The sequence below is a fragment of the Nyctereutes procyonoides genome, unplaced genomic scaffold (assembly GCF_905146905.1).
Source record: "Nyctereutes procyonoides isolate TBG_1078 unplaced genomic scaffold, NYPRO_anot_genome, whole genome shotgun sequence".
Taxonomy (NCBI): Eukaryota; Metazoa; Chordata; class Mammalia; order Carnivora; family Canidae; genus Nyctereutes; species Nyctereutes procyonoides.
Window position 1 is genome coordinate 48415891 of NW_026575131.1, and position 60948 is coordinate 48476838.

General features: G+C 57.9%; 1 protein-coding gene and 1 long non-coding RNA gene across 5 annotated transcripts; one reads left to right on the forward strand and one right to left on the reverse strand.

Annotated features, from left to right (window-relative positions):
* The first annotated feature begins 8032 nt into the window (after nt 1–8032).
* Nucleotides 8033–60689, forward strand: ADGRL1 (adhesion G protein-coupled receptor L1). 4 transcript variants are annotated; one of them, XM_055344902.1, is made up of 24 exons: nt 8033–8183; nt 34416–34580; nt 38028–38241; nt 41231–41340; nt 44839–44853; nt 48301–49101; nt 49964–50278; nt 50976–51079; nt 51384–51569; nt 51875–51913; nt 52088–52271; nt 52590–52712; nt 53233–53447; nt 53746–53916; nt 54350–54559; nt 54650–54870; nt 55070–55136; nt 55570–55661; nt 56179–56347; nt 57337–57465; nt 57637–57733; nt 57827–57955; nt 58131–58148; nt 58594–60689. In XM_055344902.1, exons 2-24 carry the CDS (start codon nt 34511–34513, stop codon nt 59334–59336), a joined length of 4422 nt encoding a protein of 1473 aa, XP_055200877.1. In that variant the 5' UTR covers nt 8033–8183; nt 34416–34510; the 3' UTR covers nt 59337–60689. The 4 variants fall into 4 exon arrangements, with proteins under 4 accessions (XP_055200877.1, XP_055200878.1, XP_055200876.1 ...); XM_055344903.1 differs by lacking the exon at nt 8033–8183 and adding an exon at nt 21918–22028; XM_055344901.1 differs by lacking the exons at nt 8033–8183; nt 44839–44853 and adding an exon at nt 34001–34022.
* On the reverse strand, nt 32547–34857 carry LOC129522568 (uncharacterized). The gene is made up of 3 exons (XR_008666910.1): nt 34691–34857; nt 33791–33874; nt 32547–32909 (listed from the first exon to the last, which is right to left on the reverse strand). It is a non-coding gene; the product is annotated as an uncharacterized LOC129522568 (long non-coding RNA).
* Nucleotides 60690–60948: the final 259 nt, after the last annotated feature.

Sequence of the window (60948 nt, forward strand, 5' to 3'; positions counted from 1 at the left end):
TGAAGCCCCTGTAGCTGCCTGCCTTTTGCTTCGCAGAGCTGGCCTGGGGGAAGCCAAGGCAGGGCTGTGCCTGGAAATCTGTCCTCGAAGAACTGTCCCCAGGAACGTATTCGTGTCCCATGCTCAGTCAGAGTGTTCTTGCACCACCCTCCTCTCCCCCTCCCTGCTCCTCCAATCCCTTCAAGCCCTGGTGACGGTCACCTCCTCCAGGGAGCCCTCAAGCCTGCTGGTCTTTGCTCCTCACTGTTTCTCTGGTGGGGCAATGGGGTCAAGGCTACCTGGGCCTCACCTCTTTCTGGCTGTGTGGTCCCCGGGGTGGCTCAGTTAACTGCTCAGAGCCTCAATTTCTCCATCTGTCAAATGAGGATAATAACAAAAGCCTGTGTCATGAGTCTTTTATGATGCTGAAAGGGGGTGATATATGTAAAGTGGGTATGACAGCCCCTAGTCCAGTTGTTCTGGCCACGCTGGTCCCCACTGAGCCCCCAAACACACCCGTGTCCCACCTGTGACTTCCCACTAGTTCTTCTTTCTAGATATCCATAACAGCTCCTCCTCCCTTTATTCCCATCTCTGCTCATATGTCCGCACCTCAGAAAGAACTTCCCTGGCCACTCAGTCCTCCTCACCTGTATTATCACCTGACATTCTATTACTTACTGGATCTCAGGCTCTAGAACCTGGATTCAAATCCTAGCCTCACAATTACTGGCTGTGTGACATTAGGCATGTTACTTCACTTCTCTGAGCCTCGGTTCTGTCATTGGGATGGATAAGTGACTCAGTGAATGGGAAGCCCTCAGAGCAGTGCCTGGCCTACACTAGGGGTTGTTCCCAGAACTAATATTCCTTTTTTTTTTTTTTAAGATTTTATTTATTTATTCATGAGAGACACAGGGAGAGATGCAGAGACATAGGCAGAGAGTGAAGCAGGCTCCATGTGGGGAGCCTGATGTGGGACTCCATCCTGGGACTCCAGGATCACACCCTGGGCTGAAGGCAGGCACTCAACCACTGGGCCACCCAGGCGTCCCATAATATTCCTTGTATTATTTCTGGGTACCCCCTTTCCCTCCTTCCCTCCTGAGGGCTAAGACTTCGGGGGCGATGTTCAGTTCATTCACCATTGTATCCTCAATGCCCAAAAGGCCTGGCACACAGTAGATGTTCAATAAATATTTGATAAATGAGTAACTCAATGAGGTTCTACTGGTTCTGTCCGAGCCTTAGGTTTCTCATCTGTAAAATGGGTTGCGAATAGCATGTGCCTCACAGATGTTCAGGATTCTGGGAGATAAATACTGCAGTTTCTAATTTTTATTTCTTTTTATTTTTTATTTTTAAAGATTTTATTTATTTATTCATGAGAGACACAGAGAGACAGAGAGAGGCAGAGACACAGGCAGAGGGAGAAGCAGGCTCCATGCAGGGAGCCCGATGTGGGACTTGATCCCAGGACCAGGATCATACCCTGGGCTGAAGGCAGCACTAAACCGCTGAGCCACCCAGGCTGCCCTATCTTTATTTTTTAAAGATTTTATTTATTTGTGTGACAGAGACAGCAAGAGAGCACAAGCAGGGGGAACGGCAGACAGAGGGAGAGGGAAAGACAGGCTGATGTGATGCGGGGCTCGATCCCAGGACCCTGGGATCATGGCCTGAGCTGAAGGGAGATGCTTAACAGACTGAGCCACCCAGGCATCCTGGTTTCTAATTTTTAGACATAATTCAAACTGCGCCCACAGCATAACGTGTAGTCTTTTGAAAGCCTCCATATACCTGGCCTAGGCAGGGAGGATTGTGGGAGACACATTTTATTGCCACCAACACTCTCTCTTGCTTTCTTCCTTTGCAAACAGCGCTCGCTCGTTGAGTGGCAGTGTGCCCTGCTCCGTACAGTGTCTCCCAGCCCGCCTTGCTTCTAGAAGTAGCCGAGTGGCACACTCTTCTGGTTCCGATGAGGCCCAAGCAGAGGTCTGTCAGCAGGGGGTTTCGGGGACAGGTAGGCATGTTATTATCTGAGCTTCAGTTGCTTTGGCTGCAAAATGGAGATAAAATAACGACTCAGTGTGGTCAGGGTCTCATAAGTGACCCAGAGAGATAGCTAGGTGACCTGAGGAACTGGATGGTACTGGCCCCCATGCCGTGTAGCTGCTGGCCTCTGGCAGCACCCGGTGCCAACTCCAGACTGTTCACGGAGGGAAAAGCAACTTTTTTTGTTGAAGCCACTACAGCTAGATATTTTGAGACTTGCAGCCCAGTGCACCCCAGAATGATGATATTGAATTTCTCTGGATCTCTAAAAGTGCTCCGGGCAGTGTAGCAGTTCGTTGATTTTTTTTTTTTTAAGTTAGAATATAGAATGAGGCTTGGGCACTGCCACATAAAAAAGTGGAGGAGTGGATGCCTTTAGCTCGGTGCGGCCCAGAATGAAACTATAAGGAAAGGAGAATGTTATGGGGTGCATTGTGTCTCCCCCAGAAGATAGAGGTCTAGACCCCCAATACCTCAGTATGTGACCTTATTTGGAAATAGGATTGTTGCAGATATATTTAGTTAAGATGGGGTCATACCAGAGTAGGGTGAGGCCTTAATCCAGTATGACTGGCTTATAAATCTATTCTGGAAAACAACACACAGACACAGATATGTGAGGGGAGAATGCCACATAAAGACGGAAGCAGAGGCTGGAGTGATGTGTCTACAAGCCAAGGAATACCAAGGATGGCTGGCAGCCCCCAGAAGCTAGAAGCAGCAAGGAAGGATCCTCTTGTAGAGCCTTTGGGGGAATGGGGCCCCTCTGATGGATTTCAGACCTCTGGCCTCCAGAACTGTGAGACGAGACCTGTCCTTATAAGGCTCCGGTTTCTGGACCTTGGTTGTGTCAGCCACAGGAAATTTATACAGGAGAGATGACAGGCAGCAAGACACAATGCCCAAGGCTCCCTGGAGCTTCCGGTTACCTGACCTGGAGCAAATATTTTGCCCACTTCTGGCCTTTGCATGCTTTAGCACCCTCTGCAGGCCCAGGGCACAAACATGAATAAGGAGTGTCCTCCATCAACGGGCATCATCTGGAAGCGTTTCCAGTTGTCCAGAATCTCCCCCCAAAATTAACACCTCTTGGCTGCTCTGTGCACATTGAGGTGGCTGCTGTCATTACCACGGATTTCAGGTTATCGGTGCCCTTGGCCCAGAGGGCAGGGAATGGCCCGTTCACCATGCAAGATAGATCTATGTTCTGGACAAAGCCTATGAGTGTAAGTTGGCTTAGGGTTCCAGGCACTCAACAATGCCCCTCTGGTTAAAGCTGGAGAATTGGGGCACCTGGGTTGCCCAATCAGTTGAGCGTCTGCCTTGGGCTCACATCATGATCTCAGGGTCCTGGGATCGAGCACTGTGTCAGGTTCCCTGCTCAATAGAAAGTCTGCTTCTACCTCTCTCTCTCTGTCCCCCTGCCCCCGCTCGTATTCTCTCTCTCTCTCCCTCAAATAAATAAAATCTTTAAAAAAAGAGAGAGAGAGAGAGAAAGGAAGAATGGATTAACACATGAGATACAGGAGCTGAATCTCAATGAACACCCCAATGCTAGCATTGAAACTGCTTGGGTCCAAATCCCAGCCCTGCCCGGGATTGGCTGAGTCACCCTTAAGCAAATGGCTTTGTTGCTCCGTGCCTCAGTTTTCCTGACTGTAAAATGGGGTATTGAAAACCCTACCTTGTAGGACCACTTGGAGTATTAAGTCTTTAATCCATTTCAAGCCCATTTTTATGTGGGTGGTGTAAGAGAGAGGAGTCTAATTTCATTCTTTTGCATGTGAACATCAAATTTTCCCCAGCACCATTTATTGAAGAGATTATCTTTTCCGTATTGAATCTTCTTGGCTCCCTCATCAAATATTAGTTGACCAGATATGCATGGGTTTGTTTCTAGTCTCCTAATTCTGTCTTTTTTTTTTTAAATGCCAGTGCTGTACTGTTTTGATTAGTACAGCTTTGTTATAATGTGGTTTGAAATCAGGAAGTGTGATGTGTCCAGTTCTGCCCTTCTTTCTCAGGATTGCTCTGGTTTATTTCAAGGATTAAATGAGATGATATCTGTCAGATACTTAGAAGTCAGGGGCATACAGTAAGTGCTTAATGAGCATAGGCCCCATGCATGTGCAGGCAGTGTTGGCTGAGTATGTCCATGGAAGAAGAAGTGAGGCCAAGGAGCTGCCTCCCAGGGCCTGAGGGTCAGTGCTGGTGGCCTAAACCTTCCACTTGCATGAAACCCTTCCTTATGCAGGTGGCAGAAGAGCAAAGGGCTGACTTCAGGGTTGGAAGAGAGACCCAGACTAGCCTGACTTGATACCTGAATTCACTCCATAATTATTGAGCACCTACTGCATGCCACCATCTGATTTATGATTTGAAAGCCTTCCCTGACTGTGGAGAACCGGCTGGATGGAAATTGGTGGGGAGGGGTGTCCCTTGCTCCAATGAAAGTGAGAGGTGAGGATAGCTTGATATGAACTAGTAGCCGTGCAGACGGGGAAGGGTATATGGATTCGGGACAGGTTGGGAGTTGAAGTTGACAGGGATTGTTAATGGACTGGATGTGAGGGGTGAGAGAGAGAGGAGAATGTAAAGCAACTGAGTAGACGGTTTACCAATCCTGGTCCTCCCTACATCCCCGTGGCACTCAACATTTCCAGGTATTTATCACCATATAACAAGTTACCCCCAAAGCCTAGTGGCTTAAAATGATACACATGTATTCCTTCACAGTTTCTGTGGGTCAGGAATCCAGGTATGGCCTTAGTGGGGTGTCTCTGGTTCAGGGTCTCTGAGAGAGCTGCAACCAAGATGGTGGCTGGGGCCATGGTCTCATCTGAAGGCTCAACTGGGGGAAAATCTGCTGCCAGGCTCACTAGTTACTGGCAGGATCCAGTTCCTGACTGGCTGTAGGTCAGAGGGCCTCCTTCAGTTCCTCGCTCTGTGGGCCTCTCCATGGGGCAGTTCACAACATGGCACTGGCTTCCCTAGAAACAAGCGAAGAAGAGAGTGAGAGAGAGCACCCAAGATGGAATCCACAGAGTTTTTGGAACTTAATCTCAGAAATAACATGCCATTACCTTTGCTACATTCTCTTAGTTAGAAGAAAGTCCTGGAGTCCTATCCACACCCAAAGAGAAGGGATCACACAGAGTCGGGATCATTGGAGGCTATTTCGAGGCTGCCGCCTCACCATGCACATCAATCCAATGGCTTCATACCACCAGCACCTATAACTCTTTGCCTGGGGGCTCTCTCTGGCTGCAGAGGCAGCTCAGGCTTGTCTGGGGCAGCCAAAAGTCCTGGAGGATCCATTCCCCCCACTAGCATACCTCACCCAATGAAGGCTGGATGTGGGTGGATAAACAACCCAGCTCCCTCACCGCTCACATGAGGTAATTCTGGGGTGCATGTGCCATAAGCCTCCATAGAGATTAAACCCAAGATATCCCAGGTTGACCTGCTTGTGGATACAGTCTTTGCTGGGTGTCCTCCCTTCCCTACTTCGCCTCCCCTCTCCGCTACCAATGCTTCCTGCCATTGCCCCCCAGGTAAAGCACTTGCACTCAGATTGGGGTGTCTCTTCTGGAGATCCCAACTGTGTTCCTTTCTCAGGCCTGCTGTAATAAGTTACCACAAGCTTGGTGGCTTCAAAGAACAGAGGTGTATTGTCTCACGGTTCTGGAGGCCAAAAGTCTAAAATCAAGATGTTCGCAGGGCTATCCTCCCTCTGAAGTCTCCAGAGCAGGATCCTTGCTTGCTTCTCTCCTGGCATCTGGGAGCCACAGACATTCCTTGGCATTCTTGGGCACATGGCCACATCCCTTCAGTCTTCAGCTCTGTCTTCCCCGTGTGTCCTCTCCTCTTAGAAAGACACTTGTCATTGGATTCAGGGCCCACCCTAGCTCTAGTATGATATGGCATGGCATGTTAGCTAGTGATAGCTGCAAAGACCCTATATCCAAATAAGGTCTCAGATCAGAAAGCTCCCTCGCCCTGAGTGGCATTCTCTCCTGCAATTCCATCCATCTATCCTTCCAGTCTCAGTTTGAGGGTCCCTCTTGCAGTTCGGGGTAGGAGGCATGGAAGCCTCAGTTATACCAAGATCCTGTTATCCATTCCTGTCTCACCCGATACTCCCTTGTGAATGGTTTCCATTATTGTATTACATAGTTTTGCATTTTTTTTAATGTTGCTCTCCCCGCTTCTAGAATGTGAGCCTAGAAAGGGCAGGCCCCGGGAGATCACTGTGTCCCTTTGTACCTGGTTCAGGCATGGATATAGTAGGCGCTCAATAAATGTGCCTAGGCAGTTTCCCAACAAATTCTTCTGCCCGGGTGAGGGGGATGCATTGGGCCTCAGACCAGCATCACCCAACCAGACAGGTCACTTGGTGTCTCAGCAGGATGTTCCAGAATCTTCTTGCATGTACACGCGTGCGCTCACACGCACGCACACACACACACACACTCACATATACACAGAACGAGCCCTCCCCTCCTTCCCCGTCCCCAATTTCTCGACAGAATATTTTTTCCTGGAGCAGAAAATGAACCATTATTAAAACAACACGGCTACCGGCGGGAAAACCCATTTGCAGCGATTTATACCGCGTCACCGCGGCTGCTGAGAGGAAATGGGAGGAGAAGCGCCGGGTTTAAGCACTGGGTGAAGAATCGTGTTCCATCAGAGAGAGAACAGATGGGTGTTTTTTCTCCTCTCTCTCCCCCTGCTTAGGCTTGGTGTTAGGAATCCATGTCAGCCGTGGGTTTTTTCCTGGTGGTGTGATGGGGGTGACAGGGGAGTGGGAGGCCGGGCCAGGCTGCTGGGCCCCAGGGGAGGAGGAGCCCACTGTGTCTCCTGGGCCTGCAGGGCCGCCTGACCTGAGCCCCTTCTGCTATCATCACCTGGGATTTCCCTCCCCCTTTATTTCCTCCCCCATCCAAAGGCTGGTCCCTCCAAGGCAGGACCCTACCCTGTCCCTTCGTCCCTGGCGTGTGATACACGTAGTTGCTGACATGTCTGCGGAAACGGGCTAACCCACCAGTACCAGTGCATCATACCCTGACATTATTTATGCATCCACCCTCCCCACCAAACTGTGAGCACACTGAAAGAACGGGGGCTCTTTCATTTGTTTCGTTCGTTTACTCACCCTCCCCAAAGAAAGCCTGATCCACGGCCAGCTTTGGGGTGATGGGGAGAAGAGAGGAACATGACTGAGTCATGTAGCTGTTTAAAAGCCATCGGTGGCTTCTCTCCTTCCAAACTGAAACCTGTTAGCTTGGCTCCAATGGCCCTTCCCAGTTTAGACCCAAAACACCTGTTCACTTCCATCCCCAAAAATGCCCAGCCCCTGCCCTGACCCCAGGCACCTTCTAGTCAAACCCATCAGCTCTCTCTCTCTTTTTTTTAAAAAAATATTTATTTATTCATGAGAGACACACAGAAAAAGGCAGAGGGAGAAGCAGGCTCCATGCAGGGAGCCCGACGTGGGACTCGATCCGGGGACTCCAGGATCACACCCTGGGCCAAAGGCAGGCACCAAACCGCTGAGCCACCCAGGGACCCTCAAACCCAGTTCTCATGTGGTCCTCATCTCACCCAGAATGCTTTGTGTAGCCACCTCTCTGAACCTCTGGATTTGGGCACCTGGATGCCTTGCCCACTCCATGTCCACCTCCTGAGCCCCGGGGTTGGACACCCAGAGACCAGGCCAGCCCACCTATGTGATGTGCTGGGTCCCTGCAGGATTTTAACAAATTGTAATGAGTTGCCAGTTTTTAAATAACAGGTAACTGTTGCATAAAAATCTGGATTCCTGGCTTTCCATCAAAAGATACTGCCGCTGAGGAGCTGAGGTCACATTCCCAGCAGGGGGTGTTCAGCAAGCAAGGGTGGCGCCCTGAGGAGAGGGCACTGGTTTGCTGGTTCTGGTTCTCACGTGGTGAGTAGTTAAGGGGACTCTGGACCCAGACTGCCCAGGTTGGAATCACTCAGCCTTCCTGTTCTGGAACCTTCCACTTGCTCACCTGGATCAATTCTCCATCCAGCCTGGTGTCCCAGGAGACTGGGCTTTGTGGACTTCACTGACGGCTCCCAGGTCCTCTGGCTTGTGCTGGCTTCAGCCATTGAGGACTCCAGAGGTAGGGGAAGCCGGGAGCGAGGGTATTTATACCCACTATGAATGTATCGTGTGTTTCCTGCCAGGGGTTACATGAGTTAATATGGTATAAGAAAAGGCTTAGTAAGTGTTGATAAATATTAACAATTATCATCATTCTTCACCACAGTCCCTACCACTCCTTACTGGCTCCCCGGCCCCGATGTTGAGTGTCAGCTGTGCCGTGGCTGACACGGTTGGTCTCAATTTGGCTGTTTGGCGTGTCTGGATTACCTGCTGTCGCCTATGGGTTGTGGCTCAGCTCTGTGTCATCGCCTCTGCTGTGAGGGGTTCCCAGGAGGCCCTCCACCCCACCGCATACCCATCTCTGTCACTCCTCTCCAGTGACGGAGGTGTCAGCATATGGGAGCGATTGATTCCTGGGCTCGCCCACTGTACCGCAAGCCCCTGTTGGGGCTTCATACATGTTTGTGGCCTGTATTCCTTGCCTAAGGCTGCAGTATCAAAGTACCACAGACAGGGCCGCTTAAAACAAGGAATTGATTCTCTCAGTTCTGGAGATAAGAAGTTTTTTGTTTGTTTGTTTTTTGTCTTTTAGAGATTTTATTTAAGGGCACCTGGGTGACTCAGTGGTTGAGCGTTTGTCTTTGGCTCCTGTCGTGATCCCGGGGTCCTGGGCCCCAGGCCCGTATCGGGTTCCACATGAGGAGCATAGGCCTCTCTCTCTGCCTGTGTCTCTGCCTGTCTCTGTGTGTCTCTCATGAATAAATAAATAAAAGCTTTAAAAAGGGATCCCTGGGTGGCGCAGCGGTTTGGCGCCTGCCTTTGGCTCAGGGCGTGATCCTGGACACCCGGGATCGAATCCCACGTCGGGCTCCTGGTGCATGGAGCCTGCTTCTCCCTCTGCCTGTGTCTCTGCCTCTCTCTCTCTGTGTAACTATCATAAATAAAAATAATAAATTTAAAAAAGCTTAAAAAAAAGATTTTTTTTTATTTTAGAGAATGAGTGTGAGTGAGCATGGGCAGGAAGGAAGGGCAGAGGGAGAGGGAGAAGCAGACTCCCCACTGAGCAGGGAGCCTGAAGCAGGACTTGATCTCAGGACCCCGGGATCATGACTGGAGCTGAAGGAGCCCAGAAGTTGATAACCAGGTGACCACAGGGTTAGTGCTCCCTCCACCGGCTCTAGGGGAAGGTCTTCCCTACCCTTTCCAGCTTCTGGTGGTTCTTGGCTTATGACCACAGCATTCTAAGCTCTGCCTCTGCCTCCATGTGGCCTTCTCTGTGTCCTCTCCCCTTCTCTTCTCCTCTCAGGACACTTGTCGTTGGATTCAGGGCCCACCCTGATCCACGATGATCTCATCAAAAGATCCATAACTTAATTACATCTACAAAGACCCTTTTCCCCAATCGGGTCACAGTCACAGGTTCTGGGTGGACATATCTTGACGGGGGCCACCACTCAGTGCAGTACAGACTCCACGGCCTTCTGGAGTCTTGCCTTGCTTTCTTCTCTCTTCGCTCACTCAATCTTTGGAAGCCAGTGGATGACCAGACCTTGGACACCCACCCCTTACCCCTTGGCCTACAGTTGGGGATGAAGGGGGGTTGTTTCCTCTCCAGGAGGGGAAGCAGAGGCCCCAGTGCCATCTGATGGCCCTCTGTTTCCAATGCAGGCCGGGCCCTGAGGAAGGCTGCTTCTCTGTGGGCTGCCAAAAGGCTGGGGTGAGCCCCCCACCTTCCCCTGAGCTTGCAGAGAACACCCGGCAAGCACCACCGATCATCCCTTTGGCACAAGGCTGGGCTGAGTGGTTGTCATTTCTCCTTCAGATGCCAGAACTCGACACTCCAGTCCACAGTCTGCAGGGCCGGCCTCTGACCTGCAGCCCATTTCTTTCCAGGCCTGACAGGTTGGGTTGAGAAGGAGCGGTCCCCTGAGCTGAGGCAGGCTTCTTTGACTCCAAGCTACTTTAGCCCTCGCTCCCCAAGAATGCCCACAGCCCCTGCTCCACCTTTCTCCAGACAGTGATGCCTCCCTTCCCTCTGACACAAAATGGCTAGCTGGCCTAGGGCCCTGTTTTTACAGCTCATGTGAATTAACATTTTTTTAATTTTTATTATTTTATTTTATTTTTGTTTTATTAAGATTTATTTATTTGTGTATTCATGAGAGACAGAGAGACAGAGAGAGAGAAAGGGGGGGGGGGGAACAGACACAGGCAGAGGGAGAAGCAGGCTCCATGCAGGGAGCCTGACATGGGACTCGATCCCAGGCCTCCAGGATCAGGCCCTGAGCTGAAGGTGGCACTAAACTGCTGAGCCACCCAGGCTGCCCAATTAACATTTTTAAAAAATAATTTCTTTTTAAAGGTATAATTCACCCCACATTAGATTAACCATTTTAAAGTGTACAACTCAATGATTTTTTGCATATTCAGGTGTTGCGCAGCTATCACCAGTATCTAGATCCAGAACATTCCCATCGCCCCAAAGAAAACCCTATACCCACGAGCAGACACTCCCCACCCCCCTCCTCCAGCCCTGATCAACCACTGATCTAATTTCTGTCTCTCTGAATTTGCCTATTCCGGACATTTCTTATGAATGGAGTCATACAATCTGTGGCCTTTTGTGTCTGGCTTCTTTCACTTGGCATAATGTTTTCAAGGGTCATTCATGTTGTAGGGTTAACTCTTTTACTGTGGAGCACGTACTTTTTAAGAATATAGCTTAAGAATACCGAATTAAAAAAAAAAACGTTCCATCCTTGTCACCACCGCCTAGCGCAAGATATAGAATATTCCAGCCTCTTGTAGGCTCCCTGAGGCTACTTTCCAGTGAATGGCCCCACCCCCAAAGCATCACTTTCCCAGTGGCCCTCACCTGAAGTGATTGTACCCCACCACTCAAGGGAGACATGCCACAACTGGGGATCTGCTCTTGGCATCTAGTGGGGGGAGACCAGGGATGCTTCTCTGCATCCTCCAATGCAGGGCATAGGTCTCCCACAGCAGAGAATCATCCAGGCCCAAATGTCAGTGGTCTACACTTAGGAAAACTTGAGGTTCCTGGACCCCATAGATTACTTCTGCCTGTCCCTGAACGTCATGGAATGGGACCATGAAGTGCACCCTAATTGTGTCTTATTCTTTTGCTCAATGTCATGTCCTGAGATTCATTGTGCGTAAGGCTCTCCACACATTCCTGGTTCGGTCTTTTTCATCACTGCATTGTATTCCATTGTGTAAATAGACAGTTATTTCCCTTTTGCCAGTCGATGGCACATGCTGGTGCCCAGAGTTTGACGATGATGAATGTGTCTCTTGGTCGCAATAAGTGCCTGTCCCCAATGGGAATAAACCCAGGAATGGAATTGCTGGGTTGGAGCAATTTAACCTTAGTAGACCAGTCGGTAATAGTTAAAGCTCGGGGGATGTTGCACAAAAATCCTGACTTCTGGCTTCTCTTGAAGAATCTATTCTGGCAACTCCGAGTCTGAGTTTGCACGTGGTAGCACTCAGCTGGAGTTAAGTAGTAGCAAGTGGCTGCTGGCTTAAAAGGGGGGGTGCGTTTCCACCTCTCCACAGCTGCCACCCTCCCTCCTCGCTGCCTCACACCTGCCTCATTTCTGTGTTTTTGTTCCCCGGTCTGGGTCTGCATTTGGCTTTGTGGCACCTCTCCTGGATCCGTGCAAGGTCAGGAATCCCTTTCTACCCTCCTGTGGCCATGGCCTTGACCTTCATGGGACCCTCATCTCCCTTCTCAATTCCACTCCATCTCACAGAGCCTGCGTCCCTTTAGACCTCTATTTTTCAGTTTCTGGGTTCTTGCTGTCTGTTTAGGGGTCACTTCCCCAGAGCAGCCTTCTCTGAGCCCTCTGGCTGGGGAGGGCCTCTTGGGGGTACTCTCCCATAGTCCCCACTGGTCTTCCATGGCTCACATTTGTACTGATAATCTTTTGTCAGCTCCAAGCCAACTGCAACTGCATCTGTCTTGTTCACTGCCATTTGCCCACCACTGGCTCAATGCACAGGGAATGCTGGCCATGGGGCATGATGGGGAGAGAGGGAGAGCCCTCCTGCCAGATGGAATAAACCACTTACCTGGCCATACCCTCTGCAGAAGCAAGCTGGGCTCCCAGGATGAGCTGAGCGGACACACCTCATCCTCAGAAGCTCTTTCCCCATGGCTGGCCCAAGGGGTCAGGGCCTGAGAAGTCTCTCCCCCAACCCAGTCCATACCAGTCCAGGCTGGCCAAGCGCAGGGCCCCCTCCCTGGGGTCCTTAACTTCCCACAGGTCGTCCCACCCCCAACCATTCCAGCTGTCCCTAAACACTGTCCAAATGTCCCCCAGTCAAGTCCCCAAGGCAATAATTCCTTCGCTTCTCGGACTCAGACTCCTCACCTGCTCACCTGTTCCCCCCCCCCCCCCCCCCCCGGCTTTGCCCTGCGCGCCCCGGGTGGTCTCCTCCCAACTCCGCTCTCCCATCTGAGCCCTCAGATCTCCCCTGCTCACACCTCCTCTCCCCAAGAATCCTGACTCCTCCTCCCTCATCTTCTCACACCTCCAACCTCCCCTAGGCTCGCTTCCTCCTTCCTCTCAGCAGCCCCCACCTCAGACACGCTCCCTTGGTTCCCACTCGGTGCCCCCAGCCTGCAGCTCCTCCGCCGCCTCGGCGCTCTTCCCCCTCCTCCCCCCGCCCCGCGGCCGCGCCTCCCGCGCACCTAGGGGGGAAGGGGCGGGGCCTCCTCACCTGGCGGCCGCAGAGCAGCGGGGCAGCGGCCCCTAGCGGCCGGGGAGGGTAGCGCAGCTGGGCGCCCCTCCCAGTTGGTACCTAACTGGGAACCCACCACCGTTCCCGCCGGCCCGCTGCTCAGGCTGCACCCCCTATGCTTCCTTTTCGGGACTGAGAGGGGTGGGGCGCCTACAGTTTTCAGTGGTGGGTCAAGAGGTGACATTTTATCAGTCCTGATTGGGGGGGCAGTGCAACAGTTAAAGGGGTTCTATTGGCTCCACCTCTAAGCTATGCCTCAGATCTGACCACTTTGCCCTAGCATCCTGTCCCAGGCCTCTGTCGCCTCTCACCTGGACTGATGATGGCAGCCACCTCCCCGTATCTCCTGGCTCCTTCTCAAATCTCCCCTGTAACTTTGTTTTAACAGATGTAAAATCCGTATAACAGAATGAACCACTAACCATTTTCAAGTGAACAATTCACTGGCATTTAGTACATCTGCGACCACCACCTCTATCTAATTCCAGATCTTTCCATTCCCCCAAAGGAAACTTGTACGCATTAGCAGTTTGTGGCCTACCCTCCTCCACCTAGACCCCGGCAACCATTAATCTGCTTCTGTCTTTATGGATTTAGCTCTTCTGGATATTTCATATAAATGAAATCTTACAACAGCTGGCCTTTGGTGTGTCTGGCTTCTTTAACTCAGCATAGAGTTTTCAAGAGTCATCCACATTGTGGCATGTGTCAAGACCTCATTCCTTTTTATGGCTGAATAGTATTCCCCTGCGTGGAGATCCAACATTTTGTTTATCTGCTCAATCTTTGATGGACATTTGGCTGTTCCCACCTTCTAGCTTTTGTGGATAATGCTGCTGTGAACATTGGTGTACTAATATCTATTTGATACCTGCTTTCAATTCTTTCAGTATACACTCGGGGGGTGGGATTGTTGGGTCATATGGTAATTCTATGTTGTTTTTATTGGGGAACCACCCCTATAACCTGCTAAACATTGAATAGCAACACACCATTCCCTTGCTCATAGCCACCCCTCCGTTGGCTCCCCCTGTCACTGAGAATCCAATACAGATCCTCCTCATGGCCCTTGAGGCTCTGCCTCCTGGTCCCACCATGCTGGCCCTTGTGCTCTTCAAATAGTCCTGCCTGTTGCAACTGCAGGGCCTTTGCACTTGCTGTTCACTCTTGTTGGATCACACGTGATGGGCACCTCAGCTTTCAGGTTTCAGCTCAAATGTCTCATCCTCAGAGAGCCTCACCGAATCTGTCCCATTATCTCCCCACCTCACCTCCTCTTTCCCCCTCATTCCCTCCCTCCAGTCACACAAGTCATATCATAGATCCTTTGCCCACCCAGCATATTTCTGCCTCAGGACCTTTGTTCAGGCTCTTCTTCCTGCCTGGAACACCCTTCCCCCATGACTCCTCCCTTGCCTCTTTAGGTCTTTATCCAAATCTCAGTTTCTTAGAGGAGGCTTCCCTGACTTCCCCTGTCTAAAATTGCAGCTACCACCATGCCCCCTGCCTTCTTTCCTTAATCTTCTCCATAGCACTATCATCTGACATCCTATATCTTTTGCTTGTCTGATTTCTCATCTATCCTTTTTATTAGAATGTCAGCCCCAAGAGCAGAGAATCTCTTCTGCCTTGTTCACCACTGTGTCCCCAGCAACTAGTACAGTGCCTGGCATACAGTAGGTGCTCAATAGATATTTGTCAACTAGCTAAATCCTCCCACCCCCAAAGACAGCAGTTGATTTAACTCTGCCCACACTCTATCCTCCTGACCCAATTCTGAGACCTTTTTTTACCTTGCTTTTCACTTGAGTGAGGGTATAGGATGGGATGGGGTTTGAACATTGCCCAAGGTGTGGTACAGTGAGCCCCCAGGAGGGCCAAGGGCACACGGAGCCCCGCCTGCTCACCCCTCAAGGCTTGAACACCTGCCATCCACTTCTCCAGCACCCTGCTCACTTTCCAGGGCTAATTCCAGCATACCTCCTTTGTCTGCCTTACCTACTAGAACCAGAATGCCCCTGAGAGAGCTTTCAGTCTTGTTCTGGGGGCACTAGGGCTTTCTGAACGCATAGCCCCATGCCCACACTAAGGGCAAGAAAGTTCCTCTGCACTCTGTGTTTGAGGAATAAATGGAAGGAGGGAATATATGAACCGAATGGTACAATGACCTGCAGGATTGGGCATCCTGTGTTGAGTGGGCTCTAGGAAAAGGCCCAGCTGGGCGCATCTGGCGAGCACTGGAGGCCTGGGCATTGGTCACTTCCTCCTGAGTCCAGGAGCACCGTTTCATCCCCATCCACTGTCTCCCCCAACGTCTCTCACGTGTGTTATAAGGTCTGGCCTGGCACTCAGGACCTCAGCAGGCACTGAGGACCTAGGGAGCCTGAGGCAGGACACAGGGACCCAGGGCTCCAGGCCTGAGGCCAAGGTTGCAGGCATTGGAAACGGGAGGGTGGAGGAGCGGGGAACCGGACATGGGGGTCCGAGACAGGGCACAGGGTGGGGACGGAGGGCACGGGTGAGTTGAGCCATGTCTGAAGCCGAGATGCCCTAGGTGCTAAGGTGCGCAGCGTGCAGGGTCCCCCAGATGGGAGGATCAGAACGTGAGTTGCCCTCGGGGGGACACCCTGGTGCGGGGTTTTCTGTACATTAAGGGTGCACCGAATGTGGGGTGCCGAAGGCGCGGGGCACGCTGGGCAGGGGTAGGACGCCCGAAGCGAGGGTCACCCCCACCCTAGGGAGTGGGGGTCCGGGGCGCCGGTACCGACCACGCACGGTGGAGGGCAAGCGGCGCCGTGGCAAGACTGCGCGCTCGCGCGGACGCTTGGGTTCCCGGAGCCGGGCAGTTCTCACAGCCTCCACTGCGCCTGCGCAGCCGGGGCTTGGCAAGGTGGGGGGGTCGTGAGGGATCCTTTGCGCCCCCACTCTCTCTCCCCATCCTTTGCCTCCTGAGCTCCTTGCCCGCGAGGCCAGAAGACCGGGATGGAATGGCGCTGGCTAACGTATCCGGGCTGAGAGCAAGAGCAGGAGAACTAGGAGGGGCTGGGAGGGGGTCCTGGCTGGGATTTTTTCAAACTGAGCCGGGAGTCCCTTAAAGCATGCCACCCCTTCGTTTTTTTACAAGTAAAAGCCGCCCCTTCTCGCAGTCCCCGGAGAACTCAAGTTAGAACCACCTCACCTTCTAGGCAAGCTCAGAGTCCTAGGGTTACTCTGCTGGTGTGGGGGATGGGGGGTGGGGGGATGGGGAATGGGCTGCTCAGGGCCCAGGTGTGGGGGTGGGGTGGAGGGAGGAGGCTCGGAGCCAGAGGGCCCTGGAGATGTCCAGGTGTCTCTCTAAGCAGCACATTCTTTTCCCTTCCCATCCTGCTGGGTTTATAGAACGCTGGCATTGTTCCCCCCACTCCCCAGCATCCCAAAACCTTCCCTGGGTCCCATCAGGTGCTGCTGATATATCTCAAAGTGGGAAACTGAGGCATCTGGCGGGTGAGACACACCCCCCTTCCCCATCCGCACGCCCCACAGTCCCGAAGTCAAGGAACCACAGATAGGTGGAATCCTTTCTCCATCCACCACTCTCTGCTTTCATCACAATTTTCTCTCAGATCCAGTCGTTGGGCCTCACCACCCAGATTCAAGGCCAGAGCGCTACAGCCATGGAGTCCTGGGCATGAAGGGGGAACAGAGGGGGCCCACCTACCCTCTCTCCCTTGTTTTAGGAATTTTATAGGGCCTGACGTGTCCCGGAGGTTCTGAGCTATGAAAATCCCTGCCTGGTCCTGGAATAAAGGCTCTCCATAAAGGGGGGCAGGGGGGGAAGCAATAGGTTGCTGTGCAGGTTGTCCCCTGTCACTCAGCAGGCCTGGAAGTCCACTGTCTCTGTGTTTCCCCCATGATATGCTTCTTGGAGGGTTCTTAGAGGCTGGGTCAATTTGCTTACAGATGTTCCATGTAGGCTTTCTTAGATACTCAGAGTTCCCATCCAAGTCTGCCCCAAGTTTTGTGTATTTACCACCTCAAACCCTCCCACTGCTCTTTCCACCCTATTCATCACCTGTTCTGCAGAGCCAAGTTTGGGTGGCAATGCATTCTCTTTCCTGAAGACAGACATGGGGAGCTTGCCCTCCTCTCCTTCTTCAACTTATTCCCTTCCTCTCTAATCCAGATCCGGATTTGTCTGCCCTACTTCTCCACAACACAGCCCACCCTACAAATGCCCACTCTGGACCCACCAAGATTCAGCCAGGACTTTGGATTTTGCTTGCGCTGGCTGCTTTACTATTTAGGCCTCCATTGGCTGGACTCCCTTCCCCGAGATTCCAAACCAGGGATTTGCTCCTCCCCATCCTACACTCCAGAGTTGCACCCATCTTTCATAAAACCGAGCCAGCGGCCAGGCTTCCAGGTCCTGTCTCCTGAGATCCTAACCGGATCTTACCTCTCAGGACCTTCCAGTAGCCCTCACCCCTCCACTACCCCCCACCCCCAGCCCCCACCTGGCACTGAGTTATCTATTCTGCTGAAGTGCTTATTTTTGGCCTGGGGCCCGGTTTTATAGCCCCCACTGTGGGTCTTGGCAGTGACACTCTGGTTTTGGGGATCCGAGCCAGGTTGGGCAGCCTTCCCCACCCTGGAGAGGGGGTGCGGGGCTCCCTCTGCAGCTTCAGCCTGGAACCTGCCGCTCACCTCACTCAGCCAGATGCCTAGGAACCCTCTGGTTCCTTGCCCTACTTCTGCAAGTCCGCCAGCTGCAGTGTAGTGGCAGGGCTGTGGAATTCCGTACCGGGTTTTAGCTCCGGCCGAGAATCTAAAATGCAATTTTTTTCTCTCCGCCCTCCCCCCCCCCACCCGTCCCCCCCACCCCGCCTCCCTCCAAGTCCGCGTCCCCTCCCAAAGCGAGACTTTTCAGGCGTTTATAGATACAACCTCCACCTCACACTCCCCTCCCCGCTCCTGCTGCCCCGTCAGCTCCAAGCCCTTGTCTGGTCGCCCAGGATCTGCTCCTGGGGTCTTGTCCTGTCCCGCGTATTCCAGTCCAGGCTTTGCATCCCTCCCTCGTCTTTTATTGTAGGTCTGGTCTCCCAGGGTAGCGGCCTCCTCAACGCGTTCCCCTCGCAGCGCCCCTGGATCCTGAAGCCGCTTTTACCAACCGGCTTCGCTGCAGCCAGCGCTCCGGATCCCTCCGTGCGAGAGTCCAGCCCTCCTTTTGCCCCTCCCTCTTGCACGTCTCTGCCAGAAAGGCTGGGGCAGCCCGTGCCGCCCCGGCCACTCAGCAGCCCCCTCCTGAAGCCCCCTGCGAGCCCAGGTCTAGGAATTCTAGGCCGGGTCTTGCTTGTTCCCACTGCATTAGGCATGACGCATTACTCCGTCTCCCGAGGATGAATCCGGCCCCAAATTTGCGTGCCCCGGGTGCATTTGGCCCTGTCGCAGCTACACCGCCGCCGCCCCCCTTCCTCCCATCTCTGTCTAATCCAATCCGGGTTTTGCATACCCCTTGCAGAGCTCCTCCATTTCTCCCTCCGCCGGGCTCGGCGCCTCTCCTTTACTTAACTGGCGGCGAAATCCTCTCCGGTTCTTCCTTGCGCCCGTCTCCCTTCCCCCACTCCCCGTTCCGACGCAGCGACCCAGCACGTCGCCTTCCCTCTCTCCGCTTTTCCAGAGGGGCCCGGAGGAGGCCAAGGGGAGGAAGTCCAGGCCGGGTTTTCGGTTCGGCCCCCGGTGCGCTCGCGCTGGTGGCGGCGGCCGATCCCCGGCGGCGGCTCCGGGCCGGGTTTTGCGCGCGCCCGCCGCCCCCCTCCCGGAGCGGGTGCGTCGGGGAGAGGGGCGAGCAGGCGGCTTGTCATTGCTGGTGCCCGGCGCCGGCTCGGTCCGCGCGTCCTGCGGTGCCCACGGGCCCGGCCCGGCGCCCCCCCCTCCGGCCGCCCCGGGGGCGCGACGCCGCCGCGCCCGCTTCCAGCCGCGCCCCCCCAGCTCCGCGCCGCCCGCCCCCAACCCGAGCCCCCCGCGGCCACTGCGGGGAGCCCGAGCCGTCGGCGCGGGAGCTGTTGGCGCTGCGGCGCCTCCGCCCCGCCGTCTGCCGAGGAGGCCCCGGCGGATGGGGCCGCGCGGGCCCCGGAGCGGCGCCGCCGGGCGGCGGGGGGCTGCAGGGGCGCCCGGGCTGGCCCGTTAACCCCTCGGCCGCCGCCGCCGCCGCCGCCGCCGTCGGAGGGGGCTGGGAAGTCGCCTGGGCGCACACGTGCCGCCTCCGTCGGGGCCGCGGAGCTGCGGGGGAGATGCGGGCCGCTGTCGGCGCCGCCTCGGGGGGCTCCGCCTCGCCCCAGCCCCCGGAGCTCTGACGCCGCCCCCGCCCCGCCGCCTCCGCCGCCTCCCTCTCCGGGAGGGGCGCGGACCCGCTCGCCCCCAGCCCCGATCCTCCGCCGCCGCGAGGGGGCCGCCTTTGGAGCTGTGTAATCCGCTCTTTTTTTAATTTTTTTTTTTTTTTTTTTAATTTTTGGCGAGTGACGGCGGTGCTGGGCCGGGGGAAGGAGGGACACGGAGGCCGCCCTCGCCCCGCCACCCCTCACCCTTCTCCCCCCCGCCCCGGTTCCGGGAGATGTGCCGGGCGGGGGGCCGGGGTTCGCGGAGCCGCAGGAGAGACGCGCAGGGCCGACCCCAGAGCGGCGCCGGACAGGTGAGTGTCTGCGGGCCCAGGGCGAGGGGGACGCCGCACCTGGGCCAGGTGTGCGGGCTGGGGCGGGGGGGGCGGGGGACGGCCGCGAGGCCTGTCCGGGCCGCGGAGGGGGAGGGGACGCTGGAGCCGCGACTCCCCGCACCTGAGCGGGAGGGGAGTCGGGGGCGGCCTGCGCTTGGTACCCAGCGGCTCCCAGCGGCTCCCAGCGGCTCGGGGGTCAGGAGGGGCGGCCCCCAGCGGGGCGCCGGGGACGCGGGGGTGCGGATGGGCGGCCGCGGGGTGCCGGCGGGGGGAGGGGACCGCGAGTGTGCCCGCGCGTGGCTGCGTGTGCCCGCGCGCGCGCCAGCCTTTGTGGGGAAGCGGCGCGGCGGTGCCTGCGTGTCCCCGGTGCGTGTGCGCGCGGGTGCTTGGCGCCCTGTTTGTGTAGGTGTCTGGGTGTGAGCGGAGAGGGTGCGTGTGCGCGCCGCGCGGGCCCCGGCCCCCGAGGAGCCGCGTGGGGGGCTGGCAGCGCAGGATGCTGGGCCGCGGCTTGTTTTTCTCCCGGAGTCAGAGACGCGGTCCGTGGGGAGGGGTCTGTCCGGGTGTCCGGCGGGCTGCGGCGGGGGGCACGGCTGTCGGGAGGTGCGCCCGCGGCGGCGTCCCCGGCCTCCCGCTCTCGCCCGCTCACTCGCTCGCTCCTGGTACCCGGAGCATGGGTTAAGCATGGGAAAGCTGTGGGGCTTCCTCCGCCCCGCTTCGGGCTGTGCGGGGGAGAGCCCTCCTCTCCCCGCGGTGTTCACGGGGTGGAGCTGTGGGGGTTCCGCCGGCACCCTCGCGTCTGAGGGTCCTGGGACAGAAGTCCGGACCACGGAGGGCGGAGAGTGCTGTGGGTGCCCCAGCCTCGGCCGGGAGACGTCCCTGCAGGCATCGGCCCAGCGCGCCCCTGGCTCCCATCCGAAGACAGCACCCTGCCTGCACCCGCGTGGCCCTGACCCTACCCGGCCGGTCTAGGTCAGCGCCCAGCCCATCCTCGCCCAGCACCTCCGTGCACCTTCAGGCCCACCCGCGCCGCCCCCGTGACCCTCCCCGCCGGCCGCCGCGCAGGTGGCCCGCGTCCCAGCCTCGGGGCCGGCCCCCCTCCCCCGGGCGCCTGCAGGACCCAGGCCCGGGGTCTCTCTGCCCACATCCAAACATGTGGTGTGCCGGGGGGAGCAGGGGGAGGGGTTCAAGATGGCTGCCAAGATGGCTGGTCGCCTCTCCGCCTCCCTCTGCCTGTTTCTCCTTCTCTCTCTCCCTTTTCTGCTTGCTCTGTCCCCTTAGCTGCTACAGGAGTCACCGCAGAGAAGGCTTTGGACGGTGCGGGGACAGGTGTGGGGGGACTCCCCAGGGTGATGTCTGCTCCAGGCCTGTTGACCTCAATGCTGCTCCCCTCTTGGAGAGAGGCTGTTGGTCTCTGCCCTTCCTTCCTGCACCCCAGGGGCTGGCCTGAGCTTGTAACCCGACCCTAGACCCAGCCCCTCCAGCCCAGCTAACAGCTTGGGGGCTCCCTGCCCCCCCACCTGCTCTTCTCAGTCTGGCCCCCTGAATTGATCGCTGGGGTCTTGGGGTGCCCCACGGAGCGGCCCCATCTCTCACCCCGTCCATCTGCCCCGCGGCCAGGGCCTCAGGACTCCTGGTGGGCCTGGGTCAGGCCCCGGGCCTGTGGGGGCAGGTGACTTCTCCTTCCTCCCCTCTCCCCACCCACTAATGCCAAATTTATTACTTAAAAGTAGGATGAAAACAGGGAGAATAAGAGAAGGAATACAACCTTCATTATCATATCGAGAAAATTATCCGTGATTTTCCTAACTAGCAATTTGCCTGCCATGCCGTTCAGAACTGACTTGCCCATTAATTACAGAGATGAAAAATCATCTGGAAAGCGGAAAAGGGAACTAATTCGCTCCCTGGCTGGCGGCAGTGGCACCCATGCACCGAGCCACATACGTGTATGCTCACATGCGAGCGCCAGCCCTCCTGCTGGTGTGGCCGCCTCCCTCCTCTCCCCAGTGACCTCCCGCAGGGTCTTAGCCCGCCCCACCCTTGTCACCCCTGCTCTCCAGTGCCCCCTCAGCCATCCCTCCACGGGGCGCCCATCCCCATCCCAACCCCTGCTCTTGGGGAGCTGGCTTAAGGCATGATCACCCCTGCTCATGCCTGCTCTTGGGCTTGGAGGCTACCCAGGGCTAGGGAGGGTGGGGAGGTGGGGACCAGCGTACCTGGGCCCTGGTGCCTGTAGGGAGGAGGTGGAAGGGAGACTCACGGAGCCCTGTTTCTATTCCCAGTGTGCCCCGGGGAGCTCCTTCTCCTGGGGGGCCTAGGAGAACCCTCCAGACACGTGGGGGAGGGGCCGGCAGGTTCCCTGGCTGCTCTGGAGTCTGCATCAAGCGGTCTGGATTCCTGATCCAGGTACCTCCACCTGTGAGAGCCACCTGCGTCTGGATTTTGCAGCTTCCCTGCACCCCCAGGCTGGTGGGAGAGCAGGAGGTGCTTCAGGCCCAGTGTGGGCATCTGGTGTGGGGGGAGTGCTGATCTCAGGAGGTTATGCTGCTTGGCTAGAGTGGGTGCCACTCAGGCGAGACCCCTGCCATCCGCACCTGCTGGCCGAGGGAGCTGGTGCTCCAAGGCTCTGCTCCCTCCTACCTCTCGTAAGCTATGTGGCCAAGGACAAGGCTCTGGTTTCTATGTGGGCTCCTCTCAAGGATCCGATTTCCAGACGCCAGACGCTTCCCCTCTCCCAGACCCCTCTTTGAGGGGTGGGGGTGGGAGTTCCCTGGGTCTGGAACCTGACCTGGCTGCAGTGACCCTGGAGATGCCTGAGTAAGCCAGCCTTTCTCTTAGGCTGGATCTTGGCCACCCCCCCCCCCCCCCCGTTGAAAGAAGAGAGCAGGGTCCCAGGATGGGAGGCTGTTAGAACAGCCACAGGGGGTGGGGGGGTCTCACTGCCCCCAGAATCCAGTCCTCTGTCAGATATCTCAGTGCATTCTGGATGGTGACCTGGCTGAGCCTGTGTGTGACCACATGTCCAACAGGCTAGTCCTAGGTTGGTAGGGGTCTCCCGTGTGCTGGTGCTGTGAATTTTGCAGAGTGGGTGGCCCTGCGTGTGTCTGTGGCTCCACACAGGAGCGGGGTCTGCATCTGTGCACTTGCCCAGGGATGTGTACATGGGGCTCCTTGGAACGAGGCTGGGTGTGCTTCTTCATGCGATCCGTGAACACAGCCATGTGCCTTCTCTACCAGGCACTGTGAAGACCACACTGTAGGGACAGTGCCCTAGTGTTGTCCTCATGGAGCTCAGAGTCTGGTGATACATAGCAATTTCAGTCAAGGGGTTCATATCATAGGATTTGGGGAGAAAGCTTACATGTCCTCTCAGGAGGGGCAGCCCCAGAGGTGGAAGGTAGTAGTCCCTGCGTCCAGCGACTACAGCAGGTTCAGGTATTGGGGTGTCTTAGGGTTTGGCCCTGCATGATCGTCCCCACCACCTTATCCCCTCCATTCTCTTGCTGCTCCACCATCATGCTAAGCACAGTTCTACCCCAGGGCCTTTGCACTGGCTGTTCTTCCACCTGAGACTCTCACCCAGACATCTTTGAGGCCTTTGCCCTTTCACCTTCTTCAAATGTCACCCCCCCCATAACCTTTACCCCATGCAGCCTGTTTAAAATTGCAGCCTCCCACCTACCTCCTGACTTTTCCTAGCACGGATGGCTTTTTGCACCCTGTAATTTCTTAATTTATTATGCCTGTGTTTATTCATCATCTGTTTCCCCAACCAGGATCCAGGTGCTTAGGGAGTTTGTTACTCAGTTTGTTTTTGGATCCAAGATGCCTAGACCTGGCCCACAGTAGGTGTTCAAGAAATCTTACCTGAGTGAATGGGAGGGGGTCTGTCAAAGGACTAAAGGCTCCCAGGTGAATCCTCCAGCCGCGCATAGTTAGGGCTCCCCATGCACCTCGCCCCTCTGAGGGGATTGAGGGCTGCCCCTGGGGCCTGACCAAGCCAGCTCTGCACCTGTCTGCCCTGCCCACCTGTGAGTGCTCTCTCTGAGGTAGCCTCGTGGGTGCCTCAGTGGGTGACGGTACCTATATGGAGCCACCTGCCCATAGAACTGTGTGCACTCTGGGGTTTAGAGCCTGGCATGGGAAACATAGGAGCCTATGTGGGGGACAGGAAACCCAGGGTCAAGGCCTGAGCAGCCCCTCCTGCGGCACTGACCCAGCCTCTCCCTCTCATGGGGCGAGACCTTCACGCTTGCTCCAGTCTCCGTGGGCCCTGGCGAAATAGTTGAGCAGGAGCCCCCTGCTTCCCCACCCCCAAATCCAAAACTGGGGGAAGATAAAAATTTCAATAAATAGATGTCAAGGCTAATAATAGCCCTGCCCCCCAAAGTTAAAAATAGCCAGTGTCCCTCCCTCAGAGGAAGTGAGGAAGGGGCAAGCCAGGAAGGCTGAGCGGGTGCCGGTGTCCGGCCACCAGAGAGGTGGTGCAGGCAGGGCAGGGCCCAGGGCTGGCTCCCTTGGCCAGGCTCTCCCAGCCACAGCAGTCTGGATACTGGGGCCAGTCACTCTTTGTGGGGGCTGCTCCGTGTACCATAGGACCTGGGCAGCGTCGTGGTCTGCACCTCTAAATACCAGTAGCATCCCTCCCACTCCCGGATGAGACACCTAAAAAGGTCCCCAGACATTGCCAAACAGCCTGGGGCAGAGAACAAAACCGTCCAGTTAAGGACCACCGCTCAGGACCAGGGATCGGGGCCTTTCTCTGCGAAGAGCCAGGTGGTAAATCCAGGAGCCTGGCAGGTGGCCCACCGGCTCTCATGCATATTTTCCCTCTGCCTCTCCTTCACAGCCCTTTAAAAGTGGCGAGAGCACTCTTAGTCCACTGGCTGCATAGACAGTCCAGGACGGGGCCACAGGTGGACAGCTCCTGCCCCAGAGCGCCCCCCCCCAGTTGCCCTTGGTTGTGGAGGTTGAGGCACCTGTGGGTGCACTGTCCTGAGCAGAGGAGCAGCCCCATATGGGGCAGACTTAAGGACATGGCAAATCTGGTACAGTCTGTCCCTGTCACCTCCCTGCTCTCACGTCTTCCCACTCCCCCAGGCTCATTCCACCTTCCTCACTTGTCCTCAGACACGTGCTGGCCAGCCCCAGGACCTTTGCACAGGCTGTGCCTCCTGACAGGAACTTGTTTCTCTTCCTTGGACACCTGTATGGCTCCTCCCTTACCTTTGTGGGCCTTTGTTGAAGTGTCTGGTCTTTCCAGAGCAGCCTTTTTTTTTTTTTTTTTAAAGATTTTATTTATTTATTCATGAGACATGCACATGCACACAGAGCGGCAGAGACACAGGCAGAGGGAGAAGCTGGCTTCATGCAGGGAGCCTGATGTGGAACTCGATCCCGGGACTCCAGGATCACACCCTGGGCCAAAGGCAGATGCTAAACCGCTGAGCCACCCAGGGATCCCCAGAGCGGCCTATTTTAAATTTCATACACGCACCTACACTGCCCACCCACACACACACCCCAGAGACCCCATTCCTTCACAACACTAGGACTTCATAAGATTGGCTCTTTAGTGTTTCTTGTGTCTGGCTCATCCACAGGTGTCTGTCCAGCTCCTAGGTCAGTGCCTGGTACCAAGGAGCCCTAAAAAGGACTTGTAGGGCTGCCATATGTTATGTCTGAGCCCCTTGGCCACCGCAGGAGGTTTCCATCCCGTTTCCCTGGGGAGAGACAGAATTCAGGGGGAGAACATGGGGGCCTCACCACACGGCCCTAAGCGGGCAGAGCTGGGATTTGGACATAGGACCCTGGGACTCTTCCCTTTTGCCCTGCTGGGCGTCCTCGCCCCCTCCGTCAGGTCTCTGTATCCCCCACCCTGCCCCTTCGCTGCCAGCACCCAGAGGCCCCGGGACTCCTGCCACCTCCCACTCTCTGCCTTGGGCCCTGGCTCCTACCGCTCTTTTCAGCTGTGCTCCCATCATGCCCGATGTGCAGGGCTCTGGGATGGGCAGTGAACAGTGTCAAGTGGAAACGAACCATGGGCCTCCCGGAGCACCAACCTCCTGTGGTGAGCAGCTTAGAGGAGGCACCTGGCCAGTCTATAAGTCAGGGCAGGCTTCCTGGGGGAGGTGGCCTCCCAGCTGCAGCCTGGACAGGGAAGGAGGGATAAAGTGGAGGGGAGAGAGTTTGTGAAGAGAGGCCTGCCCTGAGGCCAGAAAGAAGGTGGTGGCTCAAAGGGGAAAAGGTAAGACGAGTTAGGGCAAGGCTAGTAGAGAGGAGGCTGGAGGCTGATCCTGGGGGTGGGGGGGTGGGCAGAAGAATTGGGTTTGTGCCCTGAGGCGCGTCCGTGGGGCCAGGAAGGCCTATGGAGGGGTCACGGCCCAGCAGACTGGATGGGAATATTCCGCATGAGTCCTCTTTGGCTCCTGGGTGGGAGAGAACCACACAGGGAAGGAAGGGGGGCCAGGAAGCCAGCGGGAAGGGGAGGCCCAGCGGGCTGTCAGAGTGAAGGCTCCGGAAGGGGCCCCGAGACATTAGAGCTGGGCTGGTGTGGGGGGTTTTCAAGACAGGAGTTGACATGGTTTGCTGGGTGATTGGTAGGAGAGTGAAGGAAGGAAGCAGGGGCCAGACGGCAGCTGTGCCGGCTGAGTGGACAGGGAGAAGAAAGGGCTGGGGGTGGGCGCGCCCTCTGCTCTCAGCAGCCCCCACCCCACCCCCCCAGCCTAATTTCCCTTGGCAGCAGCAGGAGTCTCTGAACTTCCGAGTCAGGCCACGTCCCCCCACTCTGCTCAGAGCCCTCCTTGGCTCCCACCTCACTTGGAGAAAAAGCCTGTGTCCCCCCCTCGACTCACAAGGCCCTGCTAGCTCTGTCCTTTCACCTCCCCTTGCCCTCATCTCCTCGCACTCTTCCTCCGTGCTCACTGGGCCGCAGCCACCACGCTCCAGCAGATTCTACCTCAGGGCCTTTGCACGTGCCGTTCCTGCTGCCTGGGATAGTCTTCCCCCAGGTACCTAGAGGGCTCACCTCCGTGACACTTCTCTGTGACACGTCTGCCCCTGGGAGAGGTGTTCCCTAACCAGCCCACTTACATCTGTACCTACAGATACACCTCCCCACACATCCCTCCTTCAGGCCTATTTTCCTCCCAAGCACTCGTGACCCAGTGGGAACTAGGTAACTATCCACTGAATGGATGACCTGTTCCCCGGGTCTGCTTTGTCTTTGTTCATTAAACAAATTAACAAGTACTTGTTCTTGCCCAGGGCTGGGCACGCAGCAGAGAGCCAGACTGACCATGATGGAGCTTTTCCTGGGAGTCCCCAGCTGGTGGGAACTTCCAACAGACGTTCAGCAGCAGAGCCCAGGTCCAATCAGGGGAGCGAAACGTGGTGGTCCCTTGTGCCGTGAGTGGCTGTGGGAGAGACCGACGCCGGCAGTCCCGGGGGCAGAACCCCTTGAGGGGAGAGTGGGGCAGGGGCAGGAGCCCTGGCACTGTGTGTGTGAGAGAGGGAGAGGTACGTGAGCCCAGAGCCTGAGGGGCCAGCTAGGGCCTCCGAGACAGTAGGGAGCCATGGAGGGTTGTAGGCTGGGAGGGACACGACTGGGTTTTCATCTTACAAAGCTCAGCTTGGGCTGAGTGGAGAGCTGGTGGGGTGGGAGTGGCAGGTAGATGGGGAGATAGATGGGCAGACGGGGAGGAGGCCCGGGGGCAGGGCGGGGGGGGGGGGGAAGATGCTGCTTCGAATGGCCCCCACCCCTCTGTGGCCCAGGGCCACTGGGCAACCAGAGTGACTCTTGAGAACTGACAAATCAGACAAACCCCACCCAGTGGCACTGACCTCTAGTGGGAGAAAGATAACAAACAGATAAATAAAACACACGGCTGGCATGCCAGTGGTGGGTGCCACGGAGAAAAAAGCCAGGATGGGATGTAGAAGTGCTGGGACCAGCAGGGCCTCTCCCAGCGGGTGACGTTGGAGCAGAGACCCTGAGGAGGTGAGGGAGAAGCTGTGCAGGTACCTGGGGAGGTGGGAACAATAGTACAAAGGCCCTGAGACGGGACTGTGCCTGGTTTTTTCCAGGAAATAGGGGGCTGAGTGCAAGGACAGCGGGAGGAGCTGATGGCAGGGATGGGGCAGAGAGTGTGCAAGGCCTGTGGGCCCCGGGGGAGGACTTGGGCCTTTGCTTTAAGTGAGATGGGAGTCCTAGAAGGTTCTGAGCAAAGGAGGAATGCACCCTGACCCAGGTGCTCAAGGGCACCCTCTGGCTGCTGTGGGAGGACCAATCTTTGGGCAGCTACGGGGTGGGGAGACCTGAGAGGTGGGGAGGAGAGGAGGGAGGGACCAGGTGGCAGGTGATGGGGCCTGGCCAGGGACGAGACCTGGGAGGGAGAGGTGAGCAGATTCTGCAGGAGGGGCTGCTGGGGTTAGATGTGGGGATGAAAGGAAAAGAGGGGTCTGGGAGGAGCACCTGGGAGGAGTGGCTGCCCTTCGGGGGGATGGGGCTGGAGTGGAAGGTTTGGGGAGGACCCTGCCCTCTGAGCTCAGAGTGCCCTTCCCAGGGGAAGGCTGTGCGCTGGGCACGGTCTGGGCACCTGCTCCGCCTCTGCAAGGTTTATCTCTTAGCCCCCAGAGGGGAGATGGGGAGACGGAGAATTAGGCCCAGGGAGGCAAAGAACGAAGCCTGAGGCCACACAGCCCATTCCCACCTGGAGCCTAGTCCTTGTACCTTCCCCTGGGGCTTGCTGCTTCCTTTTTCTCCCTTGCCTGAGGGCTTCCTGGAGGAGGCGGGCTTGAGGAGCTGGGCTCTCAGGCTGCTGGCCTCAGGGACAGAGGCAGGAGATTCTTGTGTGGAGGGGCAGGGCCAAGAGGGGCCCAGGGCACACCTGTTGGTGCCCCCCGCCCCCCCCCCCCCCCCCCCGCCCCAGGCATTCAGGCTTCCACCCACGGGAGCAGAGGGTTGCCATGGCAACTGTACTCTAGGGCAAACTAGAGGCGCCCCCTCTCCTGCAGCAGGTTCTCCTCCTGTCACCCTCCCCTGTCCCATTTCAGGGCACCTGAGGACAGAGCCTGGGCCGTGTCACTCACCCCCAGGACCCCTGCTACACCCCCCCCCACTTGACACTGCCGTGGGCTCAGGAGCAAACTGAGGCAGGTGTGGGCGGGCTTGTGGATTGCCCCCCCCCCCCCCCCCCCCCCGCACCCTGGGGTTGGACCCGCCTCCCCTGGGAGGGCAGCAAGCCCTCGTTCCCTTAGTTCAGTTAGGGTCACCCAAGTGTGCTGGGGCTTGAGGTGGGGACAGACACAGGGGCAGGCTCACCTGACCCTGGGGGTGCAGCATCCTGGGTGTGTCCACATGCAGGAGGGGACTCTCCCGGCCACCAGGGGCTCCCCAGCCCAACCTACGGGGCCAGCCTGCCTAGGTTCAGAGTCCCCTTATCAGTGGGCACCCCTGGGACCTCACGTTCCTCCTCTGTAAGATGCAGGTGTGTGCCTCTCCCTCTGCTCCCACTGCTGCTGCCCCATGTACTGAATTCCTATGGATTAAATGAGCCGTGTGTATACAGACAGTGCTTGGAATGGGGCACAGAAGTGTCAGCCGCTGTTGCTGGCATCCTGGGAGATTCTGGGACCAGAGGTGCAGCAGGCCTCCCCTTCCCATGGTTTGTGAAAGACTCCTCAAGGTTTTGCGGCTCAGGCCTGTCCCCATCTCTGCCTCTCAGCCCATGCGAGCTGACCCCCTGTGTGAGTTTGCTGGGGCTGCTGTGACTAAGTACCCCAGACTGGACAGCTTTGACAACAAAAGCTTCTTATCTTACTTCCGGAGGCCAGAAGTCCAAGATCAAAGTGTGGGCAGGGTTGCTTCCTTCTGGAGGCTCTGAGCCGGTCTGTCCCGTGCCTCTCCTGTGGCTTCTGGGGGTTCGCTGGCCATCCTTGGCTCTCCTTGGTTTAGATGCATTGCCCCGATCTCTGCCTCCATCCTCCCATGGCCTACTCCCTTGTGTGCGTGTCTCTGTCTAAATATCCCCTTTTCATAAAGACACCAGTCATACTGGACTAAGGTTCACTCCTAATGATTTCATTTTAACTTGATTACCTTTTTAAAGACCAAAGAAGATCCCATTCTGAGGTGCTGGAGAATAGGACTCCAATGTATCTTTCTTTTTTGGGGTATTCAATCCATAAGAATCCCTCCTAAGGCCGCAGGGATGGTCAGGCTCAGGCCTCCCAAGATATGGCTCCTCCCTACCCACATCTAGCCTTGTATCCCTGCTTAGGTGGGCATCAAGCGACAGACAGAACTGCCCAGGGTCAGGTGGGCACAGAGTCTGGCCAGGAAGAGGCCACAGAAGTCACAGTGGCTGGCTCCTCATACTCAGCCCTGAGCTGGGGCCAGGCCTGGGGGTGCCTGGGGCTTCCCGGGGGAGCTGCTCCAGGGAGAGGCCCTGGGGGGAGTGGTGGGCAGCCGTGGGGAACACTCCCTGCACCCCTGAGGCAGTGGTACCTGGGCTATGTGGGTCGGGCCTGGCCCCAGGTCGCAAACACCTATCTCCGGCCACCCTCAGCACGGTCACCTTGTGTTCATTAAGTAAATATTTGTGTGAGGACCTACTAGGTATCTAGGTGCCGGGACATGGCCTTGGCAGCTTCCATTTTTCTGGGGATTACAAAGGAAATCCCCAAGTCACAAAGCAGTGATGTGATGGCGGTGACAGCTGCAGCAGAGGACATTTTGCAGTCACTACGTGCTGGCCACGGCCCTGAAGGTCTCATGGTATCCCCATTTTACTAAGAGGAGGTGACGGGATGGGACGGGGCAGGGGGTGGACAGGTGGGCACTGACCGCAGCAAAGTCTGAAACAGGCTTGTCGAGGCCCACGGGCATCTCTGAGGAGAGCACATCAGAACCGAGATCTAAGGGACACGTGGTGGGAGTCCATGTGGCCTCACAGGTTGGGGAGCAGGAGCCACGGCAGGGGAGGACGAGTTGAGATGGCTTTAAAAGCACCCCCCCAGGGGTCCCTGAACAGTGAATGGCTAAACCAGATGTGCTCTTGTCCACGGGGGAATATTACTCAGCTGCGAAGAGGAACGGCGTGCAGACCCAGGCTGCGGTGTGGACGGGCCTCGAGGACCTCACGCCGAGTGAAAGGTCACAAACAGATAAATACTGTCTGATTCCACTTAGATGAGGTCCCCAGAGGAGTCCCAGTCGCATAGGCGGAGGGTAGATTGGTTGTTGTGGGGGAACGGAAGGGACCGTTCCTGAGGGCAGAGTCTCTGGAGTGATAAAGTTCTGGAAAATTGGTGGTGGTGGTGGTGGCGATGGCGATGGCACAGCATTGAGAATGTAATTAATGCCTCTGAATTATACATGTAAAAACAGTTAAAATACCACATTTTATGTTACATTATCTATTATACTATAATTTTTTGACAGCATCTCTGGCTGCCGGCGGGGAGCCCAGAGTGTGGGAGCAAGAGGGCTGGGGGCGCTGCTGGGAGGAGGTCGGGGCTGTCTGGAGGGCAGTTGCTGGGGATGGACAGATGCTGAGATGTTCTGGAAGGTACAGACCTGGGACTTACTCCTGAACTGGGCATTGGAGCGAGGGAAAGAGGAGCCAGGGATTTTTACTCCTGGGGTTGCAGCCCAAGGACCTGGGAGAACGGAGGGACTGTGGACCCATACGGGAGGGGCTGTCAGTCTGGACAGGCTGACGGTGCCGTGGAGACCTGACAGAGGCGTAGATGGCGAGGAGAGAAGCGGGGTGGCCCCCAGTGTGGCAGTTGTCTGAAGCCAGGAGGTCAGTTAGAGCCCCCGGGGGGAGTGCGGGTGGGGAAGAGGCCAGGGGACTCCACCTGAGGTCCCAGCGTCAGGTCCTGGGTGCAGACCCGAAGAGGGAGGGGAGCCCCTCCACTCAGATGCGCGCGCCCTGTGCCCTGACTCATCCGGTGCCGTGGACAGCTCCCTTGGGTGGCTCTCAGGCTGGCCTGTCACGTGTGCACACTGTTGTCCTTACCAGAACCCTGCAGGTTTGAGGCGCAGAGGGAACTGGGGTAGAGGTGGGGGGCGGGACCTGGCTCAAGTTCCCAGCAGTCCTGAGTGGCCGAGTCGGATCCACACCCTGTGGGCTGGCGCCCCCAGAGCCTGGCAGCCGGCAGCCTTTCCAGCATTAACCAGCACTAACTAGTAAGCCCCCCAGGGACACCCGGGGAGGGGAATGGCCGTCAGCATGGGGTCAGTGCTTCTCCTGAGGCTGACGGGGGTGGGGGGGGGTGTTAACAAGGAAGCCCCAGCCCCCCACAGTGGAACATGATAAAATGCTTCGAGGGAAACCCGAAGTGCCACAGGCCACGTCTGGTTGGGGTGAGGCAGTTAGAGGGGCGCTTCATGAAGGTGGTGGGGGCCGTTCGAGACCACACTGTCTTGTCACTTTGCATGCGGTGCAAAAGAGGAGCCTGAGACCTGGAGGGGGGGGTCCTGCCCACGAGTGTGCTGCTTCCACCTTTATTTCTGGAGAACCTGTCAAGTCCCTGCCCTCGAGCTCATGGGCTAGCAGGGAAGGTTGACAACAGACCTGCTAGTGTAATACAGGTAACTCCAGATGTGCTTGAAAGCTGTACGTCAAAAATGGCAACAGGATGGCTAGTGGGAGCAGCAGGAATGTTTGGGGAGGTCAGGGTAGGTTGCTCGGCCGCCCGGTGTGGCCTTGGAGTTGAGCCCTGAACGGGAGAGGCCAGAGCAGGTGTACGGGGATCCTGGGAGAGCATTCCAGGCAGAGCGCAGCCCTGGCCAAGTGGGGGAGGGGCGGGGCAGGAAGCCAGAGCATCCTAGGGACTGCAGGAGGCCGGTTACAGAGTAGGGTGGCACCGATCACCTTGGCCTCTAGGCCCTGGTGAGGAGCACAGACCCCAGCGGAGAGCTGAGGGGGAGGTTACCACTCAGATCTACGTCATTCAGTGATCCCTTAGCACTGAGCTGAGGACAGGCCAGGAGGTAGGGAGGCCAAGACGAACGTCCGGGTGCGGCAGGGTGGTGGCTTGGTCCTGGCTGCTGGCACCGGGGGCCCCAAGCGGGCAGGTTGGCGAGGTACTCTGGAGGCCGAGCTCTCAGGACTGGCTGATGGAGCTGGTGAAGGGCGGAGGTGTGGAAGGGTGAGCAGTCGAAGTGCATTCCTAGGTTTAGGTCTGAGATTCAACACTCATTGCTGTGCCAGGCCTGTTCTAGAAGCTGGGGCTGGGGCTGTGAGCAAAGCAGTCCAGTGATTCCTGTCTGTGCAGGGGCTGTTCCGTGCAAGAAATAATAGTTACTTTGTTAAAAAGTATCTTATTTATTTGAGAGACCAAGAGAAAGCACTGGAGGGCTCTATCCCAAGACTCTGGGATCATGACCAGAGCCAAAGGCAAACGCTTAACCCACTGAGCCACCAGGCGCCCCTAAATAGTTACATTTGCACAAAGGCCTAAAGGAGGTGAGGGGAGTGGCCTTAAGGATAACTGGTGGGCAGAACTGCAGAAGAACTGACAAGTGCAAAGGCCCTGGGGCCGGGCTTGATGTGGTCAGGGAATGTCAGGGAGCCAACTGGGCTGGTGGACTGGCTTTCACTCGGTGGGGGGAAGAACAGTAATCGGGCCCCTGTTGAGAGATTCCAAACAGAAAATAAGAGATGGGGAAGGTATCCGCTGGTCAACGGCATTGAAACTCTGGGACAGACTGGGGTGAGGCTGGAGAAGACAGAGTGAGTGGGTGTGTTCACACACTGGAGGGCCTGTAGAAACCCGGGTGCTGGCCCTCCCCGGAGGATGTGTGTTCGTAGAAGTGCCTGGCCAGGCTGGTGCCGCTGGGCCGGGGCCACCGCTGAGAACCGCAGTGCAGATAACGCAAAGGGCTGCCGACAGGAGAGATCTGGGTTTGCAACTCGGAGAGCATCCAGGGGAGCCGGGGTGGGGGGGAAGGGAGGAGCGGCCGGGAGGGCAGGAAGTGGGTCAGAACTGAGCCAAGGTGCTGCACCCAGGGACGGGGACCAGGACGGGGACGGGGACGGGGACAGGACGGACAGGTGGCTGGGAGCATTGCAGGGGAGGGCACACAACACCAGCTGCCCCCCCTCCACCCCTTGGGACCGCACCCCCTCCCTTCCCCTGCCTGCCTGTCTCCAGCTTACCTCGAGGGTCCCCCGAGGGGAAGGAGGGGACTCAGTTGTCCCTCGTCCCCGATCTGTGGCGCCAGCCAGCTGGATCCTAATTAGCTACCAGAGCGGGGGAGACAGGAAGCAAGAGCTGGGGCGGGGCCTGGACCTGCCCTACCGGGAGGCTGCCACTCAAGGCTGCCAGTCAAGGCCAGGATGCCTCCATACCCCCACCCCTGCGCCAGGTCCGGGAGACCAGTGGGCAGGGGTAGGATTTGGGGATGGAGAAGAGGCTTCCAGAAGGCCTTTATCTCCCATGATAGGGGGTCGATGCCCGCTGGGTGCAGGCGGGCCCTTCACAGCCCTGACATCCCCGAGAGCTGCCCCTGCTACCTGAGAGGGGCTGTGGGACCATGGGAGGTGCTTCCAGGAGGTTCCCTGTGGCCCACAGTGCCCGGATGGCTGGGGCTGTCCACCGGCTGGGGGTGGGAGTTAGCAGCGTTGGCTGGAGGGCCTGGAGGGGCGTCAGCCGCTGCCCCAGGGGTACAGCCTGTCACATGCAGCTGGCTCCAGGGAGGTCTGCTGACCAGCCCCTCTCCAAACGCACCCCCCCTGGGCCTGCTGGGGGCTGCCCCCGCCTCACTCTCCCTGTTCTCCCCAGGCTGGTGGGCCGGGCCGTGGCGCCCACCTGCTGATGCGGGGCAAGGCCCCCGACACAGGACACTGAGCACCCCGAACACGCCCCCGACCGCCACCATGGCCCGCCTGGCCGCAGTGCTCTGGAGTCTCTGCATCACCGCCGTCCTGGTCACCTCGGCCACCCAAGGTAGGTGCTGCCGGGGCCGGGGAGGAGCCGGGGCTCCAAAAGGCCACTGGGGGGGCGGATAAGATGCTGAGATACCTCCCATCTGCTCGGTGAGGAACCACGGTCCCTACCTCGCCCCAGACGGCGGCGGAACCAGACCAGAAGAGGACTTGGTAATCGCACCCCCCAGCACCCTCCAGGGGTCTCTGGACCAGCCCCTCACCCCCAACACCCGGGGTGGCAGGGCTCAGCCCTCCAGGGGTCCTGGAGCCTGGGATGCGGGCTGTGGCCTCCTGGGACCAGGACGGGCCTTCCCGGTGAGCCGGTCCTCCTCTGTCTTATGTGTGTGTCTTTCTCTGTGATTACATCTCTGAGGCTCTCGCTGGGAAGAAGGCTTAATTAAAGCATGCCCGCTGACGTTTATTTAAAAACAACTAATTACCGGGCTCGGCCCTATGCCGGCCCCAGGATCCTGCACATGCAACAATTAGTGCCCCAAGCCTGCCCGCCCACCTTCACCAATTACTCAATTATGGTCCCCATGGCGGGCCCAGGCGGGGGCAAGGGCAGGGCGAGAGGAGAGGCAGGAAGAAGGGGCCTGCTGGCCTTGCCCCTCGCCCTGGGACATGCCCCCAGCTGGCACTGTCTGGAGAGCAGTTCAAGTGGACTCTGCTCCCCAGTGTCCTTCACGTAGCCCAGTACTCCGAAAGCCACAAAGGTGTAGGGGGCATTGTTCAGCCTGACCCCAGGGCCTTGGCACTACTCTGGCCAGCTGGCACCCTCTGCTTCCCCAGTGCCCATGTTCTCTGCCCATCCAGGTCCTGCCCCACCGCCCCAGCTGGGCCGGGAGGGGCCGCTTCCACCCCCAGACCCATCTGAGCCAGCCCTCCACCCCCGGCCTCCCTCCCGGCCCAGGAAGGGCTAAAATTAGCTGTGGAAGCAGATGGTGCTAGAGGAACACATGTAATACTTTCCCCCAAGTGAGACTCAACTCACCCCAGAAAACCCCAGGGGCCTAGCTGCCATCCCCTTGGGGCCCCCTACCCGATATTGGAGAGAACAGATCTCTGAAAGGGGCCTGGTACTTCTCTCCACCCACGAGCCGCAGTGCACACAATGGAGCCTGTGCGGTCACTTTATGCATCCCCACTTTGCGCCAGCACCCTGCAAGGCCTAGCTGGGGCAGTGTCCGGGTAGGTGGCTGACCTGGCGGGTGTGGACCACGTGGAGCCCCCTCTGTCCTTCAGAGACTGGCTGCCTCAATGATCTTTTTTTTTTTTTTTTTTTTAAAGATTTTGTTTATTTATTTGAAAGGGAGAGCGAGGGATCCCTGGGTGGCGCAGCGGTTTGGCGCCTGCCTTTGGCCCAGGGCGTGATTCTGGAGACCCCGGATCGAATCCCACGTCGGGCTCCCGGTGCATGGAGCCTGCTTCTCCCTCTGCCTGTGTCTCTGCCTCTCTCTCTCTCTCTCTGTGTGACTATCATAAATAAATAAAAAAAATTAAAAAAAAAAAAAAAAAGAAAGGGAGAGCGAGAGCTTGAGTGGGAGGGGCTGAGGGAGAGAATCTCAGGCAGACTCCCCGCTGAGCAAGGAGCCTGATGCAGGGCTTGATCCCAGGACCCTGAGATCATACCCGAGCCGAAGGCAGACACATAACCAGATGAGCTCCCCAGATGCCCTTCAGTAATCTTAGGGATAGTAGTACTTAGTACCCATCATCCCTGTGGACGGCCTGCACCTGCTGCAGCCCTCACAGTGCTGGGAGGTGGGAGTGGCAGCTCCTTGGAGGAGAAACTGGGGCCACAGAGGTGATCAGTTACTGGACGAGTGTCTGGCTCCTAAGTTGGAGCGTCTAGCCCCTGAGTTGGAGCTCTCAGTCCTCACATGGCCCAGGATGGGGACTGGCCTGTGCCGGTGCAACCCCATGGGGAATGTTCTTTCATTGTCGCGCTGACCCTCACTACGCATGGCACCATGCTGAGTGCTTCCTTTGGGAACATTCTATAGTGTGTGGAATCCTCGAAGCCTAGCCCTGGGCTGTCAGTGCTGATCATACAGATTGGAAACTGAGGCCCAAGGAGGCTAACACATTGGCTGTCCAAACTGAGTATGCATCAGAATCGTTGGTGGACACACAGGTTGGAGGTTCCTGCTTTCACCCTTGAGGTTCTGATGCAGCAGGCCTGGGGGTAGGAAGCCGGAATCTGCCTTCCTAACCAGCCACTACGTGACACTGGCACTGCTGATCCACAGGCCCCACTGAGAGCTCTGGCCCAGCCGACATGCCTGGCCTCTCAGCTGCGGAGTGGCCAGGCCAGGCGTGGTTTCTTTCAGAACATGAGAGCATTTCCTCCCATGCCCTCTCCCCTCCTTAGGTGGGGTGGCATACCCAAGACTACCCTCATTTCTGACACCAGTTGTGAGTTTCTAGACCATTCTCAGATTTCATGATTCACTAGAAGCATTCGTAGAATTCTGAGGCACTGTTCTACTCTTGGTTACGGCTTATTACAGTGAATAGTTATAGGTCAAATCAGCCAGAAGAGGTGTGTGGGGAAGCTTCCAGGAAGGTTCCATGCACAGGCCTTGCGGTTGTCCCATCGCAGTGGAGCTGTGGGCAGCGTCACATCTCCCAGCAGTGTTGTGTGACAACGTGCATGGTGTACTGCCAACCTGGGATGCTCCCCTGAGCCTTGAGGTCCAGAGTCTTTACTGGGGTTTGGTCATGTAGACACGGGTGACCACCCACGTGACTGACCCCTGTCTCCAGCCCTTCCAGAAGTCCGTGGATACCCAGAAGCACTTGATCACATTGTTAGTGTGCTCATTTGCTAGGGCCTCTGGGACAAAGTATCACAGACTGGGTGGCTTCAACCACAGAATCGTACTGCCTTACAGTTAGTTCCAGAGGCTGGGAGTTAAAGATCAAGGTGGCGGCAGGCTTAGCTCCTTCTGAGGGCTGGGAGGGAAGAGGCTATTCCAGGCCTTCTCCTGGGCTTGCAGCTGGCCATCTTCTCCTTGTGTTTCCACACTGACTTCCGTTTGTGTGTGACTCTGCGTCCAAATTTCCCCTTTTCATAAGGACACTGGTCATATTGGATCAGGGCCTACCTTAATGGCCTGATTTTACCTTGATCACCTCTGCTTCAAATTTGGTCCCATTCCAAGGTCCTAGGGATTGGAACTTCAGCATTTGTGGTGGGGAGGATGCAATTCAACCCATCACAGTTAGTGTAGACCCCTGGCCTGGCCCAGGGCCCCCAGGTAAACAAAGATGCCCATCAGGCAGGATACTCCCGGTACTTTGAAGCACCTCCCAGGAGCCAAGGGCAAGGACTTGACTGCACAGGCAGGCACGTTGAAAAGCCCATTTCACAGATGAAAGAACTGAGGTCCATACAACCCACATCCTGGATACAGCCAGGCTGGAGGGGGCACCTCCTCAGCAGGATCTTCCCTTCCCATAGGCCTGAGCCGGGCTGGGCTCCCATTCGGGTTGATGCGCCGGGAGCTGGCATGCGAAGGCTACCCCATAGAGCTGCGGTGTCCAGGCAGTGACGTCATCATGGTGGAGAATGCCAACTACGGGCGCACAGATGACAAGATCTGCGACGCCGACCCTTTCCAGATGGAGAACGTGCAGTGCTACCTGCCCGACGCCTTCAAGATCATGTCGCAGAGGTGAGTCCTTCCCACCCTCCCCGGCTCCTGGGAGGAGGGCTGGAGGCAGCTCCCGGGGTCCCTGGATAAGTGTCCTCCACGTGTCCCCTGGCCAGGGCACCTTGTTCACCCTCAGTCTTCCTTCTGTGCATCCTGCATGTTTCCTGAGCACCTGCTAGGGGCCAGGTCCCACAGAGCCAGCCAGGAAGACCCAGCCCCTCTTCCCCAGCAGCCCGTACCCACTAGGCACCTCCAGAAGCCCATTCCAGGATTCCTAGGGGTGGCAGTTGAGGTCTCGCAGTATAAAAGCAATAGCAGGACAGGGCAAGTGTCATGGGAGCTGAGGGAGAGCCCAGGGGTCACGCAGGCTTCCCTGAGGAGCTGCTGTCAGAACACAGATGGCAGAAGTGCACCTGAGTGTGAGTGTGAGAGAAAGGGAGCGCCCGAGTGTGCAAGGCTGTGTGTGAGTGCGGGGAGATGCTAGGTAGAGGCACTGTGGGTGCGAAGCTGCAAAAGGCTTCCTCGCACCCACTGCCTGTCCCCTCAGAGCCAGTCAGCTCTTCCTTCCGATTACACCGAGACTCAATCACTGCTTCCGCAGCCAGCTCCCCCTTGGGGTTGCCGGCCACAGGCTGTTCCCGGCACAGCAGCCAGGGGGCGCCCACCTCACTCAGGGCAAAGCCTGTGAGACCCCTGAGGCCCACAAGGCCGCGCTACTTTCTCAGGGCCCTCAACATCCCTCACCACCTCCCACTCCCCCTCCCACACTCGGCCACCCTGCCTGCTCCTTACTCACATCAAGGCATCGTCTGCCACAGGCCTCCACTGGGTCTTTGCACTGGCTGTTCCCCCTGCCTGGAAGGTTGTTCCCGACACCCGCCTGGCTCCTCCTTTTTCTTCCCCATGGATTTTCTTCTTTTCTTTTTCTTTTAAAGATTTTATTTACATATTCATGAGAGAGAGAGAGAGAGAGAGAGAGAGAGAGAGGCAGAGGGAGAAGCAGGCTCCATGCAGGGAGCCCAAGGTGGGACTCGATCCCCAGATCACACTCTGAGCCAAAGGCAGATGTTCAACCGCTGAGCCACCCAGGCGTCCCCCCCACCCCACCCCGCGGTGGATTTTCTTACCTAACCTCGCAGCGAGGCCTGTCTGACCACGCTCTGTAAAATCACAGCCCCCCTCCCCTGACTTCTTAGCCCCTTTCCTGCTTTATCTTCTAGTCCTGACTGCCATCCATAGATGGTAGTATATTTTGCTTATTTGTCATTTGTCTTCCCTCGCTTGGCTGTCAGCCCCATGGGGACTGGGCATTGTGTCTGTCACTGCTGTGTCCCCAGCCAGATACACAAGCAGGCACTCACTGAGTTTCTGCTGAGAGGGCAAAGGTCACTCTGGGACCCAGAGCATGGAACTTCAAAAGGAAACAGGACCGGAGCCAGTCCTTGAATGTCGGCAGAGGATTCTAGAATAAGTCACTGGGCAGGGTCACAGCCTCCAGAGAGTTTTGGGAAGGGTCAGGCGTGGTCAGATGGCTCAGACCAGTGGATCAGGCTGGAGCCACCTCATGCCCTGCCCCCACCTTTTCTCCCTCAAATATGCACCCCTCCCCAGTCCGCCCCTCCCCCCCTCCCCTATCTGACACCCCTGCATGAGCAAGCGGCCCTGGTCCAGCTTCCCAGCCTTTGCTTTGGCTGTGCCCCGTCCTCCTCAGGCATCCATTTCCTCCTACCTCCTGCCTCCACTTTCTCCCTGCCCACCCCATGCATTCAGTGCCCAGCACCGCAACTGGCCTGGTTTCGGTGTTCACGGGTTCTCGGTTCCAAGAAGGGGAATGCTGACCAGTGTGGTTACGGGGGCCCAGAGTGAGAGGCCACTGCTCTGCTACCTTAAAGCCTGGAGGGCGAGGCTCTTCGTATTAGTTGGGGTACAGCTCTGCTGCCCCAATGGGGACACCCCAGAATAGGTAGAGTGACCTAAACCAGATTGGAGGGGAGAAGATGACCCTCAGCCCTTCAGCCCTTGCTTCCCTGTGTCTCTGCCTCCCCGCACGCAGCCCTTTTAAAGGCCCCCTAGGGCCCAGTCTCACCTCCCTGGCCGGATCTCGCTCACGTGTACTGCTGGCTGCAGAGGAGGCTGGGACGTGCGGCATCCAGCAGTTGGCTCTTCAGGATATTCAAGTGAAATCCACATACTGTTATGTGAATAGCACCTGCTTCTGGGTCCGTGGGGAACGTAGCTAGGGATGCAGTTTCTGGGTTCCAGGCAACTCTCTACTTAGCCTTCTGAGGCCAGGGCTCAAGTATTTAAAGAAAGGGGTCGAGGTGGGGGGGGAGCAGCTCCTCACTAGTTAACATCTTGCCCTGCCCTGCCGAGACCTGCCCAGAGACCTGGGTCATAGACACAGACAGCAGAGGAGAAACATCCTATTCTTCGTAGGTAGGCTTCCCTTTATATGTCAGCCAGGCCCCTAGAAGCTGGTGGGGACTCAGTCCCCAGGGGGGGCCGAGAATGGCTTCGGCGTCAGATGAAGAGACTGCCCTGGTCCTAACAGCAGATCCTCGCAGCAGCAGTGCTACCCAGAGGGTGAGACGTGTCTAAGACATGGCCTGAGGTGGACAGAGGGCCTGTGAGCAGATCCCTCATTAGCAGCATGTTTGCAGAGACACCTGTATGTGGCTTCACATCTTACTCTTCAGTGAACTGGGTGGGGCCTTCCTGCCCATTTAGGAAAAATGCCAAGGACGAAATTGCATCAGTGACACCCAGACAGGATGTGAGAACGGGCAGCTGGGGAAGTGGTTTGTGGGGCAGAGGCCTGGCCTAGCCCTGAGCCTGATGCCCTGTGGGGGCCAGTCTGGTAGGAAAGAGCTGGCAGGAAGCAGAATAGGATGCCCACACAAGGCCCCTGGCCCCAGCACGGTTGGGGGTACTCATTCCTCTCCTGACCCTGGATGCCCCCACCCCCCGTTCTAGGCCAATCTTTTCTCAGCTCGTTGTCTCTTCTCTGCAGGTGTAACAACCGCACCCAGTGCGTGGTGGTTGCTGGCTCTGATGCCTTCCCTGACCCCTGTCCTGGGACCTACAAGTACCTGGAGGTGCAGTACGACTGTGTCCCCTACAGTGAGTCATCTTGTTCCTCGTGCGCACTCGGGCCCTTCCCCTTCCTGGAAGCAAGCGAGGAGGAGACACCTTGACCTCACACACGGCCAAGTCAGGACCAGGCACAGAGGGGCAAGGAGGCCTGCTCCCTCCCTCACACATTCTCTCCTCCCCGCTCCCGACCCCCTCCCCGCCCTCTGCACAGACTCTGCACCCCAGAACACTGCTTGCTGCACTTATGGGTCCTCTGGCCCCCTGGCCCTGGTTGCCCTCCCACCTCTCTGCCTCCTCTCTTCTCACATCCCTTCCCTTCCTGACCACTCCCTTACACACCTGCTCTTCCCTCTCACTTCCCTTCTTCTCTCAACTCCCTCTCCTTTCTCTTGTCCCCCTCACCAATCACATACTCCCAGCCCTGGAACCTGACTCCAAACCCATAGGCAGATGGCCCTCTGAGGCCTGGCGGCGGATCTGGGGTGAAGGGCTAGGGGCATCTAGCACAGATACCTATCTCCTAGTTAATGTGCCCATTGCCATGATAGCACTTCCTGTCTGCAAGGGAAGTGCTGCCATGTTAGACGAGGGCAGCCCCCCCAGGAAGCCTGAGAAGGGTGATCTGGGGAGCCAGGGGTCTGGCTTTCTTGCATCTGGCCAAGGGCAGCAAACAAAGACAGGGTCTCTCCTCCTCAGCACTCTGCTCTTAACATGGCCCTTCTTTCCTGCCCTCACTGCCCCTCCCCTTCTTCCCATCATCCATTCCCCTCCTTTCCCTGCCAGCTTCATGTAGCCAACCTGGAGGTAGGGCCTCCGGGCAGATGGGGGAGGAGGCAGGGCCACCAGAGTGTCTGAGTGTGTGGGGGGGGCAGGGGCAGGGGAGCAGGAGGCCCTGTGACTCTCCCTCCTCTGCCCTCCCACCCAGCCTTCCCCCTCAACCTTCGATTTCTCCTTGCAGGTGATGGCCTACGTGCTGGGGGAAACAGGATCACTTATGTGCTTCCATAACCTTCTTTTACTCCTCACCCTTTCCTTTCAGCAGCTGAGGCCTCCAGCCGCCACCTGAGGGGGATTGCCCATCTGATCCTCGAAGCCTCCCCACAGCACTGGGGACACTGCCCACCCACCCCGTGGCGGGGGCAGCAGGAAAGGGAGGCGGGAGGCAGGGAGCACTGCACAGCAGGGAGATCAGGCTGGGTTTGAGGCTCGGCCTGGCTCTTGGATTTTCTGACTGAAACTTGAGCCAATGACTTAAACTTCTCTGAGCTGCTGCATAAGGAGGCGAGAGGCCAGGAGAGCATGCGTGTGAAGCGCCTGGCCCGGGGCTGGCTACAGAGCCCCCTCCTTGTGGCAGAATGCTGGGTGTAAACTCCCCCCAAGGGCAGAGGCTGCATCCTCACCCCCCCAGTGCCCAGACCGGAGCCTGGTTCAGGACGTGCTCAGTAATGGGGTAGGGGTGCCCTTCCAAGGGGCTTAGCCTGTGTCTTCATCTGTGATGGTGGAAGGGGGTCCCTCCCAGGGGATGGTACCAGAAGTAGAGAGGATGTGGGAAGAGCTCCTCATGCTCCCCACGCCATAGGTCTATACGAAAGAAAGTGCTGGCTTCTGCCAGCTGCACGGCCTCTGTTGTGGTGCTTCACTGTGCTGAACCTGTCTCCCTGTCTATAGAGGGTTCTGGAAAGACTGCCTGGGAAGTACCTAGCTTGATTCCTGGCACTTAGTCATTTAGGAAGCGCAAGGCACTTGGTGGTCATTGCTTTTGTTGTGACTACTTGTAGTGATTTTTACCAGTTATCACTGTTGGTAATGAAAGATAAAACTAATGATAGACGTGATCACAACTCCTTAGGTAGGAGAAGTCGAGGGCAAGAAAAACATCTGGTCCAAGTGGAGTCCAGAGCAGTTAGATACCGTGCGGGTGAAAAAGCGGGGAAAAAAGTGAGAGGGCATAGGGAGGAAAGGAGGCGTAGGGACCCCCTGAAGCTGACCCCCCGCCCCCCGAAAGTGGGCTATGGGGTGCCACCCACGGAGACCAGGATGGCCAGGGGATGGGCAGCCCCAGTCATCCCCGAGAGAGCTCCAGAGAGCTAGCTTGAGCCCCCGGGGGGGGGCAGGACACAGTGATCGTGTCTGGGACACAGTTGGGGCCATGGGTGCCCTCAACAGGCAGAACCCAGGGGTGCTGCTCCTGGTTCCAAGGGTGATGGGAGCCAGAGTACAGGGAGGTGGGGCACTCACTTGTCCCCCACTATTCATGTTTGCTGAGCACTTCCTGGGTGCCAGGCCCTGGATGAGGCGCTGGGAAGGAAGCCAACTCTCCCCTGTGGAACTCCCTGCTTGTGCCTCCAGAGAGGTGGCAGGAGAGCAAGGGCCTGGTCAGAGGGTCCTGAGGGGCCAGGGACACAGAGCCTGACAGGGGAGCAGCCTGGGCTGCCGTCCTGCCCTGGGCTTCAGAGGCTGGGGTGACCCCAGTGCTGGTGCGGGCGAATCAGGGGCAGGTGCAGGGGCTCACCATGGGGCGGGGGCAGTGGGTGTGTGGGACTCCCACCCGCACACACCCACAGACACACACACACCCAGACAGGCCCGACTAACGCTGGATTTGCCTTGCAGCTGAGCACATTCTAACCGAGCCCCCTTCCTCCCCTAGGTTGCTCCCAACCATCGGGCAGCAGGCAGGGAGCTCCTGGCTCCTGGGGCCCCCTGGGGAGGGGGGTGCTGGGCAGACAGACCGAGCCATGGGCTTGCCCCGGGGGAGCGTGGGAGTGTGGGAGCGTGTCTGTGCCCCCACCTGCTGTCTGTGACGTCCGCCCCCCCAGCCTCTTCCTTCTCTGCCTCTGTCTCCCCCCGGCTCTCCGAGGCCCAGGGGCTCTGCCTGTCTGCCTCTCCGTCATTCTGTGTTCCACTCTGCACCCTCTCTCTCTGTGTTGGCTTTTTCTGGGACATGAGGGCTTGGGGGAACCCAGCTGGACTCTAGCAAGGCCAGCACAGAAAGGGAAGGAGTTCAGCATGTTCTCTCAGTGGGGGCACCCAGGCCCCTGGAGCCACTGAACCCCCTCCCCCTGGGCCCCTGGTTCTCACAGGAGGGCAGCAGGTGGGTTGTGCGGTGGGGGGACCCGCGTGGCTCTTCCACCCTCACCACTCCCTCCCTGGTGCTCCCCTAGGCAGAGCCCACCTTCCAGCTGGAGCCCCCCCCAACACCCACTGCACTGAGGGTGCCCCCCCCCAGGGTGCTGTCCCCTGCCTGTCTGTACACCCCACCCCCGTGTCTCTCTTGGTCTCTGTCCTCCGTGTGTCCCCCTCCCTGTGACTGTCTCCCCGACACCCTCCCCAGAGGAAGGGACCTGGGGGCGGGGGCTGAGCTGATGCTACGTTTGGGGTTGGGGAGCCAGGATGAGGAAAGAAAGGAAAAGGGGGCATGTTGCCAGATAAGAAACGAAAGCAATTTAATCTTTTTTTTCTCTTTTTTTTCTTGCACATTTTTTTTCAATTTGTTTTCTCTCTCTCTTCCGATGCTTAAAGTAGAAGTGGAGCAGAAAGGTAAACGCACTGTTACCAATGCTAACCCCTAACTCACACTTTGTTCTTACCTGTACCATACTTATGTGACCCGCCCTCCCCTCTCGGCCCCTGTTTCTCCCCACCCCCACCCCGGGTGTCCTCCCGGTGGGGCCAGCCCTGGTGCCACCCCGGGCAACTCCACCCTCCAGACACCCGAGGAGGCTCCTCTCTGAGCACGGGCAGGACCTTCTCTCTCTCTCTCTCTCTCTCTCTCTCTCTCTCTGCCTCTTTATCTCTCTCTGTCTCTCCCTGTCCCTCCTTCCTAGTCCCAGCCCTTGCGGGGGGACCTTCTCTCATACTTGTTTTGCCTCCTTCAGGAGAAGTGTGTAAGCATCCAGGGCGGGAGGGGAGGGAGGGCCCCCTCTCTGGCTCCTGCCTTGGGGCGGAGTGCACCGGTGAGCCGTCTTTCTCCTCTTCTTCCCCAACTTTTATACCACATGTCTGGCTCAGGGGAGGTGGGGTGGAGGGGACACCTTTGTTTTCCTTTTGGGGAGCAGATTCCTTCTATCTCTCGGGCTCCTGGTGGCATAAGTTCCTTCTGGTTTGGCGTTTCCAAGGCCCAGAGCTGTTGGAGCACGGAGCACCAGTTTTCCCCACCCTCCACCCCCCTCCTTGACCAGCCGGGGGCCCAGCCCTGGGGAGGGATGCAAAGCTGTCCCCGGCCCTGGGAGGGCGGCCTGCCAGACTGGGGGCGAAGGGGCGGGGGTGGGCCTCACGGCGGGGGAGCGCGGGGTGGGGGAACGTTTTCTCTGGTTCTGTAACACTTGCGAAGCTGCAGTCAGGGTTTCTTCTGGGCTGTTTTGGTTAGAGGACCAGGGAGAGGGGGGTTGGGGGAGGTATAGGCTGGGTCTGGGGACTTCCAGGAGCACCGTAATTTCTTGCAGGGTTAACCTTGGGCGGGGGTGGGGAATGAGAAAACTCCATGGTGGGTGGATGATCCAGCCTACCCCTGAAATTTTGGGGAAATTGACAGCTCTGAGGCTGGCCAAGGGGCAGGGCCCCTGATGAGCCATCCTTGCAGGATCGCTCTTGCCTTGAAATTACGGTGGTCTTTGGAGCATCCCCTTCGAGGAAGGTGGGGCGGGGTCCCTCCAAGCTGCTCCCCTCCCCCTGCCCTCCCTCATCTCAGAGAGGCCTGGGCAGCCAGCCCAGGCCCCCCACCCTCACTGCCCCGCCACTCTCTCCCTCTCTCTCTCCCTGAGTCTCTCGCACCCAGCACCAGACACTCTTCTTACAGGCCCGGTGGTGGTTTGGATACTGCAGCCCTGGATCTTTTCTCTTCAAAGGGGGGGGAAGAGGGGAGGGAAGAGGAGGTGTTGGGAGCTTGGTGCTGGGGAGGGGTCCTTACTGTCAAAGGCCCCAGGCAGACCCTTCCTCATCTTCTCCCCCTTCCCCAGGGTAACCTCTAACCACGTTTTCCTCCTCCATACCCTTCTGACCAGGTCAGGCTCTGAGACCTCCCACCGCCCCCTCACACACACGTATCTGCTCAGGGGCCACAGAACTGGCAGGGGTCCTGGCTTGGGGAGAGGGGAGACCGGGGCATAGAAGATAAAGGCAGAGGCCAGGTGTGCTGGGCACAGGGTGCAGGCCAACCCCTCAGGGCACTGGGGACAGGGAGATAGCGGAGCCCCAGGATGCAAGCCAGGATCCCTCTGGTTCCTGCTCACTTCTGGGCCCCAGGCTCCCCACCCCGTCCTAATACACTGTGCGCTCCTGGCCGCTTTGCACACTGGGGCCCTTGGGCCTAGCTGTCCCTGATGCTGTGAAGGGAGGGCTGGATATCCCCCACCTAAGCCTGTCAAAGAGTGAGGCTGGAAGTGCGGGAATGAGGAGTGGTGCCTGTCCATGACCCTCTTGCCACTGGGGCTGACCTCCGCCAAGCCCACACTAGGTCCCAGCCCTCCCTGATCCCCTTGGGGCCAGCTGCTTTGGTGACCGGCCAAGCAGGAGCAGAGAATTCACTGCAAACCCTCACCCTGGCCTGTCTGTGGGTTCAGCTAGCGGGGAGGTGAGAGGGAAGCCCAGCCATCCTGGATGGAGGGGTATCTGGACATCACCACTCCCAAGTCCAGGCCCCTACTGGGTCCATAAGGGGAGGCTAGGCACAGGTGGCACTGGGATGTGACGGGGCAAGGGTGGGCAGGCCAGCGGCGGCCAACGAGATGCAGTTGAGGTTTTCCTCCTTTTCAGGGAATGGGGGGGTGGGGCGGGGCCCCCCACCTTTCTGACATCAGCGCTGCCTTGGTCCCTCCTCCCGAGCCGGGGATGGTTGCAGGTAAATCGGGGTCCGGGGCAGGGGAGGCGGGGGGCCTGGCTGGGGCGGGCTGGGTCTTTATCCTAGCTCCTGGTTCCCTCCCTTGCCCCCTCTGAGCTGGACCTGGGACTGCCCCCCCGAGGGACCCTCAGTCGGGCCTGGGCCTTGGAGTGAATTCTCTGCTCACCCCTCTCTCCTCGCCAGCACTAACCCTTTCTTCCCAGGTGGTCTCCAGCGTGCCTCCCTTGGAGCCAGGACCTCGCCGAGGCCCCCCACCTTGTCTCTCTTCCCTCCACGCAGCTCTCCTCCCCCAATCCCCAACTCTCCCGGGGAGCCCTCTCCTTTCCCATGTCCCCCAATTTCCCCCCACCCCTGTGCACCAGTGTCAGTGTCTGCTGCTGAACAGACCCCATGAGAGACCTTGCCGGCTGGGGGCAGGGCTGGGCACCCTCAGAGAGGGGCTGGACTTTTCCAGAGACCCTCCCTCACCTACTGATTGCATGGGTACTGGGTATGGGAGGGCCACAGGCTGCATCAGGGACCTTGAGTGCTCCTCCACCCTGGAATAGGGGGGCACTCCTGACACCCATAGTGGGTACGGAAACATCACTCTACCTTGCAATTTTTGCAGGGGGAGGGGGGAGGAAACAAATGTGCCACAAACCTGTGTCCTGGTGTTGTTGGTGAAAGATGGGACCCTCAACTGTAGGTCTTCCATAGAGGGCTGTGACAGATGGCAAAGGAGCAGGGCACTGAGTCCCTGGAGCCTCAAAGCCATGAGTGGCAGCAGTGAGGAGATCTTTCCGCCCCCACTTAAGGCACATGAGGAAGTCTGGGAGGGCTATTGCCAAACCCTTTATCCCCAGCCTGTGGGGTCTCTAGCAGCCAGGGAAGGAAAGAGGGGCACCACCTCCCCACCCCCACTAACCCTGCTCTTAATGGCCTCCAGGGTTGACATCTCCAGGGAGAGGGGCAGCTGGGCAGGGCAGGGGTCCCAGCCCGGAAACCCCCTTCCCATCACCAGCCCTACCAAGCAACCGTGACTGCAGCAGCAGGAGGGGACAGCCTGGCTACCCCAGGCCGCGTGACCAACTTGCCTCTCTCTCTCCCCCTCCCCTGCCTCTGCTCCTCCTCTCCCCATGTCCTCCCCGCCCACCCGCCCGGCCCAGTCTTCGTGTGCCCAGGGACCCTGCAGAAGGTGCTGGAGCCCACTTCCACACACGAGTCGGAACACCAGTCTGGCGCATGGTGCAAGGACCCACTGCAGGCAGGCGACCGTATCTACGTCATGCCCTGGATCCCCTACCGCACGGACACGCTGACTGAGTACGCCTCGTGGGAGGACTACGTGGCCGCACGCCACACCACCACCTACCGCCTGCCCAACCGCGTGGATGGCACGGGCTTCGTGGTCTACGACGGTGCGGTCTTCTACAACAAGGAGCGCACACGCAACATCGTCAAGTACGATCTGCGCACACGCATCAAGAGCGGGGAGACGGTCATCAACACGGCCAACTACCACGACACTTCGCCCTACCGCTGGGGCGGCAAGACGGACATCGACCTGGCTGTGGATGAGAACGGGCTGTGGGTCATCTACGCCACCGAGGGCAACAACGGGCGCCTGGTGGTGAGCCAGCTCAACCCCTACACGCTGCGCTTCGAGGGCACGTGGGAGACGGGCTACGACAAGCGCTCAGCGTCCAATGCCTTCATGGTGTGCGGAGTCCTGTATGTGCTGCGCTCAGTGTACGTGGACGACGACAGCGAGGCGGCCGGCAACCGCGTGGACTATGCCTTCAACACCAATGCCAACCGTGAGGAGCCCGTCAGCCTGGCCTTCCCCAACCCCTACCAGTTTGTCTCCTCCGTGGACTACAACCCTCGCGACAACCAGCTCTATGTCTGGAACAACTATTTTGTGGTGCGCTACAGCCTGGAGTTCGGGCCGCCCGACCCCAGTGCCGGTAGGGATGGCTCCCCCCAACTCCACCTCCTGGGCCCCCGGGGTGCCAGTGGGGAGGCATGCTGTGCACCCAGAGCTGGGATCTGGAGGACAGAGGTTTGCAGCGTGGGACAGAGGCTGGGCTAAGCGTTTCACAGTTAACTTGTTTGGCTGTCACAGTTTATGAGGCAGGGAGCACTACTGCTGTTTTACAGGTGAAGAAACTGCAACCCTGGGAGGGCCGGGGAGGGGAGAGGTTAGGTTAGTTCTTAGACAACCTGGACCCAGGACTCTGCGCTCCTGACTGCTAGGTTCCAGCGCCCCTCTTTGGGGCCTGTGCACTTCTAGCCCTGGAGCCCTCATCAGCCAGAACCCAGGTGGAAGCCCCGTGTTAGTGAAACAACAAAGCCGAGCCACCAGTATTGAGCGTGAGCGTCCCTCTGCAGTCTCTGTTCGCCCTCTCAGCTGCCCTCTGCCAGCTCTGAGCAGCCCCAGGGCGCTGAGGAGCCTGACCCCATCCAACCTCATTTACATAATAGGGAACTAAGGCCTGCACAGGGAAGGGACTTGGCCAGGTTATAGGGACCAAAGTGAGAGTAGAATGAGGACAGGAGGTGGCTGTCCACCTCCCCTTCCTGGCCTGTTCTCTTTGGTTACTCTCAGACCTCAGGCTACACTCAAGTGAATTTTTATTGCTTTTTGATGCTTTAGATGGTCTTGGGAGCAGAGAGAAGCCAGGGGAGATCTCCCAGACCCAGTGGGGACCAGCATATCCTCCCACATTGGGAAAGATGCTAGAATGCCAGGGACCCCAAGCCTGGGCACACCATGGCAGGGCCCTGAGCATGGGGTGACCCTGTCTTGTATACCCTCTTCCCTTCCAGGCCCAGCCACTTCCCCGCCTCTCAGCACGACCACCACAGCCCGACCCACACCCCTTACCAGCACGGCCTCCCCCGCAGCCACCACTCCGCTCCGCCGAGTGCCCCTCACCACACACCCTGTGGGTGCCATCAACCAGCTGGGACCTGACCTGCCTCCAGCCACAGCCCCAGCTCCCAGCACCCGGCGGCCCCCAGCCCCCAATCTGCACGTGTCCCCAGAACTCTTCTGTGAACCTCGAGAGGTGCGGCGGGTCCAATGGCCAGCCACTCAGCAGGGCATGCTGGTTGAGAGGCCCTGCCCCAAGGGGACTCGAGGTGAGTACAGAGGCTGCTGTCACCTCACTGTGGCTGGCTTAGGGAGTGGCTAAACCTGGTCTGGCCAGGGAACATCCCACCACTCAGTTTAGCCCATCTCCTCTGCCAGTGTGGGGGCTTTCTGAGGGCAGGGGTTGTGCCTGACATCTGCAGCTGTGTTCTCAGAGCCCAGCAGAGCTCTCAGGGCACAGGAGCAGCTCAATGAGTCCCCCTGCCCTGTCCTCTCTTGCAGTGCCAGGCAGACTATGAAGGGAGCCCACAGGAAGTGACCTGGGCCCCCAGCCTCAGGCTGAGATGGAATAGGCCCCCAGTCAGCCAGTGGCCCTACAGAGAGCAACTGAAGTGCCAGAGGGGGTGGGGCCAGGCCTTGTGCTCCAGGTGGAATGATCCAAGGGGAGGGTTTGAAGAGGCTTAAGGGAGAAGGGGCTTCCAAGATGGACTTTGCTAGAAAGTTCCATTTCTGGTAGGCAAAGAAGGAAGAGGAGCCAAGAGGGGGAGCTTAGAAGTGAGGGGTAGCTCATGTCACCTCAGAGTGACACCTCTCTTGACTGTCCGGCCCTCTTCATGTCTGGTCTTCTGTGTTTCCTTCATCTCTCTCTTCACCTGCCTGTTCCCCTCTCTGTTATCTTTCCCTGCTGTGGCCCCTTTTTCTCTCCTTCCCTGTGGCTCCCTTCTCTGTTCCTGTCTGTCCCTGCAGGAATTGCCTCCTTCCAGTGTCTACCAGCCCTGGGGCTCTGGAACCCCCGGGGCCCTGACCTCAGCAACTGCACCTCCCCCTGGGTCAACCAGGTGGCCCAGAAGGTACCAGCAGCAGCTGTCCCTCCCAGATTGGCACAATTGCTTGCACACTGGGCCCTGGGTGGCCGGGCACAAGGCACTCTGGGGGCAGTAGAGCAATTGGGGAGACAGACGGGCAGGTCTGGGAGCCAGGACTGTGCGGGTCCCCTCCCTGGCCTTCAAGAGAAACAGAGATGGATGGGGAGGGAGAAGGGGTCAGGGAGATGGATGGGAAGGGGCCAAACAGCCTGGGAATGTGAAAAGAGAGCATGTGGGAAGGAAGATGGTCTCTGAGATAGCGGGGGGCCCTTCCTCCCACCTCACGCAGATCAAGAGTGGGGAGAATGCAGCCAACATTGCCAGTGAGCTGGCCCGTCACACCCGAGGCTCCATCTATGCGGGTGATGTGTCCTCTTCTGTGAAGCTGATGGAGCAGCTGCTGGATATTCTGGATGCCCAGCTACAGGCCTTGCGGCCCATTGAGCGCGAGTCAGCTGGCAAGAACTACAACAAGGTGGGGCACGGCAGTAGGACCAGCAGGGTTGGGGGGCACTGCCCTTGGGGCTCAGGAAGAGTCCAGCCTGGTACCTCCAGGCTAGGCTGCCAAGCCAGGCGGTCAGAGAGAAGACTGATCCTAGGCACGCTGGATCTTCCAGAGCTGCCCTGGACGGTCTTTGGGGTTGGCGTCCCTTAAGAACAGGTCTTGTTCAGGGCCCAGCCCTGGTGTGGTGACAGCTGCAGAAGAGCACGCTCTCCAGGGCTCAGACGTGACAGTGTTGGCTTTAGGGGCCCTGACAGCACCTCCATTTCTTTTCCCAGATGCACAAGCGGGAGAGAACTTGCAAAGACTACATCAAGGTGAGGCCCAGAGGGTTCCTGCTGGCCAACGAGGGGGTGAGGCAGCCCTCATCACTTGGGCACGTCCCAGGCGGCACTGGGGATGGAGATTGAGAGGAGAGTATGCAGAATCAGTCCAGCCCAGGGAACTGGAGGATGTGGGGGGAATCACAGTGTCACCCCTCGCCTGTGCAGGCTGTGGTAGAGACAGTGGACAACCTCCTGCGGCCAGAGGCTCTGGAGTCCTGGAAGGACATGAATGCCACAGAGCAGGTGCACACAGCCACCATGCTCTTGGATGTCCTGGAGGAGGGTGCCTTCCTGCTGGCCGACAATGTCAGGGAGCCTGCCCGCTTCCTGGCTGCCAAACAGAATGTGGGTGAGTCCTGCGGTCATGCCCACGGCAAGTTCAGGTGTTGATCCCCCCCCCCCAGCTGTTTATTTGAGAGAGAAATCTCAACTGAGCACTTGCATGAGTGGGAGGAGAGGGAGAGAATCTCAAGCAGATTCCACGCTGATCACAGAGCCTGATGCAGGGCTCAGTCTCAAAACCCTGAGATCATGATGTGGTGCAAATCTTGAACTGTGGGGCCTGCCAGCCAGAGATGCCCTAGCCTCAGGCCTCTTGCCATGGCTGGGCCCCTGGACTGGGGACAGGCCCCAACCACATCTGTCTTGCCATCCCCTGTCCCCACAGTCCTGGAAGTGACAGTCCTCAACACGGAGGGCCAAGTGCAGGAGCTGGTATTCCCCCAGGAATACCCAAGCGAGAACTCCATCCAGCTGTCCGCCAATACCATCAAGCAGAACAGCCGCAACGGTCAGTGTCCAAGCCCCGGGCTGGCATCCCTGCTTCACCTATGAAGAACATTCATTCTTAAATTGTATTGGGTTGAAGAATCCAAGAAAAGGGTGGGACCCAAAAAGAGTTGTTCTCCACTCAAGCTACCGTAACATTTCAGGGGATTTGTGGGGCATCCCCAAAACCCCAGAACGTAGGACACTTTGTAGTTTGCAGGGTTTACTCCTGTGCAATGGCAGTCGATTCCCATAGCTCAGGGAGATCTGTCCCATTTGAGACTAAGGCTCAGAGATGTAGGGGATCTGCTCAAGGTCACACAGCAAGTGAGGTGGGGGCTGGGGATGCAGTCCCTATGTGTCCTGGCATACTGCCTGGCCATTTGGAACTGCCTACAACTAAGCCATGGTACATGGAGGGGCTCCACAAGTCCCCCTCACCTGGGCCCATAGCCTGGCTTCAGAGGTACCAGTGGCCAGTGTGGCCGGAGGCGTGCTGGCTCAGGACTGACCACATACCCCACTGTGCCTGTCCTCTCCAGGTGTGGTCAAAGTTGTCTTCATCCTGTACAACAATCTAGGCCTCTTCTTGTCCACTGAGAATGCCACAGTAAAGCTGGCAGGTGAAGCAGGTACAGGTGGCCCAGGTGGCGCCTCCCTGGTGGTGAACTCACAGGTCATCGCGGCGTCCATCAACAAGGAGTCCAGTCGCGTCTTTCTCATGGACCCTGTCATCTTCACCGTGGCCCACCTGGAGGTGAGCTGAGGTGTTCCCTCCTTCCCCCCTCGGGAGTCCCACCATCTTCCGTGTTCCCAGGCTGTATATTCTCCCTGCTGTGTGTTCATCCACTCCAAGAGCAAGTTATGACCCCTCCCTGGGGCACCAGTCCCCCAACCCCCACCTCAACAGCTTGGGCCATTTGTTCCCAGAGATCCCAGACTGTCATCTGGAGCCCCAGGCACTTTTCTCATGCTTGTCACCATCCCCATAGCTGGGTGTGGGGGCTGGAACGGGACTCCCTGGATCTGACTGCCCGGCCACCACCACACAACAGGCCAAGAACCACTTCAATGCTAACTGCTCCTTCTGGAACTACTCGGAGCGTTCCATGCTGGGCTACTGGTCAACCCAGGGCTGCCGCCTGGTGGAGTCCAACAAGACCCATACCACGTGTGCCTGCAGCCACCTCACCAACTTTGCCGTGCTAATGGCTCACCGTGAGATCGTAAGCTGGCCAGCACTCCGCTCCTCTGGGCAGGCCCACTTGCTGGCCTGGCTTTGCATGGCATCACAGCGCTGCATGGGCAGTGCCAGGGAAGACCAGCTTCATGGGAATTGGGGGGTGGCACCAGTCTTGCCCGGGGCATGAGGCCACATGTCTGGTTCTTTTTTGGTCATGGTCCCACCTTCTCCCAAGGCACTCTGGAGAAGCAAGTTGGTGTCACCTTTGTCATCTCTCCACAAGCCTTCCAGAGCATGAGGAAGTGAGCGTGCCACCTGCAGAAGGGTGGGGGCCAGCAAACTGGGGGGCAGAAGGCCAGATGGGCAACACTGGTGGTGCTCGTGGCCTGTGGCCCTGCCCGTCCCTAGCACCTGGCTGAGCCTGGCCATGTGCAAGGCTAGAGGTGCTGAGCAAGCTCCCCGCTCCTGTCCCCCAGTACCAAGGTCGCATCAATGAGCTGCTGCTGTCAGTCATCACCTGGGTGGGCATCGTGATCTCCCTCGTCTGCCTGGCCATCTGCATCTCTACTTTCTGCTTCTTGCGGGGGTTACAGACCGACCGCAATACCATCCACAAGAACCTGTGCATCAACCTATTTCTGGCTGAGCTGCTCTTCCTGGTCGGGATAGACAAGACACAGTATGAGGTGGGCCGGGACTCGGGCAGAGGCAGGTAGGAGAGGTGGCACTGGCCCAGGCAGCCCCTCACCTGTGGTGCCCCTCCCTGCTGCCCCCAGATTGCCTGCCCTATCTTCGCTGGCTTGCTGCACTACTTCTTCCTGGCTGCCTTCTCCTGGCTGTGCTTGGAGGGTGTGCACCTCTACCTGCTGCTGGTCGAAGTGTTTGAGAGCGAGTACTCCCGCACTAAGTACTACTACCTGGGTGGCTATTGCTTCCCAGCCCTGGTGGTAGGCATCGCAGCAGCCATCGACTACCGCAGCTATGGCACCGAGAAGGCGTGAGTGCCCCCCCACCCATTCTCCAGGTCTCTCCTCCTGCCTGGCCCCCTGCTCAGCAGAATCCCTTGGGCCAGGACCCTAGGCACTGGCCTTCCTCCTCCTGAGATCGAAGGCTACAGTCTGCAGGGTCCCTGGGGGCTAGGATGGGAGGGAAGGGCTTTCCCGCCTCTGTCTCCCCAAGCCCTGCTTTCTTTATAGCTGCTGGCTCCGAGTCGACAATTACTTTATCTGGAGCTTCATTGGACCAGTCTCCTTTGTTATCGTGGTAAGTGGGAAGGTGGTACCTCTAGTTCTATATCTCCTTCCTTCACACAAGCTAGCCTTGACCCGGAGCCCTGCCCCATTCTCCCCAAGCCCTGAGAGGGCTGGTGTGAAAACCATCGAAACGGAGCAGCTAACTAAGAAGACAAGAACGCAGCGGGTCTGTAAAGCTCCGGCACCAAGGCCTGTCCATCTAGGAACTGTGATTTGAGCCCCTGCCTTGTGTCAGGCTACAGGCCCTGTCCTCTCGCCACTAGGAGCCACATTAACAGACAGTTGTTACCAGTCAGCAGGCACCTGAGGGCAGGTACAACAGCAGAGGAGGCCCTGAAGAAGGGGGCATTGAGGCTGAGACTTGGCCAGGAGCTCACTCTGGGAGGTGGAGGGACCCCAAGGGACCTCCCGCAGCCTAGCCTCTCTCTGTCCCTCCCCCCCAGGTGAACCTGGTGTTCCTCATGGTGACCCTGCACAAGATGATCCGGAGCTCATCTGTGCTCAAGCCTGACTCCAGTCGCCTGGACAACATTAAGTGAGCACCCCTTCCCCACACCCCCGCCTGATAGCTCCATCCATACCAGGCCTGGTCTCTCCCAGGGCTTCCTAAAATGTGATGCACTCACCTCCAGTACCACAAGATGATTTTTAAGGACAAATGTGTTTTTATTGTGCTTGTTCGTGTACTTAACAAGTATTAGAAAACAAATTAACATATCCAATCTGTGCTTTGGGGGACATAACTGCTTAGGGCGAGGCCAAGTTAAAAAGGTAAGTCCGATTCAGGGCAACTTAAAGAGAAATAAGCAGCAAAAGGTAGTTTAAGGATCTGGAAATTCGGCCCAAGGCTGAAGGCAAATGACTGACCTTTGCAAAACCCCAAACCCCAACCTCATGCCCAGGCTGGGTCAAAGTACCACTGTAGGTGATCCGCCCAAGGCCTGTTTCTTTGCCAACAGCATCCAGACCCCTCTGAAGAGGGACACAGCAGGGCAGAGAGGTTTGTCCACTGGCAGGGACTTTGACATCCCTGTCCTCTCTCCCCTCCCCAGATCCTGGGCCTTGGGGGCCATTGCGCTGCTTTTCCTCCTGGGCCTCACCTGGGCTTTTGGCCTGCTCTTCATCAATAAGGAGTCAGTGGTCATGGCCTATCTCTTCACCACTTTCAACGCCTTCCAGGGGGTCTTCATCTTTGTCTTTCACTGCGCCTTACAAAAGAAGGTGAGGTCAGGAAAGGGGTCCAAGTGCCTGCTGTCTGCAGTGGAGTCTGTCTGCTGTGAGGGGAGCATGAACTTGGAGTCAGGGAGGACTTAAGCAGGGGTGAAGAGGGTTCTGGAAAAGAGCAAGATATAACAACCTGGGGAAGCCAGAAAACAGGGCGGATTTGGGGAGCTGGGAGAGCAGGGTTGTGGTAGCAGAGGACCAACCCCCCACCCACCCACCTATGATATGGGGGCACCAGTCAGGTGTGTGGGAAGGAGAGAACTGAGTATCACCCAGACAGAAGGCTTCCACTTCAATAGTTACGAGATAAACTGTAAGTTTTGTGGTGATAAAGTTTCCTTTTTAGCATCCTTACTGGAGCCCACAAGCTCACACAACCCTACCCGGGCCCCTTCCCTTTCTCCCCTTCAGCCATCCTCTCCTCTGCTTTCTCTCGAACAACTAGATAAGACCATCCTCAGGGCATATTCCTGCTCCTCTCTCTACGAGGTCTCCTATCCTCCTATCTGATTTACTTCAGATCTTTGCCAAGATGTTTCCTCAATGAGGCTTCCCGGTTTATTTAAGATCACAACCCCACCCCCAAACACACACACATCCCCACCCACCAACACTGCCTAACCCCATTCCTGGCCACATTGGTCTGCACAGCACCTGACAGCATCAGACAACCTACACAATGGGATCTTGTTTGTATCTACACATCTCTGTCTACCAAAATAGTAGTTTTCAGAGGTAGGGCTGTGTGAATGACTTGTTCTGTATCGTCCCTGGGGCCTTAACTATGCCTGGCACATAGCAGATGCTCATTAAAGACCTGTTGAGTGAATGAACAAGAAAGTGACATGGATGTAGAGAAATGGGGTTGGGCCTGAGCAAGCAGAGTGCCTGCCTGACCGGCTGGCTGTTGTGAGACAGGAAACGACGAGGTTTCTGAGGCTTGCAGGGGCACCCACTGCCAGCTGCCTGTCCTCCTCCTCCCCCAGGTGCACAAGGAGTACAGCAAGTGCCTGCGTCACTCCTACTGCTGCATCCGCTCCCCACCCGGGGGCGCTCATGGCTCACTCAAGACCTCAGCCATGCGGAGCAACACCCGCTACTACACGGGGACCCAGGTACCTAGGCAGGGGCCAGGGCACCGAGCAGGGCTCCCTGGGGCTGAGTACTGGACCCCAGGGCCTAGGAGACAGGGCAGCGCTCAGCCCAGGCCCAGCCCAGGTCTCAGAAAGATCCTGGAGGGTGGGCAGCCCAGGGGTGGGGGGCTCACATCCAGGCTGTGTCTCCAGAGCCGAATCCGGAGGATGTGGAACGACACCGTGAGGAAACAGACGGAGTCCTCCTTCATGGCAGGTGACATCAACAGCACCCCCACTCTGAACCGAGGTGAGATCACGTCCCTTTGCTCTTGGCTCTATCCCTCAGGCTTCCTGGGCCAGTGTCTCTGGGCCACTTTGTGACCTCTGATGTTCTGGACAGGTACCATGGGGAACCACCTGCTGACCAACCCCGTGCTGCAGCCCCGTGGGGGCACCAGCCCCTACAACACCCTCATCGCTGAGTCAGTGGGCTTCAATCCCTCCTCGCCCCCTGTCTTCAACTCCCCAGGTGAGCGCACTCTAGTACAGGAAGATGACAACAGCCCGGTCAGGGAGTGTGGTGAGGTCTGCATCCTGACAGTCTCTGCTTGGGGCATCCTATTACTTCCTGAATTGGAAACTGGGCTTGACTTTCCAAGCACACTCTCACTTTCTCTCTCTTCCCTCCTGGCCTGCACCAACAGGGAGCTACCGGGAACCCAGTAAGTGTGACTTGCGGGTAATATTTCTGAGGCAGGGAAGGGAATGTGATAATGGCCTCCTGGGATGACCGCACTCAGGGAGAATTCAGGTGCCCCCTCCTCCCAACCCCCCCCCCCACATACAGCTAGAGGGGGTTATGTTTGGCCCTCAGGTAGGCAATGAAGGTGATGAGGGTCAGAGCACAGGAAATGGAACCTGGTCACTAGGCCTCCTCACTGCTGAGATTCTGAGCCTCCCAGCTGAGAGGAGACCTAGGGGGAACTGGTGTGTGTCCCCACTTCCCACCCCCATTCCACCAACTTGATATTGGGCTGGTGTCCCCAATGCCAATGAGGAAGAATGGGAATAGGAGATCCCAGCCCCGGGGGAAGCTCCCCATGTGCCTGTGCCCATGCCCCTGTCGCTTCCCAGCCTCCTCCTGAGCCAGCCCTCTTTTGCCGGCAGAGCACCCTCTAGGAGGCCGGGAAGCCTGCGGCATGGACACATTGCCCCTCAACGGCAACTTCAACAACAGTTACTCCTTGCGAAGTGGGGATTTCCCTCCAGGAGACGGGGCCTCTGAGCCACCCCGAGGCCGGAACCTGGCCGATGCTGCTGCTTTCGAGAAGATGATCATCTCAGAGCTGGTACACAACAACCTGCGGGGCAGCAGCAGTGGGGCCAAGGGCCCCCCACCACCCGAACCCCCTGTGCCACCTGTGCCAGGGGGCGGTGGGGAGGAAGAAGCAGGCGGGCCCGGGGGTGCTGACCGGGCAGAGATCGAACTTCTCTACAAGGCCCTGGAGGAGCCGCTGCTGCTGCCCCGGGCCCAGTCGGTGCTGTACCAGAGTGATCTGGATGAGTCGGAGAGCTGCACTGCGGAGGATGGGGCCACCAGCCGGCCCCTCTCCTCCCCTCCAGGCCGGGACTCCCTCTACGCCAGCGGGGCCAACCTGCGGGACTCGCCCTCCTACCCGGACAGCAGCCCCGAGGGGCCCAGTGAGGCCCTGCCCCCACCCCCGCCTGCGCCCCCTGGCCCCCCTGAAATCTACTACACCTCGCGCCCACCAGCCCTAGTGGCCCGGAACCCCCTGCAGGGCTACTATCAGGTGCGGCGGCCCAGCCACGAGGGCTACCTGGCAGCCCCGGGCCTTGAGGGGCCAGGGCCCGATGGGGATGGGCAGATGCAGCTGGTCACCAGTCTCTGAAGGACCTCATGGACCAGGGGCTGGTGGCTCAGGCCGGGGAGGGAACCCTGGGTGGGGCTCTGGTGGGAGAGGGAGACTCATGGAGGCAGTGGCTGGTGGGCCACTCTCTCCAGGTGCCCGTCAGCCATGGGCCCTCTAGGCCCCTCAGGAGCTCTGCCGTGGGGGCCTGTGGTGCAGGGTTCACAGACAGGGTTTCCTACCAGCCACACGCACCAGCTCGATTTGGGGGGAAGTGCAGTAAGGAGGAGCCAAGAGGTCCCCCAAGGGAGTAAGGAAGGAGAAATTGGATGGGTGCAGCCCACTCTTTACTTCCCCCCCTCTCCCCCACTTTCCTGACCCCTGGAGGGAAATGAGGGCTTTGGTTTCCCTGGGCCAAGGGCCCTACTGAGTGGAACCTGTCAGCTGCTCCTCTCTCTGCAGCTGGAAGTGCTGCCAGCTACAACAGGAAGGAGCAGTGGGAGCAGACAGACAGGTCCTCCTGGAAGACAGTTCCCTGCTCCTGGAGACTGGGGCCTCTGGCCCAAGAGAAAGCCCCAGGGCAAGAGGAATGGGCGGTTGTGGCTGCTGGTTTAAAGGTGGAACTTTCTTTGAAGCTCCTTCCCTCTGCTCTTCGTCCTTGCCTCCCTAGCAAGCCTGCCCATCAGCCTCCTCAAGTGCACCCAGTGACCCCCTCCCTTGGGGTGACTCCTGATGAAGCACAACTCCCCACAGGGCCCCCAGCCCACAGGGGTGGCCATATCTGGGCAGTTCCCAGTCCTGTGGGCTCGGCTATCTGGGGAGCAGATTTTGGGTCTGGATATCCCTGGGGAGTGGGTCCTGGGCTTGGATCTTTCCCTAGGGGGCCATCTTACCCCTTCCTCTCTTCTCCTCCTCCCCCATTGCTGTAAATATTTCAACGAAATGGAAAAGAAAAAAAAAAGACAAAAAAAAAAAAAAAGAAAGAAAGAAAATCTCATCACTTGAAGCCACCGGGAGCCTGTGGCCAGCCAGCCCGGGGCTTTCTCCGGAGCAGAGTGGCGCCGCTGGGCCCTGGCAGCCAGGACTTCTCTGTGTTTGTGTGCATCCCCAGCCGGGGTGGGCGGGCCGCCAGAGCAGCTTTTTACGATCCAGAGACAGAAAACAAAATCTAGAAGCAACAGCGAAACAAAGAACCTGTTTCCTTCCCGGCACCGTTTCTGTCGCCTCTTTCCCTGCTCCGCCTGTTCCCTGGCATCAGTCAGCCTCCTGGGGCGCGTACCTCACTGCCTGCCCCAGGACTGGGGCTTGTCTCCCCCCTCCCCTCCCCACTGGCCCAGGGGAGGCACCCTCACACCCAAAGATGCTTTTGCCAAGATGGCTGCGCTGTTCCTTTGAGTTCCTGCTTCTTGTATATTGCTTCTGGGACTCTGGGCTGAGGAAGAAGGGACTCCCCACCTAGAGCAGGTGATGGGGAAAGGGAAGTGAAGGCAGCATGTGGTGGTTGTGATGGGGAGGCGGGAGGTGAAGTTGTCTCTCTCTGGGCAGGGGGCCCCCAAAGGCGAGTGATCACCTTCCCTACCCTTCACCCTCCTGCAGGGGAGGCAAAGCCAGGTACCAGGGCCTGCAGTCAGGACACCCTTGTACCGGGGGCTCC

Coding starts and splice junctions, on each gene's coding strand:
- ADGRL1 (XM_055344902.1), top strand. CDS start 34,511: ATGGCCCGCCTGGCCGCAGTGCTCTGGAGTCTCTGCATCACCGCCGTC. Junction 38,242..41,230: donor TTCAAGATCATGTCGCAGAG/GTGAGTCCTTCC, acceptor TCTTCTCTGCAG/GTGTAACAACCGCACCCAGT. Junction 51,914..52,087: donor CTTGCAAAGACTACATCAAG/GTGAGGCCCAGA, acceptor TCGCCTGTGCAG/GCTGTGGTAGAGACAGTGGA.